Genomic DNA, 72,089 nt, shown 5'->3' on the forward strand with positions numbered 1-72,089 from the left:
CATTAAGGCATGAAAGAAGAAACAAGAAAAAACAGAAGAAACAAAGAAAGAAACCTACTCCACCAGAAGAGATTATTCTGGGAGAAGCTGGAATAGATAAAGGTTTTGAGGATATTGGCAGGCCATCTAAGGAGGAGATGTTTGCTGGAAAATTAGGAGGGGATGAATACTACACCAGTTCTGATATTGGAAGTAATGATAGCACAAATGACTTAGATGTTTTAGCTGAAAGGAGTATTAACTTACCTCATAGAAGGAGAAGTAAAAAGGTAAGGTTTGACCCTGACTGTTACCTTGCTATTTTTGAGTTTGGTATGGTATTTGAAAATGATGTAGAGTTTAAAAAAGTAGTAGCCTCATATACTGTGGAGAACAAAGTGCAACTAACAAGTAGACCTAATGAAAAGGATAAGGTTAGAGTTTAGTGTAAAGGAGCCAAGTGTAACTGGGAATTGTATGCAGGCAATTATGAGGATTCATGTGACTTTAGTGTGAAGAAGTACCATCCAACTCATAAGTGCAACACCAAAAACAAGAACAAATTATGTACTTCTAAGTACATTGCCAATAAGTATAAAGATAGGATTATTTTCGAGCCAAATATTAAGTTGTGGGAGATTCAAGATTTGGTCAGGGATAAGTTAGGTTTGTATGTTTGAAGGACTGTTTGTTATAGGGCTAAGTGTAGGGTGATACATCAATTCATGAGTGACTGGAAGATGGAATTTAACAGACTTGGTGATTATGCTGATATTATTAAGCAAACAAACCCTGAGAGTTCTTGTTGGATTAGAACAAATAGTGAGACTCTTCCTGGCAGGAATCTGTTTGTCTATTTCTATCTATGTTTAGATGCTTTGAAAAGAGGATGGTTAGAAGGGTGCAGAAGGATCATAGGATTTGATGGTTGTTTTCTAAAGGGAATCTGCAAGGGTGAGTTACTTGTTACAGTTGGTAGAAATGGGAACAATCAAATATTTCCTATTGCATGGGCTGTAGTTGATCAAGAGACAAAACACTCTTGCAGTTGGTTCATCACATATTTGATTGCAGATTTACAGTTAAGAGATGACGTTGACTTAACTCTTATGTCAGATATGCAAAAGGCAAAGTTACAATCAACTTTTAATTTTTCTTTTTCCTGCTTTATATATACTCTCCACTAACAGTTATTACTATTTTTTATAGAGACTAGTACCAACTATAAGGGAATTACTACCAATGGCAGAACACAAAATGTGTGCTAGACACATTTGGTCTAACTGGAGAGGTGAAGAAACGAGGAAACAATTATGGAGATGTGCCAAAGCATCATATGATGTGAAATTCAAGGAAGAACTAGAAACAATGAATAAGCTTGGTTATAAGATATGTGAAGACTTGTTAAAGTATGATAAAATGTATTGGTGTAGGGTATACTTTAGAGAAGATTCAAAGTGTGATGTCATTGAGAATAACATGTGTGAAACATTCAATTCGTGGATAGTAGGTCCTAGGCACAAGTCTGTTATAACTATGTTGGAAGAAATTAGACACAAAATCATGAATAGGACCATTGAAATGAGGAAGTTTGCTGGGACTTGGGTTACTGACATTGCACCAATAGCTAGGATGATACTGGAAGAGAACAAAGCCCTCTTTAGGAGGTGTAAGGATATGTGGAATGCAGGACATGGGTTTGAAGTTGATGAAGGTGTGTACAGATTCATTGTTGATTTTAGGACCATGACATGTACTTGTAGATCATGGATGTTGAGGGGTATTCCATGTCAACATGCAGTATGTGCATTCTATGATAGAGAAATGGACCTAGATGATTATGTTGCCCACTGGTATAGGAAGAAAACTTTCCTTAAATCTTACCAGCATTTCATTCAACCAAGTCCTAACATGAAGATGTGGCAAGAATCAACAAATCCATGTATAGAGCCTCCTTAACCTAAACCTATGCCAGGTAGACCAAAGAGATGTAGGAGAAAAGCCAAGGATGAACCAAGAAAAAAGTATGGTAAACTATCAAAGAAAGGGGTAAAGATGACTGGTTCAAACTGCCAACAAACATGCCACAACAAATCTGGATGCAGGAACATGGTAAGTTCTGATATTTGTACTTCTGTCTTTTACATTCTTTTCTTTTACTTTTGTCATCATGTTCCAAGAAGTGCTCCTCAACAAAGTCAAAATATGGAACCACATCCACCAAGATCATCTCAGGAAATATCATCTCAACAATGCAATCCGTCATCTATATGTAAGGATACAAGTGTTGTCAAAAGACAAAGCAACAATCAATCAATTGGGCTTGGTAGGGGAAGAGGAAGAGGAAGAGGAAGAGGCCCTGGACTAGGCAGGGGAAAAGGAAGAGGAACTGCACTAGGAGGAGGCTCGGCTAATGCAACAACCATTGGACATAAAGGGCCAAGGCATACTAGTTTTGGAATTTTTACTGATACTATGACTGGAACTATTATCCTGAATATAAGGGTGTATAGTTTATTGTAATGCAGTTTGTGGGCTGAAATTGTTCTGTTTGTGTTTTTACTAATTCATTATATTTTACAGCTTGATATATCATCTGAGAGAGTCATATCAGGTGGGACATTCAAGGATACATCTGCAACTAACATAGACATTGGATTTAAGCCCCCCAGATTGAAGTTTAAAGGAAGAAATATAGTGACAAGGTCACAACTTCAGCAGATCAGTGCAACAAGGAAAAAAAGCCCTTCAAATCAAACAAGTTCAGCTGCATCTACACTATGAAGCAAACCAGCTTTTGTTTATGTTATCTAAGATGTCACTGCCAGGTTTTTGTTTGGGCAGTTATGCTCTGTTTGATACACTATGCTCTGTTAGAGCTTAGTAGTTTGGGAAGTTATTTGTTTGGGGAAAACAATGCTCTGTTTCTGTATTTTGTAGACCAAACCAATGCTCTGTTTTTGAGCTTCGATGTAATTCTATTTCATCACATGATGTAATTCAATGTTTGGACAGTTATGTTTTCAATTCATGAATATGTTTGGGCAGTTATGTTTTCAGTTCATGAATAAGAATTTGCATTTCATTTATAACACAATATGGAAGTGCAACTGAACTTAAATTTGCATTTAAAATTGGTCATTTCCATTTCATTCATAACAAGATAGTGTACATTAACAAAAGGCCAAATGCTACCATGACAGAGAATGTTGAAACCTCAGATGGAAGAAGTACGCCATGACAGAATGAGTTGGTCCTACATTTGGAACAGAAAATCTTGGAATTACAAAGTGAGCTTGAGCAAGTCCGAAATCTTGCAAACCTCTCCCTCACTCTAAATGTTCCTGACATCAACCATCAAAACACAACCACTCAGAACCAAACACCATCACAAAACACCCAAGCCCAAAATCCACCACCCATAGCTCCACAAAATCCTCCCGCAACGCACCAGTATCACAATCCTGCACCCCCTCAAAACCTTAACCCCCCACCAGTGCAAACCCCTCAACACCATCACCATCGCCCAACCCAATATCTGTAAATCACCATTTATCACACCCCTCAAAATGCACCACAACTTACCCCCAATCCCCCTCAAACCTCGATCAATGATCACTCATATACCCAAGTCCTAAGAACACACCAAGGCAACCCGATATACGTGGAAACCCTACCCCATACCCTGAAATAAACCATATACATACCTGAACCAGCTGAGAAGGACATGCTCATCCGAAACATGGCGGAGGAGCTAAAGAAACTTACATGGAGAGTCGAGAGTGTCGATGTAGGGAAGGGCGTTAAAGGTTTGAACTAGAAGACTTGTGTATCCAACCTGATGTGGAAATGCCAAAGGGTTACAAACCTCCTAAGTTTGAGTTGTTTGATGGCACCGGTGATCCTAAGGTGCATTTGAGAACCTACCATGACAAGCTTGTAGAAGTTGGAAATAATGAGCAAATCCGCATTAAACTGTTCATGCGAAGTCTTACAGGTGATTTATTATCTTGGTATATTAGCTAGAATCCAAAAAAGTGGACAAAATGGGTAAGTATGGCATTCAATTTTATTGATAGATTCAGGTTCAACACAGAGAACGCGCCAGACGTTTTCTATATCCAGAACCTCGAGAAAAAGCCAACAGAAACCTTCCGCGAGTATGCTACTTGTTGGAGATCAGAGGCCGCCACTGGAAGAAGAACAAATGAACAGGTTCTTCGCCAGAGCTCAGGATCCACAATATTACGAAAGAATGATGGTTATAGAGAATCACAAGTTCTCTGACATCATCAAGTTGGGAGAAAGGATAGAAGAAGGGATCAAGAGCGGTATGGTGACCAACTTCGAGGCACTGCAAGCCATCAACAAAGCCTTACAGTCAGAAGGTATTTTGAAGAAGAAGGAAGTAGGTGCCGTAATGGTAGCCTAGGGCCCTAAGTCTCCTCTTACCTACCAAACACCTCCACCCACATACCAACCCTAACATCCAAAATACCAATACCCTACCACCACCTACCATACCTATAACACCCAACCTGTATATTACCATTCACCTCCTCCCGCCCTCCAAAACTACCTAAAGCCACGATCAAACTTTGACCGCAGAGCTCCTAGTAAATACACCCGTATCGCTGAGCCCATAGCCAACCTGTATGAGAGACTAAAGGCCACTAGTTATGTCACTTCCATTCGTGTTGTCTCTGTTGAAAACCCTTTCCAGTGGGTTAACCCCAACAAAACTTGTTCCTACCATTCAGGCATGAAGGGTCATTCCATTGAGGAATGCCGCATGTTGGAAGACAAGATCCAGACGCTGATTGACATCAAAGTTAGACAAGTAAAGGAGGTCGCGCCAAATGTCCTCAATAACCCTCTTCCTGATCATAGGGACGAGGGAGTGAATGTGATAGAAACTGATGAATAATGGGATCAATAGGGATCAATCGGACTTACTCGAGAGGGGGACGCTCCGAAAACATCTCCTGTCACCCTCTCGCCTATTGTGGTGCAAACCTAGACACTGTTTTAGGTCGAGGTAGCTACGCCCTTCACTGTGATGGTAGCTCCGACACCGTCCTATAAGTCTGATATTGTCCCATGGGATTATGTGGTAGATGGAAGAATAAAAGGAAAAGCCAAGATGGAAGAGACAGGTGCTGCGCAAGGAATGACCAGAACTAGCAAAGTTTACATACTTGAGAATCTCGGAGGAACAAGCAAAGAGACCACATCTAAGCCACATGTCGTGGAGATAGGCTCTCATGATCTTTGGAGAAAGGTAGAGATGAGGGAATACTCCATTGTTGATCACCTGAACAAGACTCCCGCCCAGATATCCATCTTATCGTTATTGCAAAACTCAGATGCGCACATATACCCATTGACTACTTTGAAAAGGCTGGGTATAGGCTTGCATGAGATACGGAAGGGAAGCATGAACATGAAGGCGTTTGATGCGTCTCAGAGAGCCACTATCGGCGAAATCAACCTTGTTCTGTAGATGGGCCCAACCTGGTTCGACGTTGAATTCTAGGTGCTAGATATATCCGCCACCCATAACTTGTTACTAGGACGACCATGGATGCACACAACTGGGGAAGTCGCTTTTACTCTGCACCAGGATGTGAAGTTCGAGTGGAACCATCAAGAGGTGATTATTTACGAAGATGGAAGTAACCCTATCTACACCAACCAGACTGTGCCAGCTATCGAGGACATGAGGAAATTGGGAGTAGAAACATACCACATCATTGAGCTAGTAAACGCAATTGAGAAGGGTCGATGGTGGAGCAATAAGATAGATAGCATACTGCTGTGGTTGGGGTATGAACCAAGCAAGGGTATTGGTCTAAATCTTCAAGGGATCACAGAACCAATACGACCACAATATCATGGCACAACCTTTGGTCTTGGGTATGAATATACCGTGCAAGAATATCAAGATTGGATACCGTCGTGGAGTGACTTTTACCATCCATTGGAACAATCCATACCACCACTGCACCAGACATTCCGCCAGACTGATGTGATTTGGGGATCCGAGGAAGATAAGGTTTTGGCCGGTATGAGGAAGCTGTTTCTGGACGAGGAAGATATGGACTGCAGTGCAATCTTTGAGGAGGAGGAGGAGGAAGACCTTACCATTCAGATAGTGGGAGAAGGAGTTGTTCTCAGGAACTGGACTGCTGCACCATCTCGGGCTCGCCGAGTACCTAGGTAGCCTTGGCAGAATTAGCGTGATTTATTTTTAAAATTATTTTTGGGCATTAAAGACATTTTCAGTATGTTTTTTGAAAATAATTACTCGAGACATTGAGTCGTACTTGTTGACAATTTTAAGTTTTATTAATGCATTATTGCTTTTCATTTATTTATTGTTATCTTTCTACATTCTTTTCAGCATAATTATTACATATCCTGATGAACCTACGACTGTGACATGTAATGAGATAACTCAACGTAAGGAAAGTAATTCGGAATATGATATAATACCTGAGGAAATTGTCAAAGAGGTAGAGAATTTTGAGAACAAACCAAAGTCCAATTTGGAAGAAATTGAGGCAATTAACTTAGGGGATTCTGAAACAGTCAAATCACATTAGCATTCATCTACCGCCATCAGAGAAGGAAGAGTACATCAGATTTATAAAAGAATATGAGGATATTTTCGCATGGTCCTACGACGACATGAATGGGTTAAGCACATCCATAGTGGCTCAGAAGCTACCTACCAACCCCATATGTTCGCCGGTAAAATAGAAGCTCAGGAAATTCAAGCCAGATATGAGTCTGAAGATAAAGGAAGAGGTTACCAAGAAAATCAAAGCCAAGGCCCTTCGAGTGGTCGAGTACCCAACCTGGCTAGCCAACATTTTGCCGGTTCCAAAGAAGGATGGAAAAGTCAGAGTGTGCATTGACTATCAAGATCTGAATAGAGCAAGTCCTAAAGATGATTTCCATTTGCCCAACATACACAAACTGATCGACAACTGTGCCAAGCATGAACTCTAATCCTTTGTGGATTGCTTCGCAGGATACCACCAAATTTGGATGGACCAAGAAAACGCCGAAAGGACAGCCTTCATCACGCCATGAGGGATATATTGTTACAAAGTGATGCCATTTGAAGAACGCTGGGGCTACCTACATGAGGGCCATGACTACTCTTTTCCATGATATGATACACAAGGAAATAGATGTGTACGTGGATGATGTCATCATCAAATCTAAGAGGAGTTCAAATCACGTAGCAAACTTGAAGAAGTTTTTCGACTGGCTTCAAAAGTACAATCTGAAGCTAAATCCTGCAAAATTTGCTTTTGGAGTACCTGCTGGGAAGTTGTTGGGTTTCTTCGTTAGTTGTAGTGGTATTGAGCTAGACCCATCAAAAATCAAAGCCATTCAGGACTTATCACCGCTGAGGAACAAGAAGGATGTGATGAGCTTTCTAGGACACCTCAATTACATCAGCCCTTTTAGAGCACAATCAACGGTAATATGTGAGACGATATTCAAAATGCTGAGAAAAGATGTTGCGACGAGCTAGAACGAAGAATGTCTAAGGGATTTCGATAAAATTAAGGAGTACTTTTCTAAGCCGCCCGTGTTGGTCCCGCCAGATCCCGGAATAGCTTTACTGCTATACCTATCCGTGATGGATGGAGCATTTGGTTGCGTCCTGGGGCAACACAACGAAACCGGGAGAAAGGAGCAGACGATATACTATCTGAGTAAAAAGTTCACATCTTACGAAGCCCGGTACTCTCTGTCGGAATGCACCTGTTGTGCTTTGACATGGATAGCCCAGAAATTGTGACACTACTTCTACGCATACACTACATATCTCATATTAAGGATGGATCCTCCAAAATACATCTTTCAGAAACCCATGCCTACGGGTAAGTTAGCAAAGTGGAAGATATTGCTAAGTGAGGTCGACATTATCTATGTGACTTAGAAGGCGGTCAAGGGAAAAGCATTGGCTGATCACCTGGTAGAGAATCCCGTAGATGGAGAATATGAACCATTGAAGACGTTTTTTCCCGAAGAGGAGGTGTTGTTTGTGGGGGAAGATATTGCCGAAACATATGATGGTTGGAGGATGTTTTTCAACGGAGCCACAAATTTCAAAGGAGTGGGCATTTGAGTTGTTTTAGTATTAGAAACCATTCAATACTACCCGTTGTCCGCCAAGCTCAGGTTCCCATACACCAACAATATGGCAGAATACGAGGCTTGTATCTTGTGACTCAGATTGGCCATCAACATGAATATTCAGGAGTTACTGGTAATCGGAGATTCAGATCTATTGGTACACCAAGTACTTGGAGAATGGGATACCAAGAACACTAAAATATTACCATACTTGTATTGTGTGCAAGATTTGATCAAGAGGCTCACAAAGATAGAATAAACAAAGCCCCGAGGATTCAGAACAAGTTCATAGATGCTCTGCCTACCTTGTCTTCCATGATACAACATCTAGACAAGAATTTCATTGATCCTATCTTGATAGAGATTCATAAGCAACCAACTTATTGTGCTCATGTTGAAGAAAAGTTCGATGGAAATCTATGGTTTCATGATATCAAGGAGTATTTGGAGAAAGGAGAATACCCAGGAAATGCTACACACAATCAAAAGTGCACGCTTTGAATATTGGCCAACCATTTCTTTCAGAGCGGAAGAATTCTATATAGAAGGACTCCTCACTTAGGATTGCTGCGATATGTCGATGCCAAGGATGCATCTAGATTGCTCGAAGAAATAGATGCCAGGCCTGCATACCTCACATGAACGGGATCGGTTTAGCCAAGAAGATACTAAGACATGGTATTTCTAGAAGAATATGGAGACATACTGCATCAAATATGTACAGAAGTACCACCAATTCCAGGTACATGCTGATATGATATGGGTGCCACCCAATGACCTCAACGCAACGAGTTCACCCTGGCATTTCTCTGCTTGGGGCATGGACGTCATCAGACCAATTGAACCCGCTGCTTCAAACGGACACAGGTTCATTTTGGTGGCTATAGATTACATCACAAAATGGGTCGAAGTCGCTTCTTATAAAGTTGTGACTAAGAAGATGGTAGTAGACTTCGTTTGGGATCGTATTTTTTGTCGATTTGGAGTACATGAGTCAATAATTAATGACAATGCCTCCAATGTCAACAGTGATATAATGAAAACCATGTATTAAACATTCAAGATTAAGCACCGGAATTCAACAACATATAGGCCGCAAATGAATGAAGCCGTAGAAGCCGCCAACAAGAACATCAAGAAGATATTAAGGAAGAGGGTGGACAACTACAAGCAATGGCATGAGAAGATGCCATTTGCTTTGCTCGGGTAGCGCACCACAGTTCGTACGTCAACTAGGGGACCCTCTATCTAATGGTCTACGGTACTGAAGCTGTTATACTCGCCGAGGTGGAGATTCCTTCCCTAAGAATCATACAGGAGACCGAGCTCAGTGATGGAGAATGGATACAAAACCGATATGAGAAATTGGCTCTGATTAACGGCAAGAGGAAGAACGCAGTGTGACACGGTCTACTATACCATAATAGAAAGGCAAGGTCTTTCAACGAAAAGGTTAGATCGAGGCGATTCACACCAGGGAAATTGGTGTTAAAGCAGATCTTCCTGTATGAGGACGAAGCAAAAAGAAAATTCTCACCTAACTGGAAAGGGTCCTTACATGGTCCACCGAGTACTGACAGGAGGAGCACTTATACTTGCAGAGATGGATGGAGAAATATGGCCAAAACCTATCAATTCGGATGCTGTCAAGAGATATTATGTTTAAGATTGTATTTTCACTTTCTTTTGATGTAACTTGACTACGCTTGACCTGATTCCCATTTAAGAGGGGATATATTGGCAGCCCTATGGGTTCGGTCACATCATAATAAAATTTTCATTCCCATCTACGGTCAGGAACCGAGGCAAATCTTGAGTTTTCATCAATCTCATTACGTTAAGGATAGCCAAGAAGTGTATTGCCGGGACATGCATTTATATTGGGGCATAATTTTGAGGAAGGTCCTCAAACTTCCGAGTTAAGAAGGCCGCAATGTCTCAAAGCGTGTCATAGTCTATGGTTCGACAAAATCATTTGTTTTTATGCATCATCATATATTTTGAACAATTGCATTCCTTATAAGTAATTTATCGCAAATGTATATTTTCGAAAATTTCATTTGTGTAGTAGCCAGATGTTACTTAAGGTGACTCGAACAAGGCATCAAGATAGGGAGCAAAGGCGAAATGAGGAATCAAAAGCACAGACCAACCTTTCCCCCTAAAACTTATGATTTTTCTTTGGATGCAGGCATAACGGACATAACAAGCATGTCCACGAATATATAACCAGGATGCTATATTCACACTGACAGAAGTTACCAAGCACAAATGCGTCAAGTTAAGGACCACTTTCCCTCTCACATTTAATCATTGCCTTTCTTTGCATAGGACTATGCACTGCCCTCATCATTGCATAAGACTAAGCATTGTCCTTTCTTTGCATAGAGCTAAGCACTGCCCTGCATAAGGCTAAGAACTGGCTTCCTCCACATGAGATTAAGCACTGGATCCATTACATTGCATGAGGCTAAGCATTGCCTCCACTATTTCATAAGACTAAAATGTTTCCTTTCCTTGCATGAGACTAAGCGCTGTCTCAATTACATTGCATGAGGCTAAGAATTGCCTCCAATATTGCATAAGACTAAACACTGCCTTCCTTGCATGAGACTAAGCACTATCTCCATTATATTGTATGAGGCTAAGCGTTGCCTCCATTATTGCAAGAGGCTAACTGATGCCTTTCCTTGCATGAGACTAAGCACTATCTCCATAACATTGCATAAGTCTAAGCATTGCCTCCATTATTGCATAAGGCTAAACGTTGCCTTTCCTTGCATGAGAATAAGCACTGCCTCCATTACATTGCATGAGGCTAAGTATTGCCTCCACTATTGCATAAGGCTAAATGCTGCCTTCCTCTAATAGGGCTAAGTACTGCCCTCATCACATGCATGGGCTAAGTGCTACCTTGTCTCGTTCTCGTATATGACTAAGCATCACCTGTTACCTCTATCAAATGATCGATATCGCCGCATCTTTAAATTTCATGGGCTGAACATCTCCACATTGTCCGAAGGTTTCATAGTTTGAAGGCATCATCCTCATAGCCCAAAGACATCATGCCATGGCCTGAGGATCTCTCGAAACTACATATCATTATTCAAAGGCGTCATAGTCCAGAGGAACCATCCTCATGGACCGAGGACACTATTTCATGGCCTGCGAATCCCTTATCATACGCTTCATGGCGTAGGACGTCATGGTCGAAGGACATGATCCTCATCGTCCAAAGGCAACTCTCATGGTTCGAAGGGAATTTGCATCATGTTTAAATTTTAGCAATAACCCTATATATTCGCGTGCATTGTGTTTTAATTTTTGCAGGTAACTCGGGAGGTAATCGTTCTAAAAACGGGAGCAATTCTCGCTCCGATTTCCGTTCACAATGTTCATATCCTTTGATTATCTCAAACGTAACCAATGATCAGCAATTGATTACTCTTTGTTCCATAACCACTCACACATTTATCTTGAATATCCGTAACATTCAAATTCGCATTCATATCTCCACCTGAAATTATTCATTACTCACGAAACTATCCTATCCAAGAGATCCTTTTTCGAAACACACGACCACTCTTATAACAACTCCATCGGTTTCGTTCGCCATTGGATCCAGAACTACACACGGCCTGATTTTCGTAAGACCAGGGATATGTAGGCAACTCAAGAACTAGGGTTCGGCCCCATTGTTTTCAAACACACATCATCCTCGCGCATTTCAGAAAAAATTTGTGATCATTTTCTTTACCCGACAACCTTTTCATCATTCCCGAGTAAAGAGTGGCAACTGTTGATACCCAATTTTCCCTCATATTTTATAAAACACTCCATACACTTTCCAAATATCATTTTTGCATTATTACCCAATTTACAAGAGTCATATAAATATTTTATGTAATTTCCTTTAATTTGTAAAACTTTAAAATTGATTTTCTTGCATTTAAATTATTCAGATATTTATTAATTATCCATTCACATTATGTTTGGGTGATTTAATCATCCAAATTTATTATTTATGTCCACATTTATGTTTTATAACATTTTACTTCATTTCATATAATTACATTTGTATTTTTGAGCTATTTACACAATTGTCTCAATAAATAGCCTATATCATATAATAATTGTGTTTATTTTATTATTTATGCTAAAATAGCATTTTATATTTTGATAATATTGAGTTATTATTTTCAACCATTTTCACATCATAATAATATTTTTAGCATTTATTAGACATTTTAATAATTTATTTTTAAATAAATTCAAGTATTTTAAAAGCTAGCCCAAAATTGACCCACCCCACTTTTCCTTTCGTCTCAGCCGTTGATCTAAGAGATCAACGGCCCACAAACCATCTCCCCTCTTTAATTAACCAAACTCACCTGAAATCCTACTCTTTTCCTTGAGACCGACACCCTAAAAACCTCTCATCCTCTCCTTCTCTCTGAAAGAAACCCTAGCCTCCTCCCTTCAAATCCCAACCCTAATATGATATCACATGGAGAATCTTCCATGTTTCCTTTCCTTTTTTGCACACAGGAGATTCTCACCATCTCCTTAACGTCACAGTGTTTGGTACTTGGTTATTTATGGAAGTTAAATCGATGGGAGTTCATTCGACTTCGATTATGTATTATCTCCATGTTTTTGACTCGATACATTCACTACCAGGCTATATGGGTCCGATTCAATGAGATTCTTTGACTATTTTGTTCTCCGTCTAGAACTAGGGTTTACCCTAATTTTCTCCTAAATTGATTCTAGATCGATTATGCATGCTTTTATTTCCTTGTTTATGTTTGATTGACTGTATTTACCTATTTGTGTGTTGATTTATTACTACTATATAAACCCCCTTTCCCCGTTTCCCCTCCAAGACTTAACAACTATTGCTACAATTATTTGAATACTGTTATTCTCTCACTCTTACACTTTCTATATTGTTCAGCACTCTTGATTGTGGCCGGGAGAAAGCCAAGGCCACCAGAATCCTCTCTATCGACCTCCCTAGTGCGAGTAATGCTCGGGGCTCATTTGAATCTCCTGTGAACTCTAGCGCGCTAGGATTTGGGTCTTTTGGTTGTTCTCTTTGCTACTTATATTCAAGTTTTTGCTGACACTTAGTCTTCTCTTCCATTTTGTTTGTTGAATCTGCAAACTGGTGAGTATCTTGACTCTTGCAATTCTATCTTCTTTTGCTTGTGTTCAGTGCTCTGCATATCCACGTTGTTTGAATTTTGTGAACCAATATGACTTCAATATTGTGTTATTTTCATTGACAATTTTACTTGCTTTGAAGCTATTCTGTAGTTCTGAATCTCCTAGTGTCACAACCTGCCTAGATTTTAATACATGCTCATTAGGTTAAGCTTCAATGATTTTGTATATCTTTAAGTCTGCTCTGTTGTTCTGATCACTTATTGTTTATTGTGAGTTTTTCTCATGCCTTGCTTTGGATTCTCGCACTAAAATTACTAGGGAATCATCTCCTACCCAGAACGTGATTTAATGAACTTCTCCTGCTAAATCCTTTATGTGGGATTTACTTTTTACCTGCTTACTTGAACCCTATTGTTGTCGCAATGTTTTAACCAAACTTGTTACTTTGTTGTTGAGAACCTTAATGTGGTGTTTGGTCACTATTTCATTCTTTCGTATTGCTTATGCTTCTAGCCGAATCCCAACACATTTAGTTCCTGTGATCATGCATAGTCGACTGGCTTAAGTTCTGAGTCTGCATGTTCTATTTAACCTTAAGTTAATATGTCTTCCTGCCATGATACCTTTGGACTTGGGGATCTTTGTGTTATACTCAGCAGGATTAGGCTTCTTATTGATTAGTTGCTCGCCTGTTTGTTATGTGTAATTGCCATTCTCTAACTATGACTCTATCTGACCTTCATGACTTAGACTCCTAGGTTTAAAATCCTTTTTAGGCTAACTATGGATCATGCTCTATTCAGAACTCATTCTGGAAAGCCTAGCATGTTCATCTCGTATGTGTCTAGTATGTTTACCCTGCTAACCCAAAATGGCATGCCTCCCCAACTCTCCTATGTGTTGTTCATGCTCATCATGCTATCACATGCTGAATGATTGAACCTGTATTGTTAGTTTGCCATATCAAACTTACCATGTTGAAACTAAGCCATTCTAATTCTCTAAGTTTTCATGTTCTTTTGTTTAATCAATCCCGTCACTCTTGCTTCTGAAATAAAAATATGCTTTCATGTAAATCTTGCCATCTAGTCTCTATGGGAGTTGATGTTAGTAGGTTCCAGAATCATTTAAGTAATTGTCATGTGTGGTTCATTAGTTTATGTAGTTAAGTTGTTAAACTGCAATTGCTAGGTAAGTGGGACTTCCATCTAGGCTTGATATGGGTCCAAGTATGGTCCTGAGTTGTGCAATCAATACACTCCATTGTTTGAGATGAGTTTGGGTCTGGGTCTGCTACTTCTATGAGGAATGAGACTGTTGAAGGCCCAGACAGTACTAGGTTATCTCCTCTTGGGCCTGCTCTATTTGTTGGGCCTGTAGTAATTTCGATTCTGTAATATTTGAGCTTGTTTTTCTTTTATCTTTGGGCCCGTAATAAACAAACAATTGGAGTGTTAGTGAAATGAGAAAATGGGTATATTCTATTTTTTCGCATAAAAGGATAGAAAACATGCCTATAGAGTCTACATGCTTTGTTTGCTACTTTGTTTGACATGCTCTATTTTTATACACTGATAGAAAACATGCCTATAGGAACCTAAGCACTCCACTTGCTTTACATGTCCTATTCCCGTACACAGTTAGAAAGCTGCCTATAAGAGTTTAAGTGTTTCACTTGTTTACATGCTTCACTTGTATGTGATATTAGACAATTTGCCTATAGGAATCGAATATCAACAACTATTTACTTAGTCGTGTAATTGCAATTTGATTACTAGATAACATGCCTGTATGATCACACTAATATATGTCTTTTCTCATCTAGATACCATGGCTATAGGGCTCTAATTAATCAACTAATCGACTATTTTTGTTGTTTTATTACACTGCCACCTAAATAACATGCCTATAGGAATAAGTATGATAAAATCAAGTTAAAAACACCAGCTATTAGAAATACTGCCTACAGGATACTGTTACTTGCCTAGAAAGCATGTCTATAGGATCAAGCGATGTTAATTATGAGTTTTCAAACGGTTTCACTGTCCCATTGCGCAAATAATTTAGAGATCATGCCTATAGGTTTTATAATACCTGTAATCTGCAAATAGCAGCACTACATGTAGGACGTTTAAAGATGGGATCACATAGAAGCCATGTCTATAGGAATTAACTCCTTAATTCTGAAACTGTCTACTGCCTCATACAAAATCTGCTGCGTGCTTTTGTTGCTTATGTGCGGAGGCTAACTTGATCCATCTATTGTCTTTATGTGTAGTCCTACGTATTTTGAATGTGCGCCTAGTTTTATCATTTTTGAGCACCGTAAGTAAAGTCTAGATCCACCCAAATAGTAGGCCCAAAGCCTCCGAGATCATAGGCATGGGACCGGTAGTGCATGCATAGGACACGGTTTAGAATTGAATTAGAGCGCTTTAGGTAAACAACTTAAACATAGTAATTGGGTAGCAGGAGATGATAGTCTATGCCCGCTGAATAATATGTGCAAACCCCCTACCCTAAGGAAGTTGCGAAGTATTATTTATGTTGTATGGGGTGATCCTTTAGGCTAAAAAATATAGGACCCCCTCCTTAATATGTTTATTGTTCGCGCCTTGTTTCTTGAATTTAGAATAATTAAGTTGTATCTTGTAACCTCTAAAGACTTGTACTGATCATTTGTATATAGTTTAATTCTTGTGCGATTTTCTTTACACTTGTTTACATCGTAGTAGAACTTTAAATTCCCTGTCCTCCTTCACTTACATGATCACATAAGACAATCCAATAATATCACGTATCGTTAATTTTGTTCGGGACCCATATTTGTGGACCTCGAAAAGTGCCTAACACCTTCTCTTTGAGGTAATTTGAGCCCTTACCCGATCTTTGGTGATACAGACTAGTTAAAATAGAGTTATTTGCAAATAGGTACCTTAACACATCTTAAAATCGTTAGGTGGTGACTCTTCTATTTTAATACCCATTTAAAAGAGTTGTCACATGTCGAAACCCGCTTTTGCAAGAATTCAGGGTGCGACAACACTATTAACATATTTAAACCATTTAACCATTTAACATGAACCAGTAATTGCCATACATATCCAACAACCATCAGTAGATATACAATATCCCAAAATCGGTAGTATGAAGTTATAAGCTTTTCTAAGAGTTACTAAGAATAACAAATACATCACTGTTTGGAATATAAGTAAACAGTAACTTAGTGAAGCTCTAGAAGGTGACTTCGAGGCCTGCGAACGCAGTGGAAATTATACCTTGAAATCTCCGTAGCGAATCTCCAACAACTAGCTAACGACCGGCACGCTCAGAGGTACCTCGATATGCACAAAAATATACAAAATTTTTACATGAGTACACCACAACGGTACCCAATAAGTATCAAGACTAACCTCGGTGGAGTAGTGACGAGTTACAATCAAGACACCTACTAGACATAATAAACTATGCAAGTATTAATATAAAACTAATAGAGGAACGGATATCAGTATCAGGCTAAACATGGAATGAATAACAATATAACGCTAACAATGGAAAGTACAAGCAACAAATAGCAACAAGGAGAAAACATGTGATAATGCCGCAAGGTAATCAAATCACAGTTTAAGTAGTAGTGAAAACAATTAAGGAACACAATTGACAACCAAATAATCAACCGTTCTTCCACAAGGTTTACACAAGAATCACCTCGAGGTACCACACCTCGTAACCACAATCACGAGTCCCAAATCACGAATCGGGGTCACATGGCATTTCGTGCCCATATTATCAATCACAAGTGCATGGATAACTCACGTGTTGCACAGATAACTCACGTACCAATACCATTAATACCTCAGATCTGCACAGACAACTCACGTTCCAGTAGTAACAATACCTTAAATCCGTACGAACAACTCACATGCTACCCGTCCAATCTATGCACATAAGGAAGGTATACAAAAATATATGTACATGATCTATAACATAAAGATTCATACTCCTGGACCGATATAGGTGACTACCCATAACCCCACAAGTCCATATACATGTTTTGTTTTCAAATCTGAGTTCAATTCAACTCTCAAAGCCCAAATTTTTATATTTCAAAATATAGACAAAAATTCCCAAAATTTCACTTTGATTCTAAAACTTTTGGTGTTAAATCTCATATATAATCATGTAATATAGTTGGAAATTGATTAAAATCACTTACCCAATGATTGTGTATGAAAAATCCCATCTCCAAATCGCCTACTACGGAGTTTAGGGTTCAAAGATATAAAAAATGAGACTAAAATCCCGTCTTCTAGCCTTTATGTTTAGGAGCAGCTGTCGCAAATGCAACTTGGGGTTGGCAATTGAGAACCCCGCAAATGCGAATAATGATTGCAAAAGCGATACTCATCACACTCATACTAAGATCACAAATACGACAAAAAGTTCACAAATGCGAACAAGGAACATATCGCAAAAGCGACCATGATGATCGCAAATGCGATCCAGCCTAGCCCAGATCCCCATCGCATAAGCGAACAAAATATTCGCAAATGCAAACCTGATAGACCCCATACACATTTGCAAATACGATGCCCACTTCACAAATGCGAAGGTCGTAAATGTGAAGGTCGCAATTGCGAACAAAATCTCGCATTTGCTAGGCCTACAATACTTGTGCAAAAACCAGCAAAAACTGAAACTCTTCCAACACTCCGAACACGTCCTAAACTGACTCGAGCACTCGAGACTCCATACCAAACATCCAGACAAGTCTAAAAATATCATATGAACTCACTCGCGCAATCAAAACATCCAAATAACATCTAAAACCGTGAACTGGACATCAAAATGCATGAAATTTTACATTGAAACTCAAGAACTTCTAAAAACATAACCACACGTCCGATTCCTATCTAATCAACTCGGAATGACGCCAAACTTTGCAAATAACTTCAAAATAGCATAGCAGACCTATTCCAAATCCCAAAACTAAAATCTGAGCCCGACAGCCATAAAGTCAAACAATAGTCAAACCTAAGGAATTTCTAAACCTACAAATTGCCAACATTCGGCAAAACAAGCCAAATCAACCTAGGAACCTTAGAGTTCAATTTCGGGCATACGTCCAAGTCCAAAATCACAATACAAACCTATTGGAGCCATCAAGACACTGTTTCGGGGTCATTTTTACAATAGTCAAGCTTTGGTCAACATATTCAACTTAAGCTTCTAAAATGAGAGATACTCATCCAAATCAATCCCAAAACACCCGAAAATCAAATCCGACCATACATGCATGTCATAATACATCATATGAAACCACTCAAGACCTCAAACCACTTAACGAAAAGCCAAATCTCAAAATGACTGAATGGTTTGTTACATATACACATGTGTTTGTCTGCTTATTCTGAGTATATATTTGAGGTAATATACATATTGATATTGTCATCTTTTCTCTTTGTAATTACTAAATTCTATTAATCTCCCATTAATCTTTCTGGGTGATTTTTTGACAAGCGCAAAACACACACTTAAATTATGCTCGCTAATCAAATACAGTATAGTATAATATCGTATCCATATGGATTGGATTTAAATAGTATTCTTGTTGTTTCTAGTTCGATTGATATCCAAGAGGATCAACAATTGAGATTTATATGATTACTACTTAAAATTAACTTAGAATCTAAAGTTATTGACTAGTGACTATCGAGACAAGGAATAAGAAAATAAGGTTATCAATGGGAGAAGATAGGGTTTTGACTAGGTAGGTGTAAGATCATTGTTTGGTATCTAACTGTAGATAATTCACTTCTAATATTCAAGCGAGTCTCTCAAATTCATTCAATTATTAGTTCAAACGTTCAGTAGAAACTCCTCTCTTGATTAAGTCTCAACCTCACAAGATTAACCAAATTAAGCATTGTGAAGATATGCAAGAATGCGTAGTGGATTAGTCCTTAGAAAACCTCTTTCGATTATTCTCCTAACTAGGTTTAATCAATGATTCAACTAGCCTCTTTCTATTACTTAGTAGAACCTATGAACTCAAATAACAATATAAAGCAAAGATATCACAAGTTATGCCTCTCTCGATTACATGAACTAGTGAATATAGATGCAATAATTAAATCCTCCAAAATGATTCAATACATAAAACTGGAGTTATAATCCACAAACAATCAGCAATACACCAAATCCATCAAATCCTAAATGGAACTACTCGATATACATGGAGAAATTCATCACAAATATAATTAAAGTATAGGAAAACATAAATTTGATCTAAACTCGGGTCTTGAGTGAGGAAAGAATGATGAAATCCTCATGCTTGTGTTCTTCCAACTCATCCTTAGCGTCTTTAGGTCGAAAGTATGTCAAAAATCCAAAAAAGAACGTTTTTTCATGTATTTATACCAAGTAGGGCCGGGTCCAGACGAAACCACCCTTTTATAGCCGAAATAGGAAAATAGCCATGAGAAAAATATAAAGGCGCGCTGCATGGGGCGACGCACAATGTGGGGCATCAGTGGAGAAATCTAGAGAGCCCAACATCTATCAGGCATCAGGAATTGCATTGCTGCGGTGCCCCACGCGCCGCCCCATGCGCTGTAGTAGTTTAAATGTCTCAGAGTACGACTCCAAACTTGATTTTTGATGTCCAGACGTGGTCCTCGACCCCGGAACACGATCCCGACTTAATCCCTTGGACTTTTACTCAGTCTTCAAAGCTCAAAATAGCTCGAATTAGCTCCGCAACATCTACATAACTCAGAATCACTCTTACAAGGCATAAAACACACAATACGTGCAAAACACTACCAATTAAAGCTCACCACTAGTAAGGTGCAATGAATTAGAGTGCAGTAAGCGACTAAAATATAGAATTGTAGCCTACCATCAACACCCCACACTTAAACCATTGCTCGTCCTCGAGCAATCAAATTACACTTCACATAGACATGACCTTTTTAAACAACCCTCCTAACTTATCATACCAAGAATATTTAAAACAGACTAAGCACTCTAGCGTAACATCCTCGCCTCAAGATTTGACTCAAAAGCACCACACAGTTTTCCAACCCGCTAACTTACTCTAACACAGAGGTCAACGACATTACCTTTCCTTCGTGAATCAAGTGCCCTCACACAACAATAGAGAGTAGTTCCACACACAATAAAATTTAAGCATAATTAGGAATTCAAGATAGAAAGAATTCACTCACTCTTAGAAATAACATTCATGTGCCACAAAAGATGTACCATAGACTTTCCCGTAGTGTACTACTCTACTAATTGAGATCATTCAGTCAAGTATCAAGAATGACTTTATTTGGTTGTAATATAGGTTGCGGGATGGGTAGGATACATTTGGATATAAGAGTGACTACACGCCCCTAAGCATTTTAATACATACACTTAACCATTCAAAACTCCACACTTATGTCAAACCATAATTCCACCTTCACATCAATATACATTAACTCCCTACTTCTTTAAGCATAAATACATCAAGAGTCACCACTATCAAGGAATATTTTGCACAACAATACAACTATTTTCCCTTTTCTTTTTCAATTCAAGCGGCTCTTACTTTTTCAAAACAGTGCACCTTTTTCTTTATTTCAATAGTTCCACTCAAAAGCCAAACCAACACCCCAAACTTCAACTTTTACAAAGTTCATAACAATTTCAAGTGCTCACGAGAGGTAAACGGTTCAAATAAATAGTCAATTCAAACAAATGGATAAGGCTTGTAATGTGGTTGCCAAAGAAACATGATTACAGAATCCAAGGGGTTAACTAAGATACATAACAATTAGGTGGGTAAAAGTCTATAACTATCTCAACAAAGAAATGCCTATATCACTTCCTAGACTGAATTAAACTACAATTTCGCTGTGCAAACACACATGGCAAGTTCTAGACATCAAATGTAATGCACAAAATACAAAAAACCTCACACACACATGGCACATAACTCACTCAGGATCGAACTCATCAAGACACTCTAGTCCAAGCAGTTAAGCAAAGTTAAGATCATACAATTTAAGGTACTTATACAAGAGTCAAAAACTGAGCCTAAGCGTCAAAACTAAAGCACTCACTATTCTCAAGGTATAATAAAGTCAAGCAATATTGCCTTTAATTCAAATCATAGCACAATGTTTCCTACTCCTAAGAAGAAATAAAAAACTAACTACACCCGGTTCAAACAAAACCCTTGGAAAAGAACCGCAGCACAAAACAAAACCAAGGAGGACATGTTACACTACCTAATAAAAGAAAATCTTTTTATCTTTTTCTTTCGACTTTCATCCCTCAAGAAACTTGTCGATGATATCCATCGTCGGGAAAAATCAAAACTTTAAATTTTTTATTTTAAACACAATTATTTTCTATCTCTAACTTCTAAAACTAACAAAGAGAAACACATATACATACATACATACATACATACAGATATTCCCTACCCCACACTTCAAGTTGTGGCATGTCCTCATGATATACAATTAATAAGCATAAGGTAAAGGAAACTTCCTTGAACATCTAGTTGGGGTCTGAGTCGAAGTCGGGCTCCATTCCTCGCGCCTGAACTAATGCACACATCCATGCAGACAACTTCTTGTCGGCCCTCTAAGGGTACACCCCACATTTATCTTTCTCACTCATTGCAGCCTTCTCTTTCGAGCCCTTTACTTTTCACTCAACACTCGGAGCTGGTTTGTCCTTCTGTGCCCCCTTCGCTACATCCATCTTAAAAGTCACAGTCTCATCTCCCACTCTAAGCATGAGTTTTTTCTCGTGTATATCTAATATATCTCTACTCGTCGCTAAGAATGGTCTTCCTAGGATGATGGGGACCTCCTTGTATTCCTCCATATTTACCACTATAAAATCCATAGAAAATACAAACTTATCCACCCAAATTAACACATCTTCTACTATCCCCTCGGGTATTATAGTTGTTTGGTTTACCAACTGCAAAGATTTGGGTGCAGACCTTATCTCTCTAATCTCATTCTCCAGTTTCCTGTAGATAGATAGAGGCATTAAATTAATTGAGGCACCAGAATCACATAAGGATTTATCAAAATTAATAGTTCCTAAAGAGCAAGGTATAGTAATATCGCGCTGCAATTCTCTGTGAGCTTGACCACTGAGGTCTCCACTATTTTCCTCTTCTTTGTAAGGATTTCTTTCAAAAATTTAGCATACGCCGACATCGGTGAGAGCACTTATGTGAATGATAAGTTAACATGAATATGTTTCAGTACATCCAGAAATCTCTCAAACTTCTTGTCCATCGTTTCTCTACTTAGCTTTTGGGGGAAAGGTAGAGCAGGCATATGCTTCCTCTCCTCAGGTTCCTCCCTTCTCGAGTTTTCTTCCTTTTTCTTTTTCTTAGCTTTCATCTGGCCTGTCTTCTTCTTATCAACATCTCTTTTCAGCTGCTCCCTACTTTCATTTTCAAGTCTCATATATTTTTAGATTGGGGTGAGATCTTTCAACACTTGCCCACTTCTCAAAGTTACAACTTTCGCTATTTGTTTGGGATTTCTTTCAGTATCAGCATGGAGAGTTCCTGGAATCCTCTCAGATAATATCGTTGCAATCTGTCCCACTTTCTTCTCTAAATTTCGAATTGCTGCCTCTTGTACTTGAAATCTCTCATCAGTTTTCACAATGGAGGCCTTCATAAGATCTTCTAGGCCAGACTGAGTGGGCTGTTGAGGCTGAAACTACTACCTCGGCTGATTTATAAAACCAGGAGCTCCTTGTCCTTGGAATATGGGCTTATTTTGTTGTCATGCATTTGTAGTACCCCCAGGTGAACTCCATGAAATATCGGGGTGCTTCTGACCCATTGTATTAAAATTATAATTCCTCACAGCATTTACTTCCACAGTTGAGGCTTGACACTCATGAGTAGGGTGTCCTCTTTCACATATATCACAAGCTGCGTGAGGCTCATTTTGTATCGTGGATAAGGTCAACTTTCGTATTTCTTTAGCCATAGCATCAAGTTGTACATGTACAGATATATTAGCATCAACTTGGTGAACACTAGTTGATCTTCTTATTTCAGAACTCTCAGAGGGCCACTAATTAGCATCTTCAAATAACTCATCAAGAATTGTAACTATGTCCTCCGGAGTCTTCTTCATCAAAGGGCCTCCGGCTGCATTGCTCAATATTCTACGCGAGGCGGGTGTCAATCCATCCCAAAAGTCCTGGAGTTGCATCCAAAGTTCAATTCCGCTATGTTGACACTTTCTAACTATCTCCTTAAACCTCTCACATGCTTTAAAAATAATTTCATTCTTTTTTTGGAAAAAGTTATGGATTTTTCTTCTAAACCTGCTCTTCTTTGCTGAGGAGAAATAGTTATCAAGGAATTTTCAGGTCATCTCATCCCATGTTCTAATCGATCCCGTATGCAAGCTTCAAAGCCATTATTTTGCATCATCTTTAAGTGAAAAGGGGAATGCTCTTAAGTACATTGTATCTTGTGATACCTCATTGTATTGAAATGTATTCATAATCTCCTCGAAGTCCAAAAGATGTATGTTTGGATCTTCGTTCATCTTCCCTCTAAAGACACAACAGTTCTGAATGGTTTGAAGCAACCCTTGCTTCAACTCAAAATTGTTAGCTGCAATTGGAGGTGGTCTAACACTTGATAATCCTTTATTGTAGATCGGTATAGTATAATCGCCAAGTGATCTCCCAAGCCCGGGAGCTATATTTCCGAATTGGTCTGCAGCCAAGGGTTGAATGTGATTAATTCTCTGACCCCTCTCTTCTTCATAGACAATCTATGCAGCTCTAATAGCTGCTTCCTCAACATCCTGTGTAACTTTTTCTCATTGTTGGGATGCCTCTCTTGCAGCCAAATCTACATTATCATTAGCGTTTCCAGCCATAGTTTCTTTGGTTGAGGATTGCCCAACCTTTTCTAACGTCTCGTTGAGTCATGCACCAATCTTAACCTGCAACATGCGCACAGTCAAAGAACACCAAGTGTAAAAAGGGAAAAAATAAAAAGAGAAATTTTTGAATTAGCACTACAAACTATTTCAAACACTATAGATTGTCAATCCCCGGCAACGCCGCCAAAATTTGACGTGCGCAAAACACACACTTAAATTATGGTCGCTAATCAAAGATAATATAGTATAATTTCATATACACAGGGATTGGATTTAAATAATATTCTTGTAGTTTCTAGCTTGATTGCTATCCAGGAGGATCAACATTTGAGATTTATATGACTACTACTTAAAATTAACTCAGAATCTAAAGCTATTGACTAGTGACTATCGAGACAAGGAATAAGCAAATAACGTTATCAGTGGGAGACGATATGCTTTGAGTAGGTAGGTGTAAGATAATTCTTTGGAATCTAACTCTAGATAATTCACTTCTAATGTTCAGGTGAGTCTCTCGAATTCACTCAATTATTAGTTCAAACGTTCAATAGAAACTCCTCTCTCGATTAAGTTTCAACCTCACAAGATGAACCAAATTAAGCACTGTGAATATATGCAAGAATGTGTAGTGGATTGGTCCTTAGGAAAAACCTCTTTCGATTATTCTCCTAACTAGGTTTAATCAATGATTCAACTAGCCTCTTTCGATTATTTAGTATAATGCAACTACCTATGAACTCAACCAACAGTATAATGCAAAGATATCACAAGTTATGCCTTTATCAATTACATGAACTAGTGAATATAGATACAACAATTAAATCCTCCAAAATGATTCAATACATAAAACTAGAGCTATAATCCACAAACAATCATCAATACACCAGATCCATCAAACCCTAAAAGGAACTACTCCATATACATGGAGAAATTCATCATAAATATAATTAAAGTATAAGAAAACATAACTTCGATCCAAACTCGAGTCTTGAGTGAGGAAAGAATGATGAAATACTCGTGCTTGTGTTCTTCCAACTCCTCCTTAGCGTCCTTAGGTCGAAAGTATGTCAAAAGTCCAGAAAATAATATTTTTTCATGTATTTATACCAAGTAGGGTTGGGCCCATACAAAATCACCCTTTTCTAGCCGAAATAGGAAAATAACTCTACAAAAAATACACAGGCGTGCCGCATGGGGTGACGCGCCATGCGGGGCATTAGTTGAGAAATCCAGAGAGCTCAACATCTGTCAGGCAGCAAGAATTGCACTGCTGCGGCGCCCCACACGCCGCAGTAGTGTAAATTTTTCAGAGTGCGGCTCCAAACTTGATTTTTGATGTCCAGACGTGGTCCTCGACCCCCGAACATGATCTCGGCTTAATCCCTTGGGCTTTTACTTAGACTTCAAATCTTCAAATAGCTCGAATTTTCTCTGCAACACCTACATAACTCGGAATCATTCCTACAAGGCATAAAACACACAATAAGTAAAAAACACTACCAATTAAAGCTCAACACCAGTAAAATCCATTAGTAACTCAAGCCACCTGAGCTGCCTCAGATTAAAATCCCTCTACTTAAACAGATGCTGCAAATTACGGTATTCGGTGTAAACCTGGCACGACACTCCCTAAAGATAATGCCTCTATATCTTAAGATCATGAACTATCACAACCAACTCCAAACATTGCACATGGTAATTCTTCTCGTGGGTATTCAACTGGCATGAAGAATATGCAATAACTCGTCCCTCCTGCATTAATACACAATCCAAATCGATGCATGAAGCGTCGCAATACACAGTATACATCCCTGAACTAGAGGGAAAAACCAACACCGATGCTGTAGTCACGCACTTTTGAGCTTCTGAAAGATCGCCTTGCAATCATCAGACCATCTGAACTGAGCACCCTTATGGGACACCCTAGTCAAAGAAGCTGCAATAGATGAGAAACCCTCCATAAACTGACGATAATAACCTGCTAACCGCAAGAAACTCCTGATTTCGGTCACCGTTGTAGGACGAGAACAACTCTGAACTGCCTTGATCTTCCTGGGATCTACCTTAATACCTTCACCTGATAGAACATGACCCAAGAAAGCCACAGAATCTAACCGGAACTCGCACTTGGAGAACTTAACATAAAGCTTTATTTCTCTATTGCGACCAAACACGCACGCAAGTATACGTGGTCGTCAAGCAATAAATTAGTTTGTAGAATATTGTTACCATGGAGACTTATGATTAAATTTTGACTAATTCAAACTCAAACAAATATCTATTCAAAAAATATTTCTCAAAATGTGTAGGTGATTAATTAACAACCAAAGAGACTATCAAGCAATTAAATAAACTAGAGATTGACCAAAACATGTAGGAGATTTTGGATAAAAAATAATAGGAGAGGATATTCCAGGATCATACGCTAGCTAACAATCTTGTTGCGTTCTTGGCTTAAACTAACTAACTAATTTATCTCGTTTGTTGATTGGCGGGGTTAATGTTACTCGCAAGAATCTATCGAGTTCATACTTTTCTATTCAAGTTAACTTAATGCCTATATGTCAATGGAATTAAGACTAACAAGAATGCATTTACACTTCCTGTATTCCAACCAAGCAAGACAATTAGGTATATTTCTATCCTAATTGTGAATTCGTTCTCCGATGCCCGGGTTCAAGAACTTGCGTTATTTAATCATATATGCAATCTAGAATTTCCACTTTCGAGTTCAAACTCATCAATTTAAGCAAACCAATATGATAAAATCAAACTCATCAATTTAAACTTCAAACGTCAACATTCATGTAGCACCCATACCCCCAGAACGAACGACGTTAGCAACGCATAGTCATGGTAGCAATCTCAAGTAATTCCCAAGAATACAGAAAAGTCAATAAAAGAAGGAAAAATTAAAAACTCAAGACGAATTACATAGTTTCCAAACTCTGTGATGGCTCTTTTCTGCTTCCACGTGTGTTAGATGACCTAAAAGAGGCATTTTTGGCTTATATATTGCGTCTAAAGGTCGTGGGCCAAAGGTTTCCTTTTGCTTTTCCGTAACAGCTTCAAGGATTGATGCTGAGTTGGATGCGTCGCGTCCGCCTCAGCTTGAACTTCTCAACATTGGATGCTAGGGTAGATGCTTTGCGTCCACCCTCTGTTCCCTCAACCTTCTTGCGCCTAGATGCGGATGCTAAGGTGGATGCCTTCTTAAGACTTCACTGCTAAGGGTGCTCCAAATAGCCTTTTTTTCAAGGTTGGATGTGATGCATCCACCCTCTTCTCCTATAGCTGGAGCATCTTTTCTTCATATATTTTCACTGCAAACATCCTAAATCATCACACACAACTTAGTTAGTCATAGAACCAATAATTAACACATGTTGGCCTATTTTAACACCAAATAGCACCAAAAAGCGGTTAAAACATGGGTAAAGTAATATTAAAACATATAGAAATATGCCCAACATCACCATCCCACACTTAAACTTTTGTTCGTCCTCGAACAAAGTAAAATCAACCTATAATAGACCGAACAAAATCAAGCTTATCACTATCAAGCCATAACTTTCAACTAAGCTCAAGCATGCATGACTTTGGTTGATACCAATAATTATCTCTTTGCATATACATTCTTTACTTACCTACCTATGTTAAAAGCATGCCAATACCAGTATTGAATAGTTCAAAATAAACAAATAGTAAATCCGGTATATCTCAACCTCAAAAACTAACTCCCTAGCATAACTACTTTCAGGCGACGTACTTACTGTGACTGAAGAGCCTAATAAAGTCACCTATCCATCATGAAATATGTGCCCTCACCACAAAATAAAGAGATATAGTCCACACACTCAAATACGATTTGAATATTGTTTAAGGACGTTAAACAATGAAAAAATCACTCACTCTCTCAAAGAAGTTCACATGCGCACAAAAGCTACCATAGGCATGTCCGTTATGTAAATCTCTACTAATGTAGACCTGCTCAGTCTAAAATCACTTAGGACTTTTTAAGGGTCAATGTAAGCTAAGGGACGGGTAGGATGAATATGGATAATAGTGACTAAGCTTCTCCAAGCACTTACAACATAATAACTAACAACACACTTCCTCTTCTTCAAGTACCTCCCTTTTATACATTCTTCTCAACATCCAATCTCTCCGTTTATTTATTTATTTTTAATTTTTTTATACAACAAGGACGCCCTTCTTTTGTTTCTTTCTCAACGCATTTTTCTCATGCAAAATTCTTTTTTTCTTTCTTTTCTTCTTTTTATTTTGTACAACTTGCGTTCCTTATTGCAAATAAACTTTGTTTTTCCATAGCCTTCCATCTTTAAATGGTTTAATTCATAGTTCAACCAATATTTCACTTCAACTTTAGCTATTAGCTCATTATGCTTTTATAAGTGCTCAAAGATGTAGGGTTCAAAAGATAGATAATTCAGCACAAAAAGGTCAAAGCTTACAATATGGTTATCAAATAAAAGGGAACTAGGCTCAACAGGCATGACTAAGGTCAAATAACATAGAGTAGGCTAGAAAGTCTCAAACGGGTCAATGAAGGGTTAAATCACTTTTTAAACTGAGCAAAACCTAGGATTTTGCTTTAACTCACATGCAAGGCAAGTTCTAGACACAAATGTACTACATGGAACTACACTAAAATCACACTACATAATAACACATAATTCAATTAGGATGGCTACATTCCAACTCTCAATCAAAGCAAGTACAAAGTTAAGCCGCAATTTTAATGCACAAAGAACAACAATTAATACAAGAGACAAGAAAATGAGCCTAAGCATCACAAACATGCTATTTCATTTTTCAAGGCACAAGTAGTTCTCGAAAACTCACGAGGAAAGTTATAATCCATATGCTCAGGTTTAACTCTATTGGTATCAAATAAGTTACTAAATATGTCGAATTAAACCCGAGTCTCTATATCCTACACTAATCTAAAAATAAAAATAAATATCCGGTTAAAAAATTCATCCCTTCAAAGAACTGGTGCCCAAAGAAAAACTAAGAGGGATTATTGTCGACCTATGACTAACTAAAAATAAAAATAATCTTTTTTATTGGACCTTAATCCCTCAAGAAAGCTGCCAACAAAATCCATCATTGGGAAAAGTCCAAAATATTTTATATTTTTTTCCTGTATTTTTGTTTCTTTTGTTGAAGAAAGTACTCTAAACTACACTACTTTTAGCTACGAGTTTAAAGAAAACTAATGACAATATTTTATACAATTACACTCAGAAAGTAATTCCTCCACCCCATAATATTTTATGAAAAATGTTATGCATAGTCCTCGATGCATGATCACATAGACAAATATTAAAACAAGGATGAGAAATACTCCTTGAGACCCTCTAGGGCCTAGCTAGCAACATGATCCTCAATATTAAGGGTCGGGACAACCCCACACTTAAGCTCAAACATGCTCCTCAGCTTCAACTTCGGGTACTCAGACTTACCCTAATCTTCAAACAAACACAAAACAAAACAAAACGTGATACTATAAAAAAAAAATAAAAAAAAAAATACATGCTGGGTTGCCTCCCAACAAGCGCCTGATTTAACGTCGCGGTATGACTCTACTGCTATGCTTAGGCTGGGCGCTTTTGCTTCTTATTTCTCCCATAAAGTCTAGCCTTTTTGCACGCTCTAGAAAGATCTCCTCTTTAATCTCTGGCTATTTTCTCAATCATCTTTACACACTCAACTTGCAACACCACCTCCTTTAACTAAATTTTTCCATCTAGATCACTACAATTCACATCGGGACTCTGCTCTACCCCTTCGATTCCACCACAAAAATCATTTACAAGTTCTCATAATGTTTAGGGATCTTAAGTGCCTTATACACATTAAAAATGATTTCCTTATCACCAACTCTCATCTTCAACTTCCCCTTCCTTACATCAATAATCGCTCTAGCAGTACCTAAGAATGGTCCCCCCAAAATAATAGGCACTTCCTCATCTGCCTCGTAATCAAGAACAACAAAATCAGCAGGAAGAATAAACTTTCCTACTCGAACTAACACATCCTCAATAATTCCTTCTGGCATTACTACTGACCTATCTGCCAACTGTAAAATGATTGTAGTTGGTCCAAGGGTCCCTAATACTAGTTGCTTTAACAAAGATGATGGCATCAAATTTATACTAGCCCCTAAATCTCACAGAGCTCTACCAACTTCTTGTTTCCCAAGAGACTGAGAAATTTTGAAACTCCCAGGATCCTTCAACTTAGGAGGAGGTTTACTCTGAGCTCTAACACTGCACTCTTCAGTAAGTGTAGTTATTTCTAACTCTGTATGTCTTCTCTTCTTTGCCACAATATCCTTGAGATACTTTGCATACATAGGCACTTCATGCAAAATTTCAACCAAAGGAAAAATCACATGAGCTTGGCTCAGAATATCTAAGACATTCCTGTACTTAGCATCATCTTTTTGCTTCTGCAGTCTTTGTGGAAACAGAGGTGGTGTCCTTGTCACAATTCATGGCTCTTATCTTTCACTCTCTTTCTCATTCTCCTCAACTTGCTTGGGAACTGATTCTTCTTCAGGACTAGCCGTATACTTCTTTTTCTTTGGAAATTCTTCTAATACTCTTCCATTTCTCTAGGAAACCGCATTGACTTGAGATTTAGGATTAGACTCTGTATCACTAGGAAGAGTGCCTGCAGGCCTGATATTTTGATTTGACGCTAACTGCCCAACTTGTCTCTCAAGATTTCTAAAATCGGTCTTGAGTTGTTGATTGCCAAGAAACAACTTCTTCAATAGGTCATTCGTACTCTGCTCCACTTGTTGGGGTGTCTTCTGAGGTTGGATGTAATTTTCTTAGGGCTTATACTAATTCTGAGTCGGTTGATTTCCACCTAGGAGAAGTTAGGGCCATCCTTCCAATTTGGGTTGTAAGTGTTCCCATATTGTGCGTGCTGATTTATCGGACCTTTTCTCTGTTGCCCCATATAATAGATGGACTCAGGAGTCGTGGGACATATATCATTCGTGTGACCTTCATCACATAACTCGCAGCAAGTAGATATTTGTTTCACATGTTGCATCTATTTCGCTTGGTGAATTGTCATTCTATTCATCTGATTTGCTAATTTTGTTATATCTGCTCTCATGGATGAGATATCATCAAGCTCAATTACACCTGCTTCCTTCTGTTTAAGTGATCTTCGTGATTCCCTATCTCCTTGCCAATTATTATCATTAGCAGTGAAACTATTTAGCAGGATCTGGATTTCACTATACGGCCTTGTCATACAACTACCCCCACAAGCTGAGTCAAGATTCATCTTTGATGTGTCATCCAACCTATCAACAAAAGTGTGACCCAACACCTCATCAGTCTGATAATGATGTGGGCAGTCTCTGAGTAGCTTCTTTTATCTTTCCCAAGCTTGACGAAGAGTCTCACCATCCCGTTGTTAAAACCCATGAATCTGGCTCCTCAACGACTTTATCTTCTTAGTGGGAAAGAACTTGATTATGAATTTTTGTGCTACTTCATCCCAAGTGTGGATCGAGTTCGCGAGTTCCTTCTGCAACCATTCTTTGGCTTCCCCCAATAGTGAAAAGGGAAATAATGTCATCCTAACGTAGTACTTGGAAACGTTTGGATAATTGTAAGTGTCCGTAATTTCCATGAAGTTTTGAATGTGCTACTACGGATCTTTATGAGATAGACCCACATACTGTCCTATGGATTGAATCAGCTGCACCATGTACTATTTGAATTCAAAGTGACCCGTGATATCAGGCTTCACAGTAGCTTGAGTCATATTAGGAAGATTAGGCCTTGCGGCTTCTATCACTGGTCGCTCTTTATTACTTGCCATCTCTAGTGGTTGTGGTTAGACTACAATGTCCAACTCTTCTTCTGTTCTTGTTCTAGCTTCGACTTCCCTCCTTAACCTGAGAAGTGTTTGTTCTATTTTAGGATCAAGAGGAAGGAGGTTGTTTGCGCTTCTACAAATAAAGCACTCTAAAAATTAAAACTTGAACAAATAACGAATAAAAGCTTGACTCAGACAAGTAGCTAATTTCTAAGTCCCTGGTAGCGCCGCCAAAAACTTGTTGCGACCAAACACGCATGCAAGAGAACGTGGTCGTCAAGTAATAAAGTAGTGAGTAAAATATCGTTCCCACGAAAACTTATGATTAACTGTTGACTAATTCAAACTCAAACAAATTATCTATTCAAGAGATATTTCTCAAAATGTGTAGGTGATTAATTAACAAATAAAGAGACTATCAAGTAGTTAAATAAACTAGAGATTGAGTGAAACACGTAGCCATTTTCGGATAAAAATCAATAGGAGAGGATATTCTAGGGTCATAGGCTAGCTAACAATCTTGTTGCATTCTCGACTTAAACTGACTAATTGTATCTGGTTTGTTGATTGACATGGTTAATGTTAGTCGTAATAATTTGTCGAGTTCTTACTCGCCTATTCAAGTTAACTTAGTGCCTATATGTCTATGGAATTAAGACTAACAAGAATGCATTTACACTTTCTGTATTTCAACCAAGCAAGACAATTAGGTATATTTCTATCCTAATTGCGAATTCGTTCCCCGATGCCTGAGTTCAAGCACTTGCTCTATTTAATCCTATATGCAATCTAGAATTCCCACTTTTGAGTTCAACTCCAGATTCGTAGATAGTATTTCACTATTAGCTATGCAGCAAAATAATTAATAACATGAGTAAATAAACAAACCAACATGATAAAATCAAACTCGTCAATTTAAACTTCAAATGCCAACATTCATGTAGCACCCATAACCCCAAAATGAATGATTTTAGCCATGCATAGTCATGGTAGAAATCTCAAGTAATTCCCAAGAATACATAAAAGTCAATAAAAGAAGGAAAAATTAAGAACTCAAAGCGAATTCCGTGGTTTTCAATCTCTGTGATGGCTTTTTCCCATTTCCCCGTGTGATAGATGACCTAAAAGAGGCGTTTTTGGCTTATATATTGCGTCCAAAAGTCGTGGGCCAATGTTTTCCTTTTCTTTTTCCGAATCAACTTCAGGTATTGATGCTACTTGGATGCTTTGCGTCCGCTTCAGCTTGAACTTCTCACTATTAGATGTCGGGGTTGATGCTTTGCGTCCACCCTCTGTTCCCTCAACCTTGCTGCGCCTATGTGTGGATGCTAAGCTGGATGCCATCTTAAGACATCACTGCTAAGGGTGCTCCAAATAGACGTTTTTTCAAGGTTGGATGTGACGTATCCACCCTCTTCTCCTATAGCTGGAGCATCTTTTCTTTATATTTTTGCACTCCAAACATCCTAAATCATCACATAGAAGTTAGTCAGTCATAAAACAAATAATAAACACATGTTGACCATTTTTAACACCAAAAAGCAGTTAAAACATGGGTAAAGTAACAGTAAAACATATAGAAATATGCCCAACATCATTCCTTCAAAGTCTGAAGCACTGTCCTCAAATGATGCTCTTGCTACTCCATGCTACGTGAGTAGATCATTATGTCATTAATGAAAACAATGACAAATGATTCAAGATATGGCCTGAACACCCGATTCATCAAATCCATAAACGTCGTCGGGGCATTAGTCAAGTCGAAGGACATCACTAGAAACTCATAGTGCCCATATCTAATCTAGAATGTTGTTTTCGGAATATTAGAAGCACGAATTCTCGGCTGATGATACCCAGATCTCAAGTCGATTATCAAAAACACTCTAGCACCTTGAAGCTGATCAAAGAAATCATCGATGCACGGCAACAAATACTTATTCGTGATGGTGACTTTGTTCAGCTGGCGGTAGTCTATGCACATCCGCATACTCCCATCCTTCTTCTTCACAAATAATACTGGTGCATCTCAATATGACACACTTGTCCTAATGAATATCTTCTCGAGCAACTCTTGAAGCTGTTCCTTTAACTCTCTTAACTCCACTAGAGCCATACGATAAGGTGGAATTGAGATATGCTAAGTGCCTGGAGCCAAATCATTGCCAAAATTGATATCACGATCCGGTGGAATGCCTGGTAGACCCATAGGAAATACATCAGAGAACTCCCACACCATGGGCACTGAATTTATAGTGAGAGTCTCTACAATAGTATATCGAACAAAGGCTAGATAGGCCAAACAACCCTTTTCTGCCATGTGTCGAGCCAACCCGATTGTATGTACTAATAGATGAGCCTCTCTACTCTAACCTAGGCAACCCTAGCATCACCAAGGTAACAGTCTTAGCATGTCAATCGAGAATGGCATGGTAAAGAGACAACCAGTCCATGCCTAGAATAATTTTGAAGTCGATCATATCGAGCAATAGAAGATTCGCTCTGGTCTCATAACCACAAAAAGTCACTTCACAGGACCAGTAAACCTGATCCACAACAACAGAATCACCCACTTATGTAGACACATATACATGTCAAGATAAGGAGAAAATAGAGAAGAGACATAGGAATAGGTACACCCTGGATCAAATAGTGCCGAAGCATCTCTACTACAAATAGAAATAATACATGTGATCACGACGTCGGAGACTACTACATCTGGTCTGCCTGGGAAGGCATAGAATCCAGTCGGAGCACCACCTAATTGGCCTCCACCTCTAGGGCAACACCTGCCCTCCACCTCTGGCCGGCCGGACGGGCGGTGCGATAACTAGTGTTGTAATCATAGGTTGATGGCCCTGCTGTGCTGCCTAGCACCGAAGCTGGGGAAAACCTTCCTCACATGACCAAGATCCCCACACTCGAAGCAGTCTCTCAGTGCGGAAAACTGCTGACTCTGAGTGTGGCCCTGATAACCTGAATACCCACTAGAGGAACCTCGAATAACTGGTGGATGGTAGGTGCTCTCTAGAATGACGCTGAAGTAAGGCCGTGCTGGAGCACCCCGACCAAACGGTTCTGATGAATACATGGGCCTGCTAGGCTTGCCCCTCATGTACTGACCTCTGCCCCCATACGGTGCACCACTGAATCCACCAGAATGCTAAGGCTGCTTATCCCTCGATGTGATCTCTCTGCCCTGGTTGTGGATACGTTCGATCCTCCAAGCTATCTCCATAACCTGATTGTAAGGAGTCTCCATCTCTACCTCTCCGGCCATAGAAACTTGAATCCCATAGTGCAATCCCGCAATAAACCTCTGCACTCTCTTTACATCTATGGAGAGTATAATAGCTGCATGACGAGACAACTCAGAGAATCTCACCTCATAGTTCGCCACATACATCTCACCCTGCTAGAGCCACTCGAACTGACCCTGTAACTCTTTCCGCTATGAGGGTGGAATATATCTCTCCAAGAAAAGGTGTGTGAACTGATCCCAAGTCAAGGGAGGTGAACCTGTTGGCCTGCTCTGGAGATAAGACCACCTCCATCTGTGAGCCTTCCCCTCAAGATGGAATATGATGAAGTCCATCCTATTGGACTCTACTACCCCCACAATGGTCAATAAAATTATGTGGGCCCTCTGACTGATCACCATGAAAGACAGGAGGATAAAACCTAGTCCATCTATCCAACTACTTGTGCTCCTCAACAGTCATGACCGGTCTAGACTCTACTCTAATCGCTGCAACTGGCTGAACCCTGCCTGCAGGTTCTTCACCTAGGGTATGATACACAACAGCAACGGGCCCTGGTGCGTGAGCGGTAGGGGTCTGTGCTTCCTTTCCCACTTAAATGGCCGGATCTACTGGAAATAGTCCAGCTTAAGTCATATAATCTATGAACAACAACATACGGCCCATATGTCCCGAAAGCCTGGTGTGGTCATAAAGTTTGCCGGGGCTGGCTCAGCGACAGGAACCTCATCCTGCTCCTCAATAATAGTGTCCTCTACCGGATTCACTTATTCACTGGAGAAACTATAGGATGCCCTCGTCCTCTAGCAGGAGTTGTAGTCCTCCCTTGGCCTCTGCTTCTACTTCTAACGACTGGGGGAGCAGCCCTCTTCCTCCAAGTAATGTCGTCGTGTGCGTTCTCACCATTTGTGAGAGAATAAGAGAAAAATACTTAGCACAAAATCAACTGCACGATAGGGGATGAAGAAAAAGAAGTTTCCTAACACCCTATACCTTCCCGAAGATAAGTACAGGCGTCTCCTCATCGATCCACAAGACTTCACTAGGCCTGCTCATGATTCGTGAAACGTATGTGAACCTAGTGCTCCGATACCAAGTTGTCATGACCCAATTCCCAGCATAAGTCATGATAGCGCCTGACACTATCGTTAGGCAAGCCAACAATGAACCATCAACTTAATTATCCATTATTATACTTTTGAAATCATGGGTTTCATTAAGTAAATAAAATTAAGTGTAGAAACCATGGAGACATACTTATGTTCTTACAAGTCCATAAAGTATTAATGAAACATTAAGCGAAATGATGATAATATTAGGTACAACTACAATCATCTACTAAAAATCCCCAAAACCCGGTGTCTTAAGTGCACGAGCAATCTAGTAGAATATACAAACCCCTATAGATATTGTCTGAAATAAAATAGACATAAATGATAAATATAACGAGAAGAAGACTTCGGGGGCTGCAGATCAGAGCATGGAGAGCAGCACACCACTAAGTCTCTAGATAGTGCGTGTGCGCATCCGTATGACCGCCTGAAGTACCTGCCTCAGTACCTGCATAATTAGTGCATAAGTGTAGTATAAGTACATAAATCAACGCGTACCCAGTAAGTATCTAGTCTAATCTCGAAAGATTAGTGACTAGGGATTGACATCGACACTTGCTAGTGGTCTAAGAATTAAAGTACATGAAACATAGACAGGCATGAAACACAATAAGTAGCGATGAAATAAGTAACTGCAACTAACACGATCCTTCAACATAATAATTACGTAAAATCCTCAAATACCATATGCTATCTCAAAGAGATAAGGAACATCAAGTACATGTCAAGTCTCAAGTCAAGAAGGAAATCTCATGTATATTCTAGGGGTGGGCGTAGGCCGGTTCAGTTCGGTTTTCATGAAGTTCGGTTGGGTTTGTTCGGTTTTTGGTTTTCTATTTGGTGCACCAATAAATGGACCAAAATTAGTTTGGTTTCTTTGGTTTTCTCTAATTTGGTTCGGTCGATTTTCAGTTCAATTCGGTCGTTTGGTTTTGGTCTTGTCGTATTGAGCTTTTAAATCAGACTTTTTCTGTTAAAAATTTGAGTAATTTCATATTTTAGTGCAACTAAAACTCGAAAATACGATACTTATAATATGATTAGCCAAATCATTTAGTTGATGTAAAAAATATAAATTTATTTTATAAATATTACATACAATATTACTATCTCGTAGACAGCAACATCGGTGACATGCAAGCAAACAAAGACTAAAGATGCATTGGCAAACAAAAAGGGATAATTTTTAAAATGTGGGACTTTATTTGTGTTTGGGCTTCAAATTTAATAATGTAAATATATAGAAAAGTTAGGCTAGACAACTTAAGAGGATCCCAGAGGCTATGACCCATATTAGAAAACTTCGAGTTTTCGGTTTAACAAAAACTCGAAGTTGCAAAATCGAGCACTAAACCAAACACCAAAATTATAGAAAACATATACCACAAACTGACCGAATACGCCGAAAAATCGAAACAGGATGAATCAAAGTTTACGGTTCGGTCAGTTTTTTTGATTCGGTCGGTATTATGCCCACCCATAGTATATTCTGACTCCTAGCGATACTACGCACGAATTCTTCTGAGGTTGAACGAACGGATTCATAATAATAGTGTACATTGTCAAGGTTGTATGGCCCGATCCATAGATGCATCTCAACTATACAGCCGAGATCGTACGGCCCGATCCATAATGTTATTTTATAGCACTGCCAAGGCGTACGACCTGATCCATAGGAATAGAGGAACATCCGAACTACATGTCACATAAACACAACATAAGGATAGGAATATAAGGAAAACACAATTTTTACTGACAATCAAGTATCCCGCCAAAACTTAGGTAAAGAGGCTCGGTCTAACATAAATTTTAATCCAAACTTAATTATAAATTTAAGTAATTAAACTAACAAGTTCAGTTCAAGTAGTACAAATAAGGCATGGTAAAGTTCTAATCCTATCTGGACATAAACATGATTTTAGCTATGCCCAGACTCTCGTCACCTCAAACGTACGTATCTCTCATAACTAGTAGCACAAAACAATTAGAATACCTGCGGGGACAACTTCTCTCTAACAATATTAGAAAGAGACTTACTTCGCTTCCAAGCCCTTTACTCGGCTCTCAAACCTCACTAGTCGCCTCAAAACAACGCCGAACAACCCGAAACTAATCAAAGAACGTATAAATCAATCAATATGTGCTCAAAATTTCATAATTTAGCTATTAGAATAATTTTCCAACCCAACTCAAAAAGTCCATAAAAGTCAAACGCGGGCCCACTCTCCAGAATTTCGGAAATTTTCGAAGATAAATATTACTCATGACCTTACAAACTCAAATATATAGCTTATACCCAATTTCATAATCAATTTCGTGGTCAAATTCTATTTTAACTAAACCCTAGGTTTCTCAACAAAATCCCATAATTCTACTAATTTCTATGTTACAATATACCCATAATCCATGTACTTAACTTACATTAGGTAGAAATCAGTCATCCTATAATGCTCGATGAAAACCCCCCTCCAAAGAGCTCCAAACTTGCCCAAGCCAAAAGAGAAATGGGAAAAATAAGCCTATGTCCCGTATAAAAATCATATTCTACCGAGGTGTTACCCTTCACGATCGCGGATAAAGCCACGCAATCGAAAAGCACAGTCTTCCTTCTACCCTCAATTTCCCCTTCGCGAACACGGTAAGACACCTCGCGAATTCGAAGGTTTCTAGGCTAGACACACCACAAACGCGAGACCGCTATGGAGAACGTGTAGGCTCCACTGCAGCCTCCCATAGTTCCTCTTCCGCGATCGCGAAACTACCCATGCGTTCACATAGACCAAATAACTCCCCTATCCCTCACCCCCAACTCATCGCGTTCACGACCATAGTCACGCGAACGTGAAGCATTTCCGGCCTAAACACTGCGGTCACGATGCCAACTACGCGATCGCAAAGCACAAAACCTCCTCAGCCTCTCACAGCTCTATGCAGTTGACAGACCATCTACGCGATCACGATTCACACCAGACACTAGAAAAATCTACCAACTTCAACCTTGCTTCGGGTGGTCTAAAACTCACCCGAGACCCCGTCCAAATATACCAACTAGTCTATAAACATACTACGGACCTACTCTAAGCCTCAAAATACACAAAATTACATTGAAACCAAGAATCGCACCTCAACACCAAATTACTCAACTTCTAAACTTCAAACTTCTTCCAATTAACTCCGAACGTGACGAATCATACTTAGACAATTCGGAATGGCAGCAAATATTTAGCACAAGTAAAACATCTCTACAAGAACCTATTTCAAGGCGCGGAATCCCAAACGAGCATCGATAACACCAAAGTCTACTTCAAATCAAACTTAGAAAACTCTAAAAACTTCAAGATGCCAACTTCTAACAATAAGTGCCGAAACGCTCCCGGTTCATCCTAAACTCGATCCGAACATACGCCGAAATCCAAAATAATCATACAGACCTATTATAACCTTCAAAACTTAATTCTGAGGTTGTTTACTCAGAGTGTTCACTCAATTCAAACTTAGCCACCTTAGGCTACTATTATGGAACTAAGTGTTCCGAATTCAACTCGAACCCTTTCAAAACCAAACTAACCATCCTTGCAAGCCATAAAATAAGAAAAGAACATATGGGAATTGTTAAATGGGGGAACGGGGATCTAAAAAGTAAAATGATCGATCGGATCGTTACGTATGACCATCTTCATTATCAACTTGATTATCATCAATTGGAATATTTTCTTCAGGTGGAATAGTCATTGGAACTGGATCAATATCAACTAAGCTCTCACCGCTCTAAGAATCAACCTCTTCAGATTTGTCAAAATCTTCAATTGTCTAGTCTTCAAAGAACACAACATCTCGGTTTCAAACAAGTTTTTTCTCAACTAGATCATTGAAAAAATAGCCAAATTCATCTTGACCATAACCAATGAAGACACACTACCTAGTTTTAACATCCATCTTTGACCTCTCATCCTTCGGAGTATGCACAAAGGCCTTACATCCAAACACTCTCAAGTGATCATAAGAAACATTTTTACTAAACCAAACTATGTTAGGGACATCACCATCCAAAGAAATAGTAGGATACAAATTGATAACATAAGCAGTAGTATTAAGTGTTTCTGCCTAAAAAGAGTTTGGCAACTTAGCATCTAAAAAAACATCTAACCCTCTTAACTAAAGTTTTGTTCATCCTCTCTATTAAACCATTTAAGTGATGAGTATTTGGAGGTATTTTCTGATGTGTAATACCTTGATCTGCAATAATTATCAAAAGGACCAATATTCTCACCACAATTATTTGGGCGGATGTCTTTTAATTTCTTCCCTGTCTGCCTCTCAACCAAGGCCTGAAAATTCTTGAATACATCAAGCACTTGATCCTTGGACTTCAAGGGAAATATCTAGAGTTTGCGAGAATGATTATCAATAAAAGTCACAAAGTAAAGTGCACCACCATGAGACCTTACTTTAAAAGGTCCACATAAATCAGAATGTGCCAATTCCAGCAAATCAAGCTTTCTTGAAGGGGATGACTCTGAAAAGAATTTTTTTTCTATTTTCCGGCTAAGCAATGAACACATCTCTGTAACTTTGCTTGTTTCACTCTAGAAAGCAAATTCTTCTTGACAAAACTATCAATCCTCTTCTCGCTCATATGATTCAACCTTCTATGCCATAACACTGATGAAGTATCATTCTTCACCAAATTAACCGAGTCAATAGAAATGGAGCCCTGCAATTTATACAAGTTAGATAACTTGATACCTCGAGGCACAACCATAGAACCTTTAGTAAGATGCCACTGGCCACCACCAAGGATATTATAATAACCTTCATCATTAAGCTTTCTTACAGAGAGTAGATTCAGATAGACATATGGAGCATGCTTGACATCGTTAAAAACTAACCTGGAGCCATTGTTAGTTTTCAAACAAACAGTACCAATGCCAAATACATTATCATCACAATTATTGCCCATTTTTGTTTTTTCAAAGTTACCTAGAGTATAAGAATAAAAGTATTCCTTATTTGATGTGACATGAGAAGTGGCACATGAATCGACAAACTAGCTAGTCACATCATGACAAGATTAATGACATTTTCATCACGGGCAAAAAGAAGATCATCATCAACAACAGTAGCAATACAATTTTCATTGTCGCCATCTTTCTTCAGTTGTCTCATTTCTCTATTAAACCTGTAACAATGTTTCTTGATATGCCCTCTCTTGTTACTATGTCACATGTAATATTCTTGTACCTGGCTGGACCTTGACTTGCTTCCACTTTTATCACTGTTATTCTGACCTCTAAAGTTGCTTCTTCCCCTGTCTTCAGTGACCAAGACGTCGGAGTGTGAATCTGAAGAATATGAGGTTTGAGATCTTCTTCTCATCTCTTCATTCAAGACACCACACATATTTCATAGTTACAACACTAGTGGGGGCAGAATTAATAGAAGAAACCTGAAGAGTTTCACAAGAGTCGAGCAAATATTCAACAACCAGTGTCCATGTATTTCTTAATCAAATATTACATCCATTCCAGACAGATGGTCAAGGACACCCTGAAAATAATTTATATGATTAGAAATAGGACTATCATCTTTGTATCGAATATTCATCAATTGTTTCAGCAGGAACAACTTATTATTGTCAACCTTCGAAGCATAAAGTGTCTCGAGCTTTTCTCACAAACTTCTAGCATGTGTCTCATTTACAATATGATTTCGAACATTATTTTCAACACATTATATAATATAACCACAAACCTGTAAGTACTCAAATTCTCAATCCTCATCTGACATAGATTCGTGCTTAATAGAAGCAAACACAGGTAAATGTATTTTCTTGACAAATAGAGGATCTTTCATCTTGTCTTTTCAAATGTGATAGTTACTACCATTTAAACACACCATATTGCCCATAGTTGACTTCATCATTCAAATAGAAAATCACCAATCAATATAACCACAAGATGTGATACCACTTGTTAGGACCGAAATAAACATATGGCATACAGAAACTTAAGTAAACCTTGAGCGATGATTAATCAGACGATAAAAAAAAAAGACCAAAAGAGACACAAATATTTAATGTTGTTCGGTCCTTTGACTTGCGTCCACATGCGGAAATGAGCAATCCACTATATAAAACATAGTACAAAATATCGAAAGAACAATCTCACAAAGAGGCACATACAAGTGGTAGGCTAACACTTGTCCCTTATATTTTTCCCCTGAACAAGACCCTCAAACCCCTTAGGGACTACATTATGGATTCTACTAAATGAGAAGGAATAATCCTTAATTTTATATAAGTCCAAAATCTTTTTCTCCAAGAAAAAGGACTAGTCAAATATGAAAGAATTATATTTTTCTTTTCGTACAAGATAAAAATAATTATGGTAAATATGTTTCCCTTTCTTCAAAGAATATGAAAATCAAGTATGGTAAGAAAATAGGATAAACACCTAACAATTCTCTCCCTTTGCCTGAATTTTATGAAAAAATAAGGTTGACCTACTTTCTTCACATAATCTTCAACAAGTCGCATCTCCACCAAAAGGTTTTGTCTCAACATGAGTAGCACTCTGATCAAAATTCTCTGACAAAAATCATGATTAACGTCAAATAGATTGCGTCTAGAACTAAACCCGCGTGGATGAACCTGTCTTGAACCTCGCTCTGATACCACTATATTGGAAACAAATAAGCACAATCAATGTGCACGACAAGTTTATAGTTGAATAGTACCCCAAGTCTAACTTCTCCAATCTATTTGAAGCAAGAGAAGACAAACAAATTCAAGCACAAACGATTACAAATATCAAGTATATCAAAAAATACAAATATGGTAAGGTAAAATATTTAAACACACGAGACACCATGATTTACGTGGAAAACCTGTTCAATGTGTAGAGTAAAAATCATGGGATTAAAGGCCCTTAAAGCTCTACTAAATCAATCAACAAGAGTTTAAAAAGTTCTCTAAATTGGCTACAAAGTAAGTGCAAAATCAAGAGCAATAACAGAAATAAGATTGCACCAAAACAATTGAACAAAGGAGAGAAATCACCGACAAGAGGGGTTGCTCAGATAGTTAGCACCCTCGATCTACAATCCCAGAGTCATGTGTTCGAGTCATCAGATGAGCAATAACTCCAACAAAGGGGGATCAAAGGGGAATCAAAGGGCAGGGGAATAAAAACAACAAAAAAATAAAAACGAGAGAAATCACCACAAAAATGAGCTACTGTTCACGCCTCCAAAAACGAAGCTACATGCCCCCAAAATCCAATCTGTACCATTGAAATTCAAGAACCAGATGTTGAGAACTCCTAGTTCATATTTGAGCACAATCCAACAATTAACGAGTCGAAAAACGTTATTTGAACATATTGCCTGAGCAAAAACTTTTTGGATGAAAAGAACACACTTTTCTCTCCTAAGGCTTCAAAAACGGATGCACAAGTTTTCTCTCTTGTTATGTTTCAAACCTAATATAGGTCATATTTATATGTCTTGATATTTGTGGGATATAGGGCAAAGTGAGCTAGGTCCAAAAGGTACCTTTTAATCCATGTAGGAAGGAAAAGGTCCAAAATACCCAACATACTAGAGTAAGAAGAATTAGTTACGAAGCACCGGTAGCCAAAAGCAAACATTTAAATTTCAGCAAGTATAAACTCTCGCCACTTAATTAGGTACGCTTGGAAAAATAAATTGACCGATTGAAAGTAGATTACTAGGGTTAACAATACAAATTTGAGTTATAATTAAGTTCTACTTAACCTCTTTAATTTTTTTTTGTTTGAGAAACATGATCTCATTCTTATTTTGAATGGGAGTGAAACGCTCTCATCAATATAATTTTTATAACTTTTTTTTTCAATTAAAAATTATACCATAGTTAGTATAAAAATTGTAAGCGTTCCTATCTTTTGGATTTCAATGCTCTTTGCTGAGAATTGTTTCCGTTAGAACTTCCAAGTTTTTCTTATAGCGTGATTCTTCTTTTTAGGTGTTAATTGTATAGTTGCAATTATTAAAAATTGCTACAGGTAGTCAAGTTTGTTCTTATTTCATGCCATTCTTACATGGTTCTTGGCTCCCGTTTGGATATATATAATTGTTTTTTACTTTTTTCAAAAAATTAAAATTGAAAACAATATTTCTTCATGGAATTTGAAGAAATAAATTTGTAAAAATATTTTGCAGAAAAATTTTCAAGTTCCAAAATTTCAACTTTTTTCAAGTAAAGTGAATCTCCAAACACAACTTTAACTTTCAAAAACTAATTTTCAACTTCGAAATACTATTTTTCAATTTTCAAAAACTATTTTTCAACAAAATTTCAAAAATTCTTTTTAAAAAGAAAAACAATTTCAACTAAGGCTTTGTTTTAATATTAAAAAAAATTTCTTTTTTTCAAAATACAATTTCAAAAATGTGTTTGTCCATGCAATTTTGCAAGCTTTTGAAATTTTTTCGAAAATGAGTTTTTCAGAAATCAAAGAATTTCAGAAAACGTTTTTTCTCCACTCATAAAGCTGCAACATTTTTTCAAGCGAAATGCATGTCTAAACATAATTTCAACTTTCAAATACTATTTTTCAACTTAACTCCAAATACTATTTTTTTTTTAAATTTATAATTATTTATGTCCAAACGCGTACTAAATGTATGTCTGAACGCTAGATTGATCTAATTATTATAAGTATTCCATCAATAAAAACTTTGAAAAGTAAAAAAATAGTAATAATTTTATGCGTTAAATTGTTTACATATGATATAAACAAATTCTATGATATTTAAAAGTTCGAAAATCAAGAAAAAGAATGGTGTTAGGATTGAAATAATCCAGTGTCCTGCAGAAGCTAGTAAAGCAAATCTTTAATGACGATAAATCAGATAACAAAAGAGAAATAGACCAAAAAATACACAAATATTTAATGTAGTACGGTCAATTAACCTACGTCCACAGGCGTAGATAAGCAATCCAATAAATAAAAGAGAGTATAAAATATCGAGAGAACAACCTCACAAAGAGGCAAACACAAGTCGAACGCTAATACTTGTCCTGAAATTCACCCCCTAAACAAGACTCTCAAACCGGATATGACTACATTGTGAATGCTACTGAATGAGAAGGAGAAATCCTTAAGTTATAAAAGTCCAAACCTTCTCCTCCAAGAAAATGGACTAGCCAAATATGAAAGAATGATATTTTCCTTCTAAGAAAAGGAAAATTCCGTTATAGTAAATATGTTGCCCTTTCGTTCAACATATAGGAAAAAAGAATATGACAAGAAAATCAAGGCAAACACCTAACAATCCCCTCCCCCGGGCATGAATTTTCTAACAAAATAAACTTGATCCACCTTCTTCACGTAACCTTCACTAGGTCGCATCTCTAAATCTCCATCGCAAAGTTTGTCACAACGTGAGTAATATTCCTGTCAAATTTCTTTGACGAAAATTTGATTACCATCAAATAGGTTGCGGCTAGAACTAAACTAGCCAAGATGAATCTGTCTTGAACCTCGCTCTGATACCACTTGTTAGGATCAAAATAATCAGATGTCCTGCAGAAGCTAGTAAAGTAAACCTTGAATGACGATAAATCAGATAACAAAAGAGAAATACACCAAAAGAGACACAAATATTTAACGTGGTTCGGTCAATTGATCTATGTCCACAGGGGGAGATGAGCAATACACTAAATAAAGAAAATACAAAATATCAAGAGAACAACCTCACAAAGAGGCAAACACAAGTGGCAGGTTAACACTTGTCTCGAAATTCTCCTCATAAACAAGACTCTCAAACCCCATATGATTACATTGTGGATGCCACTGAATGAGAGGAAGGATCCTTAATTTATAGAAGTCCAAACTTTCTCCTCCAAGAAAAGGGAATAGCAAAATATGGAAGAATGATATTTTCTTTCTAAGAAAAGGAAAACTTAATTATAGTAAATATGTTGTCCTTTCCTTCAACTGATAGGAACATCGAATATGACAAGAAAATCTAGACAAACACCTAACAAATGATAGCTCGAGGGAGTTCTCCATTTCATTCAAAAAGCACGAAGTAACATATAATGAGATATATTTTCGTAACCAAAAAATATGATTTATTAATTCACTCTTGTAAAATGCTATTTTGAATATATTATAAAATTGCCGTTGAAGCTGGATTTTAAAGCCAAATTGGAGGAGAATATGATCTGCAATTGACTTTGAGGTTAAGAGGAATTTCTATCAAATTCAACTATAATATTCAGTTCCAAAAGATTAAGGGCGTTAGGTAGTGGCTGCTCGGTGATCTTTGGAGTATGAATTGATGTGGCATAAAATAGCACAACATTTTGTTATGGGCACTCATAGCCTATAGTTAGTTTTTCAATTAAACTATCTATATACATGTATAACTATTAATCTCAAAATATCACTTATGTCGATACTCAATACAACATATTTTCTTTCGTCGAAATCCAATTTAATGGAGTTTCTAATTTTGTGATTTTAACTCTGCCGGTGTTGGTCTAAGGTATAGTTGTTGTTATTATAATTTTTCTAATTTTATTTAATCGTTTTCCAAAACACCCAATTTAAAGATTCTCTCTCGTCGGAATTCCATTGCCGGTCAAAGAACATAATAACACCAGAAATCGAAGTTTGCAGTTGAAATTTCTCAAAGTTAATAAATATCTGTTGTTCGAATCAGCTGAGAAATATTATTCAGGACCTGAGATAGTTAAGCACCATTATATTGATATTATGTTGGAGATGATCGATCATGAGAAACTCCATTTAAAGAAACTTCAAAACTTCGATTTAAAAAATTGAATTTTTGAAATTGATTCGATTTTGGAAAACGATTGGGAATGTCTTTGGCAGTTCATATATTAAATTTCGGATAATTTGGAGCAGTTTAGAAGTGATTTGAACGAATTAAAAGTCACCCGAAGTTTCAATGATATAAGTGATCGGGCTGTATATCTTTGTATATCCTCTTGTATAACCATGTATATTTCATGTATATCATTGTATCTATTGTATATCATATATATTAGTGTAATTCTATGAAAATATGTATGTGATACACACTAATAGAAACAATATGCATACCTGATATACATTGCTCTTAATGAATTGAGACGATTCGTGGTGGTGAAATAAATTCGATCTATGAAGCCAACAAACTTTTGGAAAAAAAGGAAAAAACAAGAACTAAAAGTGGTCGACTGATGCATGGAGATCTGTTGGTTTCGTGGTGTTTTACATGGCTAAATGTATTGATGGTTCACTGAAGCTGGGTATTGGTTTGGCGAAAAAGAAAAATGGAGGTGAGGAAATCTTGTTGTGGCTTATATCTTAGATAAAAATGAAATCAAAGTTACAGTGTGTATATAGTCGAGAGAGATGAATTAGAGTTGTTTTGGTGAGATATGATTATACAATGCCAATTCTTTAAGGCTTCAGATGCTAAACCTAATCTTTGGATAGAATTATGACAATAATTATTGGGTGTTGTATATAGATGTAAATATTTCAAAAGTGCCACGATTCAATTCCCACCATAGGCCGTGATGGAGTCCAACACTGCCGTTAGGCAAACCAACAATAAATCAACCACGATAGTTCATCACACATTTTGGAACAAGTGATGAAATAAATAAGCGATGTTGTTCTATTTTCATAGTAAAATATTGACAACATCTACGAGGTTTGAACATGATCAAAATATAAAATCAAATGTCATAACAGAAATGCAACCATGAATAGTGGTCTAAATATCCAAAATTCGGTATCACAAGTGCATGAACATCTACTGGAATTTATAATACTACAACAACGACTGTCTGGAATAAGAAATACACAGAATACAGTAAATGAATAGTATGGAGACTCTGTGTGCTGCGGATCGTAACATAGCGTGCAACTCACCACAAAATCTTCTCAGCAGCTGCGCCTACGCGCCTATATGACCATCAAATGTACTTGACTCAGTACTTGCACAATTAGTGTAGAAGTACAGTATGAGTACTTAAATCAACGCCTACCCAGTAAGTATTTTAGTCTAACCTCGAAGAAGTAGTAGCGAGGGGTCGACATCGACACTTAATAGTGGTTCAATAATCAAAGTACAGTAAAAGTAGACAGGCGTGAAGCATATCAAGTAGCAACAAAACAGATAAATATGTATAACATGATCCTCAACAGAGAAATAAATACGAAGTCATCAAAAACCAAATACTGCCTCGAATGGAATATATGTGACCAATATCGGGTGCAAATGTAGAATCTGAGTCAGGATACTCGTATATACATTGACTCCCTATAAAAATATTACGTACGATTCTGCCGAGGCGAACGACCCGATCCCATAAGAGTGGTGTTATATGATACTGCCGAGGTCGTACGACACAATCAATAAGTGTATCTCATAATACTGCCGAGGCGAACAACCCGATCCCATAAGAATAGTACTACATGATACTGCCGAGACGAACTGTCACGAACCAAATCCCATAATAGATCGTGATGGAGCCAAACTATGCTGCTATGCAAGCCAACGCGGGAACCTCTACTTAACTATCCATTTTAAATTTTTAAAAATCAGGATTTTTGTTAAATAAATAAAATAAAATCTAGCACTCATAGAAACATGTGCTTTTCTTTACAAAATTTCCGAATATAAATAAATCATAAAATGAAGTGATAATAATAATATGAAATAAAATAATGAACATCCACTAGGAACCCCTAAAATTCGACGTCACAATAGCATGAGCATCTGCTAGAACAATACAACACTACCACAACATCTGTCTGGAATATAAAATAGACAAGATATAATAACTGAATAAGATGGAGACTCCATGTGCTACGAATCGTAGCGTAGAGTACATCTCACCATAAAGTCCCCTCAGCAGCTGCGCCAAGTTTATCACCTAATGCACATGCCTCAACACCTGCACATTCAGTATAGAAGTATAGCGTGAGTATGTAAATCAACGTGTACCCAGTAAGCATCTAGTCTAACCCCAAAGTGGTAGCGACGAGGGGTCGACATTTACACTTACTAGTGGTCCAATAAATCAAATATAATAAGGTAGACAAGTATGAAACACGATAAGTAAGTAATGAAAACATATATAGGCAAATAATACTGTCTACAACTGAATAGTGAACACAACGTCCTCAATTATTGGATACCTCCTCAAATGGAATATGTAATGGTCAATACCAAATCAACGGTCTTATCTCAAGTCAGGAAACTCATGAGTTCACGGACTCCTAATCAAGTATTTCGCATGATTCTACTGAGGCGAGCATCTCGATCACATAAGAGTGTTTCATAGAACTGCCGAGGAGAACGACCCGATTCTATAGGAGTGTGATACATAATCCTGCCGAGGCGAACGACCCGATCCCATAAAAAATATTAATTTGCTGAGGCGAATGGCCCGATCACATAAGAGTGTATTACATGATACCGTCGAGGCGAACGATTCGATCCAATAAGAGTGTGTTACACGATACCGCAGAGGCGAACTGCCCGATCCCGTACGATTATTACTGAGGCGTTCAACCAGATTAGAATATAAAACTTTGACGGGTCACTGAACCCACTCACGAATATACACGTGAGTTATAAAATTCAAGAAACACCATCAGACGAATATGTACAACGCGGAAGAAATCTGTAAAGGAAAGTACAATTTCCACGGCTAATCAACTAGCTCGTCAAGTATCTAAAATAGCAAGTCTGATACTCTACGCGAGTGTAGTCTCTAACTAAATGAAATGTAAAGCATTTAAACAGGCAAGAATAACTCAAATAATACAATTAAAGCATGACATGAGTCTAAGTCTACCTAGACATAATCAGGAATTCTAGCATATACACGGACACTCGTCACCTCATACGTGCGTAGCTCCCATAACATATAGTACATAATAAATATAACACTTACGGGGTAAATTCCCTCTCAAAAGATTAGGTAGGAGACTTACCTCGCTCCGAAATCTGATAATCAGCGCCAATGCCTCTCTAACTCCTCAAACAGATGCCAAACGATCCAAAACTAATCAAACAACGTGCAAACCAATCAAAATATACTCCAATACTCGTAATTTAACTATTTTTAAGAATTTCCAACTCCGCTCGAAAAGTCAACAAGGTCAACGCCCGGGGGCACGTGCCCGGATTCCAAATATTATCAATAATAAGTACTCCCTTTAACTTATATAGTATATATCCAGAAAATCATCCAATTTCATCCACGAATTGACCGTAAAATCAAGGATTTACCATTTCTCAATTTTGGGGCTCAAAACCCCAATTTCTACAAGCCAAAAGCGGATAAAAATAATAATCAACACAAATAATCATGGAAAAACATCAAAATAAAGGTGAGATATTTACCCCCCGTTGAGGCGAAATCAATGCCGCGAACATCACCTCAAACGGAGCTTTAGAACTCAAGATATGCTCAAACTACTAAAATTCTCAGTTTAAAACACTGTCCAAATGATTTTTGTTCATCGCCTTCACGGGAGACCTTTGCGTTCGCGAAGAGTAATTTTTTGCGTTGACCGGTCAACCCAGAAATCCTTCTTCGCGTTTGCGGAACATTCCTTGCGTTTGCAAAGAATAATAGTTCGTATCAGAAACCAACAATCTTTCCCGACTTGGAAATGGACATAACTCTCTCATACGACCTCAGAATTCAACGATTCTTGTTGCTATTGTTCCGTAATTACGATACAGATCTAATGGTTCAATATAATCACAAATCAAAGGTCGTTTGCTTAATATAGTACTCTTAATGCCCAAAGAAACGACATCGAAGCATTAAATTAAAGCGCAACACAACCTAAACACATCTGAAACACACCCGAGGCCCATACCCAATAACACAAATCAGTCCCAAAACATAACACGAACCTACTCGAGGCCTCAAATCACACAAAACAACATCCAAACCATGAATCTCACATCAATTCAAGCCTAATGAACTAATGAACTTTTAAACTTCTAAAACTCATGCCGAACCATACCAAATCAACCCGTAATGACCTCAAATTTTGAATGCAAATCCCGAATGACACAACGGACCTATACCAACTCCCGAAATCATAATCCGGATCAAATATCAACAAAGTCAACTCTCGATCAAACCTATCAACCTTCTAAACCTTTAATCTTCCAATTTTTGCCATAAAGTATCAAATCAACCCAAGGACTTTCAAATCCAAATACGGACATACGCCTAGGTCCAAAATCATAATCTGGACTTAACAGAACCGTCAAAACTCCGATCCGAGGTTGTTTACCTAAAAGTCAAACCTTGGTCAACTCTTCCAACTTAAAACTTCCGAATTGAGAATTATTCTTCCAAACCAACTTTGATCTTCCCAAAAATCTAATCCGGCTACACATGCAAGTCATAATACATGAAGTGAAGCTACTCAAGGTCTAGAACCGCCGAACGACATGCTAGAACTCAAAATAACTGGTCGAGTCATTATATTCTCCACCACTTAAACATACATTCGTCCTCGAACATGCCAAGAACCATTCCAGATTTTCCCAAAATCATTTTTTAACACCTCGTGCACCTACCTGTGCCATCACAACCCATATGAGCCAATTAGGTCAAGCCAGACTGAAGATCCTTCCTGCTACCTCAGCCCACAAGCCTTAGAACCAAATTCCAACATCCGCAATTCTCTACCAGGTCTAATTCTAACATACGCATGTCGTATCAATCTCAACACGCTGTACCAAAACATGATCATGCACCCATGATGAATTCACGCAATGTACCGTATAATTCGTATGCTCAAAATAACATCTTCGAACCATAATAGCTGCAAATTCACAAAGTCGATGCATGTAATATACCTTATAACACATATAAGCCTTATTCCAACCCTCGCAATACTACAATAATAGAAGAGATGTGTAGAAACTCATAACTACCTGCCAAATCAATAACTCATGGAGTCCCTCCACTTGGCGAGAACCATTGCCTTATTCTGAATTGATTAGCAACATTTTTCCTCTAATATCCATTATATAAATCTAATTGTACTAATTCCAGGTCCAACAACCTCGTCTCACCCAGTACAAACTATTCGGGAAATAAGCCAACTAAAACACAATCTAAAATCTCATACGATGCCATCAATGCGCCAACTAGCCACAACTCGAATATGACCAATAAGGAATAACGAACCTGAATACAAGACTACCCGGCATGTGCAACAAACATAAACAACCAAACCAATGCTATGAACCTATCTCAGAGATGAAAAATAAAACACACAAAATAAGTATAAAGATCTGTACTCAACATCTCACTGTTGTGTTCTGCATCATGATCTAAACATCATACCCGTGGAGGCGTGCCATCCGATCCGCACATAATAATCAATAACGAAATACCCATCGAGCCAAAATGCTCATACCCACAAAATGCCTGAATATCGACCACAAGCACGCCAAGTGCATAAACACAACCCTGGGAAGATAGGTAGCGCCATGCCCTACGAAATGCCAAGCACGACTAGGGTGCAATAAATGACTTGCATCTCGAGAGCCATCTCTCTCACATAACACCTCAAGCTACACAGGATCACAACATATGTGTGAATAATCAAGACGTCTCACAACCATATGGCATAAAAGAGTAGCACCTGAAATAGATAAAGGCATGAATATCATCCACCATGCCCAACGACCCATCCATAAGCGATGCTATGCTGATTAAGCATATTTTATATGGTATAAAATATACATTCACATTAGGCGTACCAAATTTAACTAACTCCCCAAATTTTCAAAATATTTGCCTGAGTACACAAACTAAAAATATGTAACTAGGCCTATCCACCTGTCAGAGAACCCCAGAATTACATCCTAAAAATATGTACACAAACTAACGATGTAACATAACTCATATCAATATCAACCGTGGCCTTATGTAAACAACATATAATTAAAAGGAACACCTTTACATTAACTGAACAAGTAATACAAAATTCATAGGCGACATGTTCATAAAAAGGATTACACAACTATTCAAACAAGTAATGATACTTCTTCTTCATCTCTTCCTCGGCCTCCCAAGTGGCCTCTTCAACCTGCTGGTTTCGCCATAACACTTTCACGAAGGCAATTTCTTTATTTCTCAACTTTCAGACTTGTCTTTCAAGAATGGCAACTGGAATTTCTTATAGACAATTCTTCATTAACCTTAATGGTCTCAATCGGCACAATAGTGGATGGATCTCCAACTACCTTCTTCAATATGGACACATGGAATACTGGGTGCACTAGTGACATCTCGGGTGGTAGCTCAAGCTTGTACGATACCTCACCGATCCTCTGAATGATTATGTACGATCCGACATACCTCGGACTCAATTTCCCTTTCTTACTAAATCGCATTACGCCTTTCATGCGGGAAATTTTCAAGAATACCCAATCATCTTCTTTGAACTCCAAATCCCTACGACGAACATCCGAATAGGACTTCTGACGACTCTGAGCAGTCTTCAACCACTCCTTAATGGTCTTAACCTTTTCCATAGCCTGATGTACTAGGTATGGCCCTATCAACTCTGCTTCCCCAATTTCGAACCACTTAATGGGAGATCTATATCTCCTACCATACAATGCCTCAAATGGTGCCATCTGAATACTAGCATGAAAGCTGTTGTTATAAGAAAATTATATGAGTGGAAAATGATCATCCCAGCTACCCTTGAGATCAAGAACACAAGCACGCAACATGTCCTCAAGCGTCTGAATAGTTCGCTTTGCTTGCCCGTCAGTCTGTGGATGGAAGGCTGTACTAAGATTCACCTGAGTACCCAAACCTTGCTGAAATATCTTTCAAACATTTGTCGTGAACTGAGCCCCTCGATCAGAGATGATAGAAACTGGAGTGCCATGCAGGCTAACTATTTCCTTGATATATAACTGAGCATACTGTTCCGATGTGTCGGTAGATTTAACTGGCAAGAAATGTGCTGATTTCATGAGCCGATCCGCAATCACCCAAATTGAGTCAAATTTGCGTGGAGTGCGTGGTAATCCTACCACAAAATCCATATTAATCATTTTCCACTTTCACATTGGAATTTTTATGTTTTGTGCCAACCCACTAGGCTGTTGATGTTCGGCCTTCACTTGCTGACAATTCGGACACCTTGCCACAAAGTCCGCCACATTTCTTTTCATGTCATTCCACCAATAGACTTCCTTGAGATCGTGATACATCTTTATAGAACCTGGATGCACGAAATACCTAGAAGCATGAGCCTTGGTCATGATTCTTTCCAGGAGACCATCTACATTCGGAACACATGGTCACCTTTGGTACCTCAATGTACCATCATCCATGCCAAGCGCAAAAGCCATAGTCTTATGTTTATGAATCCCCTCCTTCAGCTGTACCAACAATGGATCGTTGTATTGCTTCTCTTTGACTTCCACACCAAGCGATGATTCAGCCCCATTTTGCACAATTACCCTTCCTTTACTAGAGTCCGCAAGACGAACTCCCAAACTGGCTAGCTGATGAACCTACCTGGCCAACGGCCTTTGACATGCCTCTAAGTGAGCCAACTACCCATAGATTTCCGGCTAAGAGCATCTTCCACAACATTAGCTTTCCCAGGGTGATACAGAATATCTATGTTGTAATCCTTGAGTAACTCAAGCCATCTTCTCTGCCTCAGATTCAACTCCTTTTTCTTGAAAATATATTGGAGACTCTTGTGGTCCGTGAATACATCCACATGGACCCCATACAAATAATGACGCTAAATCTTCAATGCAAAAACCACCACCGCAAGTTCTAAGTCATGAGCTGGATAGTTCTTTTCATGATTCTTGAGTTGCCTAGAAGCATAAGCTATAACCTTACCGAGTTGAATTAATACAAACCCAAGCCCGATCATTGAAGCATCGCAATATACCACATACCCTTATGTACCCTCTGGAAGGGTCAACACCGGTGTCGTAGTCAATCTCGACTTTAACTCATGAAGCTCCTTTCAAAAGCATCAGACCATTGCAACTTAACCGCTTTCTAAGTCAATTTAGTCAACGGAGAGGCAAGAGTAGAGAACTCCCTCCATAAACTTCCTGTAATAACCTGCTAAGCCCAAGAAGCTACGAATCTCGATTGGCGTTGTAGATCTAGGCCAATTTTGTACTACTGAAATCTTTTGAGGATCAACCTTAATTCCTTCTTTAGAGACAACATGACCCAAGAACATGACAGATTCGAGCCAAAATTCATACTTTGAAAATTTTGCGTACAATTGGTGTTGATGAAGAGTCTGCAACACTGCCCTAAGATAATCGGCATGGTCCTCCCGACCTCGTGAATACACAAGAATATCGTCGATGAACACTATCACAAAGGTGTCGAGGAAAGGCTTGAAAACCCGATTCATAAGATCCATGAAAGCTTTCGGGGCATTTGTTAGCCCAAAAGACATTACCAGAAATTCAAAGTGCCCATACCGGGTTCTGAAAGCTGTTTTCGGAATATCCTTCTACCTGATCTTCAATTGGTGATACCCGGATCATAAATCAATTATGGAAAAGTATCTAGCACCCTGTAACTAATCAAACAAATCATCGATTCTTGGTAATGGATACTTATTTTTGATTGTAACTTTGTTGAGTTGTTGGTAATCAATACACATCCTCAGTGATCCATCTCTCTTCCTCACAAAGAGGACCGGTGTGCCCCATGGTGACACACTCGGTCGGATGAAACTCTTTTCTAACAAATCCTTCAATTGCTCCTTTAGTTCCTTCAATTATGTTGATGCCATCCTGTAGGGCGGAATAGGTATAGGCTGCGTGCCTGTCATCACATCAATCCCAAATTCAATCTCCCTATCTAGAGGAATCCCAGGGAGTTCATCAGGAAAGACCTCTGCAAATGCATTCATAACTGGAACAGACTTGAGTGTAGGTTCCTCAGCATCAGTGTCCGTAACTCGGACCAAGTGATAGATATACCCCTTGTTAATCATCTTCGTTGCCTTAAGGTAAGAAATAAACCTACCCTTCGGCACCACATTATCCCCCTTCCACTCAACAACTAGCTCACTTGGATATTCAAACCTCACAGTTCTAGTTCGTCAATCGAGCTTGGCAAAAATGAGTAAAGCCAATCCATCCCCATAATTACATCAAAATCGACCATCCCCAATTCAATGAGATCGGCCATGGTGTCCCGACCATGTACCGTGACAATACAACCCTTATAAACCTGTGCGGCCACAATAGACTCGCCAACCGGAGTAGATACAGAGAATGACTCATGAAGCTATTCCGGTTCTATCCTAAATTCCATAGCAACATAAGGGGTAACATAGGACAAGGTGGAACCGGGATCAATAAGAGCATATATATCACGAGTTTGGATAGTCAATATACCTTTGACAACATCTGGAGAAGCCTCTACACTCTAGTGACCACTCATAGAATAGAAATGGCTGGGTCCTCACCACGCCCTGCTGGTGCCAGAGTGCCTCGATCTGGAAGGCGTGCTGAAGATGTAGCAGCTATAAAACTGGATGGTTGTGCTCTGCACCTACCCGTACCCTAGCGGGATAAACGACACTCCTTATGAATATGATCCCTCATTCCGCATCTGTAATAGACCGGTAGGTCCTCGTAGCAGATACTTTTATGCATCCTCCCATACTTGGGGCATGGGGGCCTCCATTGCTACTGGAATGTCCCTCCTGATCGGCACAGATAGTGAGGCCCTCTGCTGCCCTGATTGGGCCTGAAGCAACTCCCCTGCTGCTGACTGTGCCTCGCTGGCGGTGCACTCGCTGAAGACTGAACATAAGACTTGGATGGCCCCGATGACCCTCCCTTAAAAACTAATCTTCCACCACCAAATAAATCTCCAGGGTTGCCTGCGGACTGGGCCTTGTTGGTACCCTCTCGCTCCCTTTTGTTCTTCAACTTACGGTCCTTTGTAGCTTGAGAAAATGCTACCATTTCCCTATAGTTCATATCTGAATTCAAGGCAGCTGTAGCGGCCTCATTGATAACCAAGGGGATAAGGCCCTGCACAAATCGACGCACTCTAGCCTCCATAGTAGGCAACATGAGAGTGGCATATTTAGACAGACGCACAAACTCTATGTGATACTCCCACACACTCTTACTTCCTTGCTTAAGGTTCACAAACTCTGCAACACGAGCTGCCCTAGACTAGGCCGGGAAGAAATGGTCCATGAAAGCGTCAGCAAACTCACACTACCTCGCTGGAGGGCTCCCCTCCTCCCGAGAGTCCTCCCACAGCTCGAACCAAGAATATGCCAACCCTTTCAGTAGGTAGGTGGCCAACTCCACTTAATTTGTTTCAGTAGCGCGCATAACCCGGAGGGTCTTATGCATCTCATCAATGAAGTCCTGTGGGTCCTCCTCGGGATTAACACCCGTGAACACCGGAGGATCTAATTGCAGAAACATGTTCACCCTACAACTAGTAGAATCCCCTTGTGGGCTTGAAGGTGTGGGTGCAACATTCGACCTTGGGGCCTGAGAAGCCACTATCTGAGTCAGCATCTGAATAGCTCCCCTAAGATCCCCATCAGAAATACCAGAACCGAAAGCTAGGGCTAGAGGTGGAACCGGAATATCAGGTGGAGAAACCGTCGCACCCTCAGTAGGTGTAGGGACTGGTGTGGTCTGGCCAGGTGTAGTGGAATCAGGCAGCGAAGCAGTCGGGGGATTATTCTCACCCCTCGGGTATTCACCTGCATCATCAAATAGAGGGTCAACTACCACTCCTGAAGTAGCATTGGCCCTTTGGCCAGTTCTTGCTCTCTTCTTAGGTGCCATATACTGAAAGTTAAAGGAATGCATGAGTTAGAGGAGGAACATTTGCACAAGTAGTTTCATCACACGATCCAGAATATCAAAGAAGGGTATTTTTCCTAAATGTCCAAGTAGCCTCCAACTTATATATGTGGTCGACAACACACTGATAAGAAGGACTCTACCAGACACGGCTCCGAGATATCCTATGACACTTTAAAACTTTAGGCTCTGATACTAAGTTTGTGATGCCCCAACCTCGGAGAGCGGAACCAACGCTCAACCTAGTGGACCCGGTCGAGCAAGCCTGCTAGACAATATCTACCCGACTCACCTATGATCCAGAGAAGACATGCTCTCATTAGTTAGGCAGTAGAAAGTTCATACATATATACATTACTAAGTCATTTCATTTCAATTTGTTACGTCATTATTTAGTTTCAAAATACATACATCCTTATGACTGTGTGGAACAAGAGCCCAAAATACAACATGATCCGTTGACCTTTCTAACACCCATATACAACTTACATAGTGTCTACGGAGCCTCTAAAGATACAAAAGAGAGTAAATATGGTGCCGGCAACAAGGACCCGGCTATTCCTCAAAAAGTGACCATAATATAAACAAAAGGTACAATACATGACCCCAGAATGAAATGGGGCTCACCGAGACCGCTGAGAAAAGGATGCAGCACTATCTGCGATCAACACTGTCTGCAATAGAACCACCTACATTCATTTAAAGCTGCAGCGCACATGGCAAAAAGGACGTTAGTACTGACGAATAGTACTAGTATGTAAAACTAAAATACTGTCTCAATAGAATGAACAACAATACAGGGAGAAACAGTCAAGAATGCAAATGAGCTTTTAATAACACTAAAACATCAAGCTAAGCATCACATAGAGTTTTAAGTCAATTCCCGCATTATTAGGTTGGATGGTTTTTAGTGCCAATATGCCACAATCCACAATGCCACAGTGTTCTTACACGGAGTTCGATCTCGGAGCGATCGTCTAGGCCATATTCACAATTTCATCCACAATACCACCGTGTTCTTACACGGAGTACGATCTCGGCCCTATAAGCTATGCCATCTCATTCGAGACATCACCCCTTTTAAATCAGTCATCTCACTTCATATTTCTTTCCCATCTTTTCAATACAATGGCACGAGTGGCCCCAATTATAAAGTTATTCTTGGCGCTTGGCCGTATATCATGATTCAGGTTCTTTTCCACATTCCAACATTTTTATTATCATCAACAACAACACGGTTTTTCATTCAAGACTTTTTGATTTCACATGTGAGCAATTTAGAATCTAAGGCACAAAGAGGCTTTTCACACAATTTGGCATAACAGACTTAAGTCGAATTTGAGTTGAAGGCTAGGCATTTATTTTTGCACATATTCTAAGTTTGAACATTTCGTCAGACGATGATATAAAATGATTGAAGCATGGGAATACATATTACACATATATTTTCAAAACAAGCACATTTGGGAAAGCAATTTCTAGGACGTTCTTACCTCAATTGAGCTTCTTAAAACTCTAAGATGTTCCGGAATATTAGCAACTTCAATCTATTTTAGCAATATAGAAAATATTAAAACAAAAATTAGGAAAACGATCAAGATTCTAGCTCACTTGAGTATTTTATCAAACACTATGTGTGTATTAAGGTTCCATGGCCTTTTTATAAAATACCTCACCATCTCACACCCCATTCCTTTCTATCTTTAACTCACAACCTCCCCACGTACCTTAAGTATACATGCATGCAAGGTAAGCACTCCCATCCCCAAGAACTACCTTACTAATTGCCCATTCTAGTTATATTTCGAATTTAAGAGCTTGGTGATAGAATCTTACCTCTTAGGATGAAGACCTAGGGTGATTCTCTTGATAATCTTCAAAGGTTTAAGCAAGAATTGCAGAGAAAGTTTTTATGAGGATCACTTTCTCCCTCTAGGACTCTCTCTCTTACTCCAAAGATATCAGAAATAAGCTCAAAATGGTCTATGGGATGTATTTTAACGGAATAGGGTCACGCTTAAAAACTCCAAAAATGAAGCTCCGGAATAGGTTCTGCGGTCGCATATGCGACCGCATAATGGTTATGCGGTCCATGAAATTACCGCGAAAGGTGACTCTAGGAACTGGGCTGGCCTGCTTCACTCTGCGGCCCGAAAACCTATTCTGCGGTCGCATAATGTGCCACAGAACCTCCCTCCGCAAAAGTCTAAGGATGACTATGTGACCATAGTGCGGCCCGCAAAATGGTTATGCAGTCGCATAATTGGCCGCAAAATGGTTATGTGGTCGCATAATTGGCCGTAAAACGGTTATGCGGTCGCATAATTGGCCGCGAAATTGACATAAAAAATGCCCTTGAAAACTGCCTCACTCTGCGACCATTCTGTGGTCTGCAGAGTTGTTCTGCGGTCGTAGAACGGGCCGTATAAATGCCTAATTCTGCCCAACATTTTCCTTCAACTCCCCAGAAATGCCTACTTCTATGCCTACTTCGGCATCACGAAATCCGGGTTTCTAGGAAACATTTTATGGGGTCTTACAATCGTAGTACATGCATCCCATTGGATAGAAGGCAAACCTCTTTATAGGAAATTCATCAGGAGTCATGCAACCCCTAACCTTCTCATAGGAGATATCCCACCGGTGTAACCTCATACCGACATCCTCCAATGGCATAGCCATAACCACGTCCATGATGAAATCAGTTGATTCTCCTAGGTCCACACTCATTCGCCAAATGCATGAGTCTGTTTATCCCATTAGAATCAATTGAAGGTCCAACAATACGTTCCAAAACTCAAAGTCATGTTTCATCCCAAAATGTTTATCAAGCTTTCACATCCCTCTACGTTCCAAGAAAACTCTTCCCGTCACATTCAAACTTCCTAAGCAAAATACTCGATCTCTGCTACTCGCACTTGACCTACGAACAACGCATCTACCACGAGACGTAACCCTCCATGTCATTTCTCATCCTTCGCTACTAAAATACAACCTAAAATCATAATCCATCTCTGTTGTATCCAAACTAATGAATTACCACCAACTCTAAGCCTTCTTTAAAATCATCTTTATCGAGACATAAACACTAGAAACACCAATTCGACCCTGAAGCTTCCACATACCGCTATCTCTAATACCCGCTTCTTAGGTACCATTTCACAACACCCTGCCCCGAATGCTAACCAATGAAGACCATCACACCGACGAGCCTAAATGCGTTCAAACAAGGACGATGACACCACATCACAAACAAAAATTCCACCAAGTTCGAAAATATTCAATCTCGCTACTCCGTCAACTCAAGATATGCTCAAAATTCCACCAAGTTCGAATATATTCATACCATCACTGTGCGATAACAACACCTGAACATCACAATACACTATGCATAGCCATTAAACTATAGGTAATGCTAACACTAGGCTGAAATGACAAAACACCCCTCCATAAGGTGTCAATAATAGTCCGTCGGAATACGCATGCAAAACATCCTTCACAATATCTGTAGCACCACTATAACTCCTCGATGCCCAATTGATAACAAGCTCTCAACATCGTATAAGAATGGGTAGGAATGAAATGAAAACATAAGCTTCAATTAAATCAAACCGCACGATGAGGAAATCAAGAAGGGAAGTTCTCCTAACAACCTTGTAGCCTCTCGAAGATAAAGTACAAACATCTCCATACCTATCTGCAAGACTCTACTAGAGTTGCTCATGGCTCGTGAGACCTTAGTGAACCTAGCGTTCTGATACCAAGCTGTCACGACCCAAATCCCATAATAGGTCGTGATAGTTCCCAACTATGCTGCTAGGTGTCACGACCCAAAATACCATCACAGACGTCGTGATGGCACCTAGTCTCTAAGACTAGGTAAGCCGATTTCTTTTATATTTTGAAGCCATTTTTTTATGAATTAAAATCTAACAGCGGAAATAATTATAATACACAACCTCCCAAGACTGGTAGTACTGAGTCACGAACTCTAACTGAATACATGGAATGATCACGAGAACCGAATATACAATACTGTTTGATTACAAATTAACAGTACAATGAAATGAAAAGACTCCAAGGGACTGCGACGGCCAAGCAGCTCTACCTTGAATTCTTATGATCGCGCTTTAACTCTGCTCAAGTCTGATATCTTCAATACCTGGCTCTGCTAAAAAAGATGCAGGAGTGTAGTATGAGTATGCCACGGTCGATACCCAGTAAGTATCAAGACTAACTTCAATGGAGTAGAGACGAGGTACAGTCAAGACACTCACTAGTCTAAAGACCTGTGCAATATAATATACAAAATAATAGGAAACAAATAACAATAGGACAACATGGAACATCCAATGATATACACAACAGACAACAAGAATACCATTAATATCACTCAATAATTAATAAATACAAGTACACCCAATTAAATCAAGTCCTTCAAATAAATGTCTTTCACATATAATTCTTCCAGATAACTCTCGTTCAAATATAATTTTCTCAAATAATTATTTTTCAAATATAATTCTTTTAATAAATCTTTTCAAATATAATTTACTCAAATAAATATCTTTCAAATAAAATTCTTTCATATAATACTTTCTAAGTAAAAATCCTTCCAAATAAATATTTTGAGTATAATTCTTTCTATTAAGAAGTCACCATGTGACACCTCATTTCATAATCATAAAAATACGGGTCTCAACCCATTTTCATATTTTTTATAAACGTGGGTCTCAGCCCATTTTCATATTTTCACGGCACCTCGTGCCCATAATTAAATTATCATATTTTCCCGGCACCTCATGACCTCATTTCATATAACAACTGCACGAAAAATTCACGTGCCAATTAACATTATCATTTCATCACAGCACCTCGTGCCCACATTTCATATCATAACTGCACGGATAATTCACGTGCCAAATATTCTCATTATTTACTCACGGCACCTCGTGCCCACATTTCAATTTTTTTATAATCCGCCTGGCAATAGCCACAAGCTCTCAATTTCAACATAAATCAGATTATTATCAATTTACCAACAACAAGATAAGTTGCACAAGGTATAGAAATAAACACAAAAAAATCACAACATCAAATGAAAATTATCAACACCACAACCCCCACATCATTACATATCGTCCCTGATAATAGAAACCCTTATCGCTCCTATTGTCATCCTTATCACTCCTATAGCCACCCTTATCCCTCCTATTGCCACCCTTATACCACCCTTATCGCTCCGCCCAGACAATATTCTAATAAATATAACAACAGTGAAATGACAACCTTATACCCACATAATATCAACGGTGAAATGCCACCCTTATCTTCCCAAAATAGTAACTCACACAACACAACAATTTACACGGAAAATTAACACGACAATATAACAAAAACAATTCATATCACAATTTGCCCAATGGCCACAACCAAATTCCAAAGATATAACAAAATCAATTAATTTCACAACAAATAGCCCAAGGCTCCACACAATATATATAACACCCAAAAATAATCAATTGAGATAGAAATTACTCAGCATAAAACAAAACCTTCATTAATGCAAATTTAGATAATTATATTAACACTTATTCTTAAGCTCGCTTAAATTAATTATTTGCATAAGAAGATTCATATTGGAATTAATTTCCAAGAAATATTAAACCAACAATACTCACAAAATTTCATAAATATTTCAAGTAACAATCACATCAAATTATCATATAAAAGCAAATTCAACAATAAGGATTTAGACATGGCAAACAGATGATTTAATAATTTTCCACCATTTCCCAATTTACTATGCAATAATGCCTAAGATTTTATTTCAATGAATTTTGCACCTATAAGCCAGAGTACGTACTCGTCACCTCGCGTACACGGCTTTTTACATTTCACAAATGGAACATAAGACTCAATGCCTAAGGGGTAATTCCCCCACTCGAGCTTAAACAAGACACTTACCTTTTTAAAGTTAGGCCGATATTCCAAAATAGCATTCTTGCTTGAATTGGCCTCCGGACTGCTCAAATCTATCCAAATTAATTGTATAACTTCATTAAAATTCATCGAAAATGATTCCGGATAATAATACGTCGACTTAAAAGTTTATTCCAAAAAGTGGACAAAAGTCAACGCGGGGCTCGCCCCTAGGAACCCGACATAATTTTCAGGAAATCCGAGCACCTATTCCGATACGAGTTCAACCATACCAATTTTATCGAATTCCAATAACAACTCGACATCCAAATCTTAAATTTTTATTTTTGAAAGATTTTGTAAATATCTTGATTTCTTCCATTTAAATCCGAATTAAACGATGAATATAATCATAGATTCATCAATACAATCACTTTAGGATATAGAACACTTACCCCAGTCGAAATCGTGAAGAAATCCTCAAAATCGCCCAAACACCGAGTTCCAAAAATCCCAATCGAAAATGAAAAAATGACAGATTTTGAATCCTTAAGTTTCTGCCCAGGTTCGCATTTGCGGACAAAAACTTCGCATTTGAAATGAACAGTACTTCACATGAACAGTGTTTTCACAATTACCATAAATGGTTCGCAATTGCGAATGAACAGTGTTTTCGCAATTGCCATAAATAGTTCGTAATTGCGAATGAACAGTGTTTTCGCAATTGCCATAATTGGTTCGCAATTGCGAATAAACAGTGTTTCACCAGAAATCATCAAAATTAAACTTATCCGAAATGATCCGAAACCACCCTGAAACTCATCCGAAACCTCCCGACACAAACCATATATGCATTTAAATCATAAAAGATGCTATGGACCTGCTCGCACACTCAAAACACAGAAAGGAGGTCGCCTTGACCCTATATTGACCATGGTAAAAATCCCAAATTTCTTAACTTTACTAGTCTTTCAACCAATGATCCAAAAATACACCTAAGCCCCTCGGGACCCGTCAAATCATACCAACAAGCCCTAAAATATCATATGAACTTAGTCGAAACTTCAAATTACATCGAACAATGCTAGAATCACGAATCATACCCAATTCAAGCTAAATGAAACTAAGAAATTCTACATTTAATGCCGAATTCTATCAAATCACATCTGATTGAACTCAAATTTTGCACACAAGTCATAAATGACATAACAGACCTATACAAATTTTCAGAACTGGATTCCAACCCCGATATCAAAAAGTCAACTACCCGCTCAAACTTCCCAAAAATTCTATTTTTGCCATTTCAAGCAAAATTCCACTACGGACTTCCAAATAATTTTCCGGACACGCTCCTACGTCCAAAAATTACCATACAGAGCTATTGGAACCATGAGAATTTGAATCCTGGATGGTTTACTCAAAAGTCAACTCTCCGGTCAACTCTTTCCATTTATGCTTCTAAATAAGGATTGTTCTTTTAATTTAATTCCGAATCATCAGTAAATCAAATTCGACCACACCTGTGGGTCATAATACATATTGCGAAGCTACTTGAGACCTTAAGTCACTGAACGGGGTATTAATTCTTAAAATGAAAAGTCGGGTCGTTACATTCTCCACCTCTTAAACAAATGTTCTTCCTAGAATGTTCTAAGAATTATTCCGAGGTTTCTAAATTGATGATTTTACTTTTACACATATACTCACGGTTAATTCCACGCTACCGGATTTGAAATAAGTCCGACAACATCATCTCATTTGAGATTATTTCTTTTATCCATATTTGTAAACTTTAAGATCAATTTCTTATACTCCAACATTTCAAAAGGTCTGATTTTGTTTTTCACAACAACGCACGGTATTAGTCTCATATGGCTATAGCAACTCGTGCCTACGTACACATAATTTTTCTTGATAGTGTTGAAGTACTTCACAATTTTACTGGGGTGTTTCATTCTTCCCTGCTTAGGGTCATTCGCCCTCAAACACATAACAAAACTTATCTCTTCCTTTACAAATCTCAATCCTTCAAATTTTACTAACTCCCAAATTTTTCAGAAATTCCGGCAGAGTCTCCCCTGTAATTAGGCCTATCCACCTGCCAGAGTAACTCAAAAATAACTCCTAACAACACATCCACAATGTATATATCAATAATACAATCTCAGCGTTACAAACACTACATTATCATAATGATATCAGGACATGAAACACATAATATGTATGCTCATCACCACATCTGTGGTCTTAAAAGCTGCTCATAATTAATTCCAACATCATCAATTAATCTCATATTAACCACCACATCATTCCGAATTTTCACAAAACTTACAACAGAATGTGAGGCATGAAGACCTTATGATTGCTTACTTGGATTAACGAGTTACATTTAACGCCACCTGGGCACTCATCTCATAGGTTAAAACTCAATGTTTACAGCATCAAAATGGCTGAATATGCATAGAAATATATACAAGAATTATCAAATAAGTCTAACAGGCATGACTCCCTATTAATACTATTGTACAATTAAATTTCACAAAGGCAAATATTTCTTTAGACTCATAAATATTTCACCACAAGGACCTCGTCATTACATAACTTCAATCGCGGCTTGCAGCCCGGTTTAAATATTTCACATCATGTATAAAATGCGAGGATCTCGTCCTCAACTCCGAATCACAAGTATTTTGCACATTGTGCCAACTGAAATATTCAATTTCGTTTCTTTCTTCTTTTCAATAAATTTCATAAACATTTTTCATAACACATAACGAACCCTCATACCAATAGGGAATATAATTCACAAAACATGGAATCAATTATTCGGACACACATTAAACCCACTGTAATGAATAATAAAAATTACTTTTGGACTTATAGCCCTCAATGGTGTATAGAAATAAAATAACAGACACGGGCTCACATCTTTAAATCACCCAACAGGGATAAATATATAAGTGGGTCACAAATTTATGAAGCTCACCATAAGTGGAGCAATATAGGAGGACTCACCTAAATATTCAGAACCGAATCAAATTAAGAAAAATATCCTTTTATAATAAAATCAGGATCGTACCTGTAACGACACCATCTGATGTATTTGCCCCAGCCAAATCATAGTGATTATATCAGTGGGTCGGGCCTCCATCTCTTAGGCGCCAACTACCCGCTTGTCCTCCACCTCTAGCTGACTGTGCACGTGGAGTATCAATTGGAATAAAGCTTGTGGCTGGAGTGTTAAGATGAAATCCACCCCACCCAAGTCTGGGACAATCTCTCATCATATGCCTAGTTTCACCACACTCATAACAACCCCTTTGAGGTCGCGGTTGCTCGTACTGAGTCTGTGCCGGATAACTAAAATAACCACTGTAAGAATCTCGTGTCGGTTGTGCACTGTAAATTAGAGTACTCCGAGTAATCTGATGTGCAGACTGAGCTGACCGACTGCTCGAGCCTCCGCTATAATGGGTTCTAGCTGAAGAGTAAAACCAACTGAACCCTCCAGATCTTTGAAACCTTTTGGCCTCCTTAGACTCTCTTTCCTTGCCTAAAACACCCTCAATCTTCCTTGCAATCTCCACTACTTGTTGAAATGGAGCATCAGTTTGCAATTCTCTAGCCATGCATATTTTAATATCATAATCGAGCCCCTCAATGAATTTGCGGACCCGTTCTCTGATTATAGAAACTAAGATAGGTGCATGACGGGCTAACTCATTGAACCTGGTAGCATATTCTGACACTGTCATAGTGCCCTGACGCAACCATTCAAACTCTGTGCGCCACGTATGACAGAGAGTCTGGGGAACAAACTCTTTCAAGAACATTTCCGAAAATTGAGTCCAAGTTAGTGGTGTTGCATCGGCTGGTCTACCTTCTTCATAGATTTTCCACCACCGATACGATACGCCTAACAGTTGAAATGTAGTAAAGGTAACTCCGCTCACGTCCAAAATACCCATGGTGTGGAGAATACGGTGACAATTTTCCAGAAATTCTTGGGAATCTTCTGTGGCTGTGCCACTGAAAGTTGGTGGATCATTTTTCTTAAACCTTTCTAGTATCTTTTGTTCGTCTTCTGATGCCTCTAGCCTAACCTCAGGTCGAACCAAAATAAAAGGTTATACCGGTACTATACTCGGAACCTGACCAAAGGGAACATGTTTCTCTGGAGTTGTGGTAGGAGTCTGAGGTACTCCCCCAATCTGCGGAATGTTTGGTGCAACAGAGATCAATATCGCATGAGTTAATGTACCAAACATACTCAGGAACTGTGTAGGAGTCTCTTGAAGTCCGGGGGTAACAACAGGTGCTTTTAGTACATGTCCCCCAACTGGAGCTACTAGTGGCTCCTCAACTGTTGTTCTGATAGATGCTCTACTCGCAGAACATGCCCTTCCTCGACCTCTACCTCGACCCCGGCCTCTTGCAGCCCTAGCTGTATGAGCGGATGCCTGCTCAGCTAACCTGGTAGCACGTGTCTTCACCATCTGTGAGAGAATAGAGATACAAAGGCTCAAATTCCAAATTCAACAAATTCCGCACGACAGGAATGAAAGAAATGGAAATTTACTTGTAGTTCTATAGCCTCTAGAGGATAAGTACAGACGTCTCCGTACCGATCTGCAAGACTCTACTAGAATCGTTCGTGACTCGTAGAACCTATGAATCTAGAGCTCAAATACCAACTTATCACGACCCAAAATCCCACCACGGGCGTCGTGATGGCTCCTAGTCTCCAAGACTAGGTAAGCCGATTTCTTTTATATTTTGAAGCCTTTTTTTTAAATTAAAATCTAACAGCGGAAATAATTACAATACACAACCTCCCAAGACTGGTAGTACTGAGTCACGAACTCTAACTGAATACATGGAATGATCACGCGGACCGAATATACAATACTGTTTGATTACAAATTAACAGTAAAATGAAATGAAAAGACTCTAAGGGACTACGACGGCCAAGCAGCTCTACCTTGAATCCTTATGATCGCGCTTTAACTCTGCTCAAGTCCGATATCTTCAATACCTGTCTCTGCACAAAAATGTGCAGAAGTGTAGTATGAGTACGCCACGGTCGGTACCAAATTAGTATCAAGACTAACCTCAATGGAGTAGAGATGAGGTACAGTCAAGACACTCACTAGTCTAATAACCTGTGCAATATAATATACAAAACAATAGGAAACAAATAACAATAGGACAACATGGAACAACCAGTGATATGCCAAACAGACAACAAGAATACCATTAATATCACTTAACAATTAATAAGTACAAGTACACACAATTAAATCAAGTCCTTCAAATAAATGTCTTTCCCATATAATTCTTCTAGATAACTCTCTTTCAAATATAATTTTCTCAAATAATTATTTTTCAAATATAATTCTTTCAATAAATCTTTTAAAATATAATTTTCTCAAATAAATATCTTTCATATAATACTTTCTAAGTAAAAATCCTTCCAAATAAATATTTTAAATATAATTCGTTCAATTAAAAAGTCACCATGTGATACCTCATTTCATAATCATAAAAATACGGGTCTCACCCCATTTTCATATTTTTCATAAACGTGGGTCTCAGCCCATTTTCATATTTCCACGTTACCTCGTGCCCATAATTAAATCATCATAATTCCCCATCACCTCGTGCCCTCATTTCATATCACAATTGCACGGACAATTCACATGCCAATTATCATTATCATTTCATCATAGCACCTCGTGCCCACATTTTATATCACAACTGCACGGACAATTCACGTGCCAAATATTCTCATTATTTACTCACGACAACTCGTGCCCACATTTCATTTTTTTTATAATTCGCCTGGCAATAGCCACAGGCTCTCAATATCAACATAAATTAGATTGTTATCAATTTACCAACAATAAGACATGTTGCACAAGGTATAGAAATAAACACAAAAAAATCACAACATCACATGAAAATTATCAACACCACAACCCCATATAATCACATATCGTCCCTAACAATAGCAACCATTATCGCTCCTATTGCCATCCTTATCACTCCTATAGCCACCCTTATCGATCCGCTCAGACCATATCAATAGCCACCCTTATAATTCCTATTGCCACGCTTATCGCTCCTATTTTCACCTTTATCGCTCCGTCCAAATAATATTCTAACAAGCACAACAACAGTGAAATGCCACCCTTATACCCACATAATATCAATGGTTAAATGCCACCCTTATCTCTCCAAAATAGTAACTCACACAACACAACAATTTACACGGGAAATTAACACGACAATATAATAAAATTAATTCATATCACAATATTCCCAATGGCCACAACCAAATTCCAAAGATATAACAAAATCAATTAATTTCACAACAAATAGCCCAAGGATCCACACAATGTATATAACACCCAAAAAAAATCAATTGAGATAGAAATAACTCAGCATAAAGCAAAACCTTCATTAATACAAATTTAGATAATTATATTAACACTTATTCTTAAGCTCGCTTAAATTAATTACTTGTATAAGAAGATTCATATTGGAATTAATTTCCAAGAAATATTAAACCAACAATACTCACAAAATTTCATAAATATTTCAAGTAACAATCACATCAAATTATCATATAAAAACAAATTCAACAATAAGGATTTAGGCATGGCAAACAAATGATTTAATAATTTTCCACAATTTCCCAATTTACTACGCAATAATGCCTAAGATTTTATTTCAATGAATTTTGCACGTATAAGCCAGAGTACGTAGTCGTCATCTCGCGTACACGGCTTTTCACATTTCACAAATGGCACATAAGAGTCTATGCCTAAGGGGTAATTCCCCCACTCGAGGTTAAGTAAGACACTTACCTTTTTGAAGTTAGGCCGATATTCCAAAATAGCCTTCTTACTTGAATTGGCCTCCGGACTGCTCAAATCTATCCAAATTAATTGTATAACTTCATTAAAATTCACCGAAAACGATTCCGGATAATAATACGTCGACTTAAAATTTTATTCCAAAAAGTCAACAAAAGTGGACAAAATTCAACGCGGGGCCCGACATAATTTTCATGAAATCCGAGCACCCATTCCGATACGAGTTCCACCATACTAATTTTATCGAATTCCAATAACAACTCGTCCTCCAAATCTTAAATTTTTGTTTTTGGAACATTTTGTAAAAATCTTGATTTCTTCCATTTAAATCCGAATTAAACGATGAATATAATCATAGATTCATGAATATAATTACTTTAGGATATAGAACACTTACCCCAGTCAAAGTCGTAAAGAAATCCTCAAAATCGCCCAAAAATCGAGCTCCAAAAATCCCAATCGAAAATGAAGAAATGACAAATTTTTAATCCTTAAGTTTTTGCCAAGGTTCGTATTTGCAGACAAAAATTTCGCATTTGCGAATGAACAGTACCTCACATGAACAGTGTTTTCATAATTGCCATAAATGGTTCGCAATTGCAAAAGAACAATTTTTTCCCAATTGCCAAAAATGGTTCGTAATTGCGAATGAACAGTGTTTTCGCAATTGCCATAAATAGTTCACAATTGCGAATGAACAGTGTTTCACCAGAAACCATCAAACTCAAACTTCTCCGAAATGATCCGAAACCACCCTGAAACGCATCCGAAAATTCCTGGACACAAACCATATATGAATTTCAATCATAAAACATGTTATGGACCTGCTCGCACACTCAAAACACAGAAAGGAGGTCGCCTTGACCCGATATTGACCATGGTCAAACTCCTAAATTTTTT

General features: G+C 38.4%; 3 protein-coding genes and 1 non-coding gene across 4 annotated transcripts; 2 read left to right on the plus strand and 2 right to left on the minus strand.

Annotated features, from left to right (window-relative positions):
- The first annotated feature begins 719 nt into the window (after positions 1-719).
- LOC138898730 (uncharacterized) lies at positions 720-1,938 on the plus strand. The gene is made up of 2 exons (XM_070184826.1): positions 720-1,106; positions 1,189-1,938. The coding sequence occupies exons 1-2, from the start codon at positions 720-722 to the stop codon at positions 1,936-1,938; spliced, it is 1,137 nt and encodes a 378-aa protein (XP_070040927.1).
- A 20,073-nt stretch (positions 1,939-22,011) lies between these two features.
- On the minus strand, positions 22,012-22,790 carry LOC138898731 (uncharacterized). Its single transcript, XM_070184827.1, has 2 exons — positions 22,606-22,790; positions 22,012-22,342 (listed from the first exon to the last, which is right to left on the minus strand). Exons 1-2 carry the CDS (start codon positions 22,788-22,790, stop codon positions 22,012-22,014), a joined length of 516 nt encoding a protein of 171 aa, XP_070040928.1.
- Positions 22,791-23,568: 778 nt separating this feature from the next.
- Positions 23,569-23,672, plus strand: LOC117278411 (small nucleolar RNA R71). The gene has a single exon (XR_004508783.1). It is a non-coding gene; the product is annotated as a small nucleolar RNA R71 (small nucleolar RNA).
- Positions 23,673-30,078: 6,406 nt separating this feature from the next.
- Positions 30,079-30,624, minus strand: LOC138898732 (uncharacterized). Its single transcript, XM_070184828.1, has 2 exons — positions 30,457-30,624; positions 30,079-30,348 (listed from the first exon to the last, which is right to left on the minus strand). Exons 1-2 carry the CDS (start codon positions 30,622-30,624, stop codon positions 30,079-30,081), a joined length of 438 nt encoding a protein of 145 aa, XP_070040929.1.
- Between the last annotated feature and the right edge of the window lie 41,465 nt (positions 30,625-72,089).

Source organism: Nicotiana tomentosiformis, chromosome 9 (assembly GCF_000390325.3).
Source record: "Nicotiana tomentosiformis chromosome 9, ASM39032v3, whole genome shotgun sequence".
In the NCBI taxonomy this organism is placed as follows: domain Eukaryota; kingdom Viridiplantae; phylum Streptophyta; class Magnoliopsida; order Solanales; family Solanaceae; genus Nicotiana; species Nicotiana tomentosiformis.

Excerpts from the sequence above, each read along its gene's own strand:
- LOC138898730 (XM_070184826.1), top strand. The coding sequence starts at position 720 with ATGGAATTTAACAGACTTGGTGATTATGCTGATATTATTAAGCAAACA. Across the intron at positions 1,107-1,188 it reads TTATGTCAGATATGCAAAAG|AGACTAGTACCAACTATAAG; the intron begins GCAAAGTTACAA and ends TATTTTTTATAG.
- LOC138898731 (XM_070184827.1), bottom strand. The coding sequence starts at position 22,790 with ATGAGACTTGAAAATGAAAGTAGGGAGCAGCTGAAAAGAGATGTTGAT. Across the intron at positions 22,343-22,605 it reads AGAGAAACGATGGACAAGAA|GAAACTGGAGAATGAGATTA; the intron begins GTTTGAGAGATT and ends ATCTATCTACAG.
- LOC138898732 (XM_070184828.1), bottom strand. The coding sequence starts at position 30,624 with ATGTATGCAAAGTATCTCAAGGATATTGTGGCAAAGAAGAGAAGACAT. Across the intron at positions 30,349-30,456 it reads AGTCTCTTGGGAAACAAGAA|TTGGCAGATAGGTCAGTAGT; the intron begins GTTGGTAGAGCT and ends ATCATTTTACAG.